General features: G+C 31.8%; 4 protein-coding genes and 1 long non-coding RNA gene across 7 annotated transcripts; 3 read left to right on the top strand and 2 right to left on the bottom strand.

Moving 5' to 3' along the window:
- Positions 1 to 8,963: 8,963 nt before the first annotated feature.
- On the bottom strand, positions 8,964 to 10,699 carry LOC148610179 (putative G protein-coupled receptor 139). The gene has a single exon (XM_088540950.1). It carries the CDS (start codon positions 10,381 to 10,383, stop codon positions 9,400 to 9,402), a length of 984 nt encoding a protein of 327 aa, XP_088397076.1. The 5' UTR covers positions 10,384 to 10,699; the 3' UTR covers positions 8,964 to 9,399.
- A 4,912-nt stretch (positions 10,700 to 15,611) lies between these two features.
- On the bottom strand, positions 15,612 to 24,463 carry LOC148610178 (uncharacterized). The gene is made up of 2 exons (XR_015924703.1): positions 24,430 to 24,463; positions 15,612 to 15,758 (listed from the first exon to the last, which is right to left on the bottom strand). It is a non-coding gene; the product is annotated as an uncharacterized LOC148610178 (long non-coding RNA).
- Positions 24,464 to 26,369: 1,906 nt separating this feature from the next.
- On the top strand, positions 26,370 to 28,955 carry LOC148610177 (uncharacterized). 2 transcript variants are annotated; one of them, XM_088542323.1, is made up of 4 exons: positions 26,370 to 26,483; positions 27,786 to 27,974; positions 28,368 to 28,517; positions 28,850 to 28,955. In XM_088542323.1, the coding sequence occupies exons 2-4, from the start codon at positions 27,794 to 27,796 to the stop codon at positions 28,858 to 28,860; spliced, it is 342 nt and encodes a 113-aa protein (XP_088398449.1). In that variant the 5' UTR covers positions 26,370 to 26,483; positions 27,786 to 27,793; the 3' UTR covers positions 28,861 to 28,955. The 2 variants fall into 2 exon arrangements, with proteins under 2 accessions (XP_088398449.1, XP_088398448.1); XM_088542322.1 differs by having other exon boundaries at positions 28,368 to 28,526.
- Positions 28,956 to 36,402: 7,447 nt separating this feature from the next.
- Positions 36,403 to 38,665, top strand: LOC148610176 (uncharacterized). Of its 2 annotated transcripts, none has more exons than XM_088542319.1 (4): positions 36,403 to 36,537; positions 36,828 to 37,007; positions 37,927 to 38,070; positions 38,562 to 38,665. In XM_088542319.1, the coding sequence occupies exons 2-4, from the start codon at positions 36,836 to 36,838 to the stop codon at positions 38,570 to 38,572; spliced, it is 327 nt and encodes a 108-aa protein (XP_088398445.1). In that variant the 5' UTR covers positions 36,403 to 36,537; positions 36,828 to 36,835; the 3' UTR covers positions 38,573 to 38,665. The 2 variants fall into 2 exon arrangements, with proteins under 2 accessions (XP_088398445.1, XP_088398446.1); XM_088542320.1 differs by having other exon boundaries at positions 36,466 to 36,537; positions 36,831 to 37,007.
- A 17,068-nt stretch (positions 38,666 to 55,733) lies between these two features.
- On the top strand, positions 55,734 to 57,355 carry LOC148610175 (uncharacterized). Its single transcript, XM_088542321.1, has 4 exons — positions 55,734 to 55,857; positions 56,072 to 56,248; positions 56,813 to 56,890; positions 57,243 to 57,355. Exons 1-4 carry the CDS (start codon positions 55,803 to 55,805, stop codon positions 57,251 to 57,253), a joined length of 321 nt encoding a protein of 106 aa, XP_088398447.1. The 5' UTR covers positions 55,734 to 55,802; the 3' UTR covers positions 57,254 to 57,355.
- The last annotated feature ends 14,734 nt before the right edge of the window (positions 57,356 to 72,089 follow it).

The following is a 72,089-nucleotide window of genomic DNA, read 5'->3' as shown; positions in this document are numbered from 1 at the left end:
ATATATATATATATATATATATATATATATATATATATATATATATAGTTATTTTTTTTACACAATCTTGATTATGGGGCATAAATGTTGTACAAATAATCGTTCGATAATTGAAACTGCAGTTTGATATATCTATTAAATGATCCAAAATCATTGTCAGTGATTCTAACTGTGTAGATAATACATAGCAAACAAAAAACGTACGATGACAAAATGCCTTTTAGAGTTTGAGAATGAACTATAGATATTTAGATATTTTAATTTTAAAAGGCAATCTGGCATTAAAATATATACTAGATAATTTCAACGTGTCATAGTTTTCCTTTACTCTTTCGTCTACCCCGAACTAGTACGAGCCACTTGGTGGGTATTTCTAGAAAAGCAGAGGACGCTTACCCTACCGGTGCACCTGGTTCATGTTCCCAGTTTTTAATGAAGTCCGAGTCGCTCATTTGATTTTGTTACTTTGTATGTATGATTTTAGTAAATCTACGTTCTTTGTTGTGTATGTCTGATTTCCATGTCTCGTCTATACAGTTTTAACCGGCCAACTTATTGAGGTTTATGATGCAGCATTACATTATGTACACTTTGTAATAATAAACATGATTTGTACTATCATATGTTCGATGATTTTGGAATGATTTTGTAATTATGTTTGAACTAGGTAATTTTCTGATTGCTTAGGCATGAGCCAATATTTGCATATCAAATATGAGATATATGGTAGTCAATATAATATCAATATTGTATTGCAATATGAATTTTCGATCAAAAATGTATACAGCCATGAAATTACTTTTACCTGAGGTCATTCATGTTTTACATTCAAAGCAAAACATAATTGACCTCAGATAAATGTGATTGCATGGCTATTTAGGCTGATTAGTCATCTTTGAATAATAATAAGAATGATCTTAACAGTAGTTGGTGTTTAAACTTAAGGAACTGATATCAAATATTGCTGAAATATTATTGTATCAATTTTTAGATCTTTTTATTGACAAAGAAAGCATATATGATCTCAAAATTAAAAATAACGACTTTATGTTGGCATATAGAACAGAATCAACTTTCCAACCAAACAAAATTAAAACACTTAATCATGATGACATATTTGACTATTTGATAATATTTCAATCATCCATAGTATATTTTGTGTTCTCTATTTTTGAAAGTACATCTCTTCATGGGTTAACTTTGCACATTCTTATTTCCCATTTACAAATACCCAATTACCAGCTCCCCATACCTATATAACATCTGCATGCGGCATTCCCAAATGCATCATGATCGTTTAAAAATGCCCTATATCATTCTAAAGCCCAGTATCCTATGAAGTCGGAAGTGTATCACAAGTATGTACTGATTAAGTAATGGTTAAGGTACACAATACAGGGAAAAAGGTCTAAATATATTTTATCACCCCGAAACTCCTATACCACCCTAACGTTCGATGGCCCTTTGGGTTATATAAGAGACTCGGGTTGATACCAAATGTGATGCAGATTTTGACATGTAATATTCAGTTTATCTTCGGCTACTGTCGATAAACGGAATAATATCTCTTTTGTACGTCTATACTGTTTGTATTTTATATTAAAGTTTATATATGCCTTTCTCGTAAAGGTATGTTGATAAATCAGTTTTTTGTTTTTGATACACATTTTCTACATAAAACAAGTTTTGATTGATACTTAAAATCGAAAATAAACAATCTGACGAAAGTATGAATTTGAGTGCAAGAATCGTCTCAAGAAATCAAGACACTGCTTATTGTAGAGTTATTTCATGGTATAGAGAATTCCACTAAATAAACCATGGTTTTAATGATGTCCAGATTATATATATTTTTCCAAGTTTACGTATCATTTAAGTTACAATTCGCAATTTAAATTTTTTAGGTGACAATAGTCCTTTTTGTATTCCGATCTGCACATTTGAGAAAATAACGCTTTAACTTTCCACTAAAATCAACCAAATAAAACCAAATCAAGAATGATAACTTCTGCATGAAAAGTGATAATTTCATGTACAATATATATAAATTTTACTCAAAAGCGTAACACAGATATGAAAAAAAGACTAAGGTTGTTTATGTGGTAAGTAATTGATTTTGAATAATAAATGTAAGTAAAGTCCGTGTGTGTTTGAAATGCATGAGTCCCCTCGAGCTCTTGTCTGATTGTTATAGACTGCTACTTAACAGTGTATGGCAAAATAAACTCTTAAACATTATCAGACCACTTACGTTCCCGTATATTACTATTTCTTTAGTTAAAACAAAATAGAATTTATAGTAAATAAAGAGCAAAATTGTAATAAAAACTCAACAATGTTTTAGTACTCCTACAATCAAACACATATTTTGTCGAATCACTTTTGAAAAAAGGACTATACATCATTCAATCAAGAAATTGTCAAAAGAAAGAGTAATTAAAAGCATTTTTTTTTTCGTATTAGAACTTTTTGAAGGTTTGGACAATTTCCAGCTTTTTTCCTGTAATGGTTGGTCATTCACTTTTCCCGTTCTTATGTAGGAGGAGAAGTATTGTAAACACATCACAAAAACGTCACGAACAAAATTCCCACGTATTTTAAAGACAAATCGATGCCGATTATTTCATATTCCTATACTTCACATATTACATCCTAAGTTTTCAATTATCAAAATTTATTGCAGGACCTCGATATTGAGGATCTCAATGCTGTATTTCTTACTGTTCTTGTAAAAACTGTCCATTCAAATATGGTCCTTCAGGTCACGTCATTACCAGAAATATCAACAACATCGAAAACAAATCTCTGCGTAAGGTACTTTCTAAAGTTTCTACGTACTGTGAATAACGCTCCATAAATTGGAATTGTAGAGGATTAATAACAAAAATGGAAAAAACGAGTACACGAAGATATTGTCAGATTCCTAAAGGATGTGAAGACTTGACAAGATTATGTACTGGATTCCTAAACTCCATTGGAATCCATACAAAGTTACATAACTGGATCTGAAAAATGTACCACCAAGCTTCTTCCAAAACTCTTAACTTCCTTATTCACAGTTGTCAAAGAGGGTCTCCAGCCCTAACATGACACTTGTTACTAGTAGTATTAATTCAATGTGGATCAATGATACAACCCCATAGAACATGAGATAAAGGATATTAAATACACCGTGAAGTCAGCCTCATATCTTGGCATACCCTTAGAGATCGATGGTGAAGGAAACTATTGACCAAACTATACGACAGACGGGCAGACTTTTCATTCCGTATTGCCAATTTTCCTTTCATCTGTTGTTACAAACCTTCAGCAACTGCGTGTGGAGTTTTCATATCACAACTCATACGTTATGACATAGCTTGCCGTAACTAAGCGGACTTTTTGTATCGCGCTAGACTTTTAACAATTAGGCGTCTGGACAAGGTCATTATGCTACAACATTAATGTCATTACTACAGAGATTTTATGGTTTTCACGAACTCGTAGGTCGTTACAGAGTATCCATCTGCACAATGAAAACAAATTTTTTCAACGTGTCATATTTTCCCTTTTCTCTTTCCTCTAACTGGACTTGCCTATTCATGAGCAACTCGGCGGATGCTTCTAGAAAAGGAGAAGACGCTTACTCTACCTTTGCATCTAGTCAATGCTTCCAGTTTTAAGTGGAGTCAGATTTGCTCATTAACTTCGTTACTTCGTATGTATTATTTTGATTATGTAATGTTTTTGACTTTGTGTGTGTGTCTGTTTTCTATGTCTGGTCTTTTTCCCTGGATTACATTTTTTTATTTCCGCTAGGATTTTGATTCCCTTTATTACTCTCTTTAACAAGTGTAGGAAAAAGAATTTTCATTAACATCCACGTTAAAAAAAATGTTTTGCAAAGCCACACACTAATCTTAACTAATTAAATACCGTATGACTTTCCGCACAATTACCGACTTTCAGTCTAATTGCAGTTTTCAGGTGACCTCAATTGTAAAGACTTAGGCAATTATGTATTGGTTCTGATTCAAGCTTTAATCTTTGGTTTACATGACATGATTTTGACCTTTTGTTTTTCAAATCATTATCTAGGGAGCATTTTGCAATTTAGAATTTTCAATTTTATTGCTTTCAAAATCAAATTTCTTTACAATTGAGGTCACCTGAAAACTGCAATTAGACTGAAAGTCGGTAATTGTGCGGAAATTCATACGGTAATTAATCAGTTAAGATTAGTGTGTTGCTTAAGTGCACATTACTGAATTAAAGCTATTTATAAATTAAACCTTTTACAAATAATGACAAGGCCTGATAATTATCATATATTGTAACACGGTTTTCTATGGTTTACCCTTTAGATAATTATCATATATTGTAACATGGTTTTCTATGGTTTACCCTTTAGATAACTATCATATATTGTAACATGGTTTTCTATGGTTTACCCTTTATAGCCAAGCAAAGTTTATGATCAATATATTTGTAATGCATGTTTATTATTCATGGGGGTGTCGTTGCTTCATTTATATAGTATTTTTTATTCATATTATTCAGTAGATAAACTAAATAACAGAAACAACGCACCACTTCTTTCCAGTTGTACAATGCTCGAAGTTTCGGAAATTTGTTAAAAAAGAACAAACTGCAAAGAGGTAAATAATTTAAGCTACACAAATATTTAAACCGACGACTTCTATTTTTTTTTTTTTTTTTTTTTTTTCATTTTTTTCTCTCTCGTTTTGTGGTAAAAATCATATCCGAGCATTACGATTTTCTTCTTTTGTATGCTATTAATTCCATCTACAAAGGTCATATCTTCAGCTTTTATCGATTTTATTTATCTTATTTTATTATTTTTCTGCACTTTATTAAGTTGGTCAAGTTTATGCTTGCACCTACTTATTCTTCCTCTGCATTTGGTATGGCTTCCGACTATTTTACGTACAGATTTACTTTTGTTGTTTAGATTTTAAATAGTTCTATGTTTAAAAAAACCATTGTGCTTGGCCAAATACTGAGAGTAACTTCTGTAGAACATTGCGTTAAATTGTGAGACATTGAATAGTTTTACATAACATTTATTTTACATAAAGGTCTCGTGCTACACGAGTAACATTGTCAATGTTACTCGTATAGCACCCTTCAAATATTTTCCGGTTTTAGTTTTAAGCTCCTGCAAGGGACGCATTATCTCTTACATTTTACATACAAATAAATGTAAGGAAATCTTTTCAATTAAGACAGGCGATGATGAACACAAGTATAGATAGAGTTTTTTTTTCTCCAGCGACGATGACAAAGTATATGTTTTATGTAATGGCATGTACAATTTGTATAGCAAATGATAGCAGTTGTACTTAAAAAAATTAAAGAGATTTATAGATCAGTATTTCAATGCGGCACATTCATCCCCGAGCTGTAAATAGCAAGAATGCATACCTATTTTTTACATTAAATCAGTAAAACTGTTTTTATAACATTAAGCTGATATGTCAGTGAACTATTACCACTTACAATAACAAAATATATCAGTTTTTATGAACTCTATTCCTGACGTTGTTAATAATCCTACATCTTTAATGACTAAAACCATTTGAATAATAAAAGCATATGTTGACTTTTATTTTGATATTCATTATGCACGCAGATTTTTTTCTATGTGAAACGGCTAATAAACGGAATAACAAGACATGAAAATATTTTAAGACAAATAAAGAAGAGACAAAGAGATTACCTTGATAACCCATTGGCTGTATCAATGTTGTTTATTAAGGAACAGTGACATTTTCTGTATTATCAAACCTACTGTTCTCTAGGGATTTGTTCATCCATTTCCAATTGATTATCTGGACTTTAACTGTCAAATGATTACTTCTAGAAGAATTTCAACAACTAGGCGTCTGTCACGCTATATCCGTCTCGTATACTGCACATATATAAAGTGTATTTGTCGTCTCTCTTTGGTTATGCTAGTGTTGGTCTTTTTTTTTCTGATATCTTCCTGGTATCCTTCGTTATCCACTGTGTCTATCTATATATAGATTGAGCCTTTTTAGGCATGTTACAGTAGTTACATTGTACAAGTAGTGTTTCTCTCCTCCGTATTTGGTTATTGTTTCTATTTACTATAACATTACGTATAACTTTCCCTTGTACTTGCTTATTTTGACAAGTGGTCATAATTCATATGTACATAGAACAATAAAAGCTTAAATCAACTTTATATAAATGAATTTGTAAATGTAACAGCACAGGGTTTTTTTTCTCGATATATTGGCTTCAGCAGCTTCATGGCACATGTCTAACATTCATTGATATGTTAAAACTGCAAGTTACAAGTTTAATGAGTGCTCGGCTTAGATAAGCCTTCTTAAATTGTTAAATACTTGAATATCTTTTTGTCTATAAGAAGTTTCGTTCTGCGATTTCATTAGCTTGTTTCAAATTTATAATTGTAAATTGGATGCACGTTTTGTAGTTTGGCATTACTATCATTACTACTTTCGGAGCGTATTATTTCTTTTTTTATGAAACAACTCATAGTTTTTATTCCATGTTTCGGATTGTTTTATATATCGTGCACAGTTATAAGGTCATTGACACAATGGATGTGCATGTTCTATCACAGGATTTAAAAAACAAGTACTATCTTTAAAAAAAGATAGCCGATGCAGTAGAATTTGTTCTTTTTACTTTTTTTATTTTCATCAGGAAAAAAGGTATGGCACGCCATTTCAATTTCCTTTTTGAACCCCACTAAGTTATCAGTATTTGGCCAATCGGTTTAAAGAACTGCGATCAGGTGCCTTGCATTTCCATATAAAAGTGTCCTTAAGGTCAAAGGGAAAAAAGCGCATCTGTACTGGCTGCGTCGGAAAAATAATGGAGAAAAATAGTTTTATTTTGTTCTTTTTACTAAGGTTTACTTTTCATTAAAATACGGCAAAGCATTTTATATATATCTTTTTTTTCTATTTAACACCATGTCGTTTAATTTCTCAATTCAAACTTCTTAAGACTTTGAATTAAATCTCATTAATTTATACTCAGCGCTGTATTGCGTATTAGATTTTTCAAATATTTTATTCAAAAATACATCACGATTCTCATTTCAAAACATCATCATCGACTCGTTTCTATCATTTAACAAAAAAAATCATTCAAATAACTTGTATTACAAATTTCTGTTTTCTTTCTAATTTAGTTGACGATGTTTTTCTCCCAAGACACACCTGTTGTCCACACCTAAATGAGTATCAGTTTCGAATTTGTCTTTATTCGATGGTTAACCAGGCAGATAAATGACTTATTATAAAGTTTTACTTTGGAGACCGGGTGTATCTATTTGTGTCTATATAATACAGCATTAAGAAAGAAGCAAGTAATCTGATAAAGATATGTCAGTTAATGAAGTGAAAAAATATACAAGGTGTTTATTTTGCTTATACAAATAATCAAAAGTGACGGGTAATTTTTTTAAAATATATATATATATGTAGACATTACTGGCATATTACATAACGTACTTGTAAGAGAATTTTATAATTAGGTCTACAGTAAATGAGTATTTGAAAGCAATCTATAAAAAAGGTCTGGAACACATTTGATTGTCGACGTGTTTTAATGGCCCTTTTCTAGCACATGGAAAAGTGGTCCAAGTCTTTTAAACCAAATACTATTCTAGCTGTACATAAGTTGATTCGCTTGGCTGTCCTATCCTTATAACATGTATAAATAGCACAACAGATACAAATCTTGCAAATGCGATTCATGCCTACATTTGTTTATATTTTTATATGTTGTTTAAAATTATATAGTAAACAGAAATTAACATGTTGCTTTTCATACAACCCTTGTTCTTAGGACATATAGAAGTACATATAATATATTTTAGAATTAAAATTAAGGGAGATAACATTAAAGTACACTAGCAACTGTTAGATTTTCAATTTGGATTACCTTCTAAGAGAAGACAGATTGGAATGAATTATCACTTCGTCATATAGACATATGAAGCAGCTTGATTACAAAATAAAATTGAGAAGCCTTTTTGGGTGTATCACATAAAAGAACTTGCATGACTCTTACAGAGACTGCTACATAAGTATTGGTACAACTATTAGGTAAAATGTATATATTTATATTACTGAAATATTGACAACTGCTTTTTTTAAATGTTTGGAATTAGATTATGAAATGTTACATAAACTTTAGACAGAACAAACTGATAATTTGAAAAAAAAATGGAAGCAAAGATAATGATGAAAATTATCAAAATTTTGGCATAACAAAAGAAAAGTAGCACAACATAGTATAGAAATGTTTAAATGAAAAAAGTACATACATGCGCAAATACATCAAATAATATATCCGGGTTCCTCTGCTTGGTTGTGTTGATCTCTGATATTGTACGATATTATTTATGGTACAACATTGGTTTTTAACAAGATTTGTTTTATTTTAGTGGAATCACTTTTTCCGACCGGCCGACCGATTCGTTGCAATTATCTTGGCTTCGAAAGTATACATTTGGTTTTTTTTTATTTGGTCTACAGCTTTAATTATGTAGAAGGTGGACATTCGTTGTAAGCGATTTTGAGTGCTGTTCGATATCAACTTCCTGGATGTTTCATGTGTCTTTTCCATTTTTCATTATATGGAATGATAGAAAAAATTCCTTTCACCAAAATGGATGGGTTGGTTTCAAAATTGGTCTGTAGCTTTTTAGTGATTGTGGGTGATTTTTGGTGCTGGCTGGTATGACTTCATATACGAGTGTGAGTATAGCACGACCGAATGCTCGCGGAGCTTCTTGTTTCCTTTGTCTTTGATTAATATGGTTCTCCACAATCAACTGATGTCAATATTATTATCTGAGCTTCCGATTCAAACTAAATATATAACCAATTCGATTGTAATGCGTTTTTATTTGATCTCGTTTCATTAATTACAGATATTCAATATGAAAAAATGCCGACCGTTATTCTAGTTTCAAGGTACATTGTCATTTCAATTTTGATGTCGCTAATGTAAAGAAAAAATATTACTTCAAATAATGTTTAGCTGCCATTATGGACTACTGAATTAATTATGAACTCATAATATTGTAAATTCAAGTTTTCGTCCGCTGTTTTATTATTACATTTGCACATTATCGGGAGATTTCAGCAAAGCAGATGACATTACCTTAAGATTGCATTTGCACATTAGCGAGTGTTTTTACAAAGCAGACGATATTACCCTAGAAGTGCATAGGGTCTATATTCTTGATGATTTTTTTTTTCAAATAATACAGCAAATTGAAGGATAAGTACAATTTAACATGGCAATAGAATAGTTGATTCCTTTTACTGGAAATGTTATACGCTTTTATTACAAACTATTTCACAGATGGCAAGAAACAATAAATTCAATTCAAACAAACGTTTCAGAGGCACACTCTATATATTCATATTTGTTAAGCTTTGAAGTGTCAAGTGAAATTGTCTTTCCAGAAATGGGTTTCTTTCTTAAAAAGTTTAACAGTTCTGACCTAAACGTTCTTGAAAAAAGTAGGCACATGAAGAAAAACACAGTCGGGTTTCCACAAGTGAGGAAATCTGAAACAGTTCGTAAAAGAGTAACATGACTTGGTCTGTCGAAATACTCTTTTATATTTGCTACAGTTGCTGGTGTAATGAGGAGCAGATATGTGACAGAAATTGCTTGGGTTGCCATCGTAAATGTGTAACTTTGTTGTGACTTGAGCATTTCCCTTTTTTTTCTGCAAAGACCAATTAAAATCCTAAGATTTAAGAAAAATAAAAGACTTACTGGAATAAAGCAAAATATGCACATTGTAATCCATTGCCAAATTGGTACGTGACGGTCAGGAATGAGCTTACACCTACCGTCTATAATATGGAATGACCACATGGCATGAACACTTGTAACACCTAAACCAACTATGACGAAAACAACAGCAACCTTTGCCAGGAACACTGTACACAGTCGTTTAGCATTAATATTGTGGCAAACATATATGTACCTATCGATGGTGAGACAAACGATAATCCACACACATGAGTAATTCATAACACGGTTAACAAAGTTCCATATTTTACATGTCCAGTCTGAAAGGTTTTCTATGCTGTGAACGTGGAACGCATCAACAATCCACGATTCTCCAAAGATAAAAAATAAATTCAAAAGATTAAGAATAGAATAAGATAGCAAATATACTCCGATTGACATTTTACTGAACTTTCCCTTTGGATTCGAAAATACAAGTAAAGTCGCTAAGTTGCCAATGCCTCCGGTTACCACAACAACCGGTAATATATACAAGTACAAGTCATTTTGTAAAGTTTTTAGAAAAATATCCGTTTCGTTGTTGCTTGTATAGTTTGTCATCTTCATTGCAATACTACTTTCCAATATCTAAGCAATAAATGGTCTTCTCTGTGTAATTTTCTCGATTCGAGATATGGCAGGTATTATATAAAGCATATTTATGTCACTGAATCAAATCACCTGATTAAACAACTTGATTTTCTATAAATCTCCAATGCTTCCTGAAAAATGTCAAGTCATTGCATATAATTCGTTTTGAAATGTTTCGTTGCAATTAGAATGTCAGACGAAGAAATAATATTTCACAATGGCATCTGAAATAAGCCAAATATTTACAAACGATCTCTTATAAAGCGTTTACTTGCAATACAAAGAATGAGACAAAATAATGGCAAAGGTTCCGTTTAAGAGAAAAGAGCTATGATAAATATCGATAAATGCGGATATTCTGTTTAAGGACATGGATTAGCAAGTGGGTTGGATGACTGGAGTTTTTCCTCCAATTGAATATGCTATTAATTCTTCTATATTTAATATTATCGGTAAAATCAATATATCTAAGCAGGTTTTTGTCATAGGATTTGCATTAATGAATTAGGTGTTTGAATACAGATATTATAGATCTTACTGCAGATATATTAAGCCATTTATTGTTTTCCCTGTCAATTAAGACATGATACTCATCTCAGTTTTGGCGAACTGTATTTTCGTTGTATGATTCGTAAAATTTACAAATCACTTACCACAAAATCTTATCATCTGTGATTAGCATAAGAAAAGGGTGTTACAGCTTTCTCTAGATTTTACGTAGAAAGGTCATTTTAAGTCACTTTGATTTATCTTGCCTTCTGCACCTCGGTAAATATTCCATCTCAATGTAAAAATATAATAACTTCATCAACCTAACGGTTTTAACATCGTTGGAATATACCCCTGAAGCAATTTTATCCGATGTAGCAGTGTAATGAATAGAGTTGTCACATTCAGAAACGCATGTATAATATCATATCGTTGTGACCTGTATCATTAATTTGTGTCTATCCTACAAAAATTCCGATCGGTCATCGATCATCGATCAGTTTCCGGTCAGTCATCGATCCGTCAAACTGATCCATTAAACTGGTGATCGCATCACGTGACCACATTGCGTTCAATGTATTTTACGGTTTTTGTTGTTTTCTTTATTAATTTTACACATATTTGCATAATGTAATAGATTTAAACATCAATTTATACTTTTATTTTACATTTCTGTAATAAAAAACAGATCTTACGTCATTTTATATAACAAAACTGCGATCAGATCGATCAACGGCCATCGATTCGTCAAAACGTTGCGCGGATCGGTTCAAGGACTGTAGATGAGATGTCCCGTACTACCATACATCGTGTACTAAGTTACTACACTAGATTTATCCTACGAGAAGGAATGACTCAGCCAGCAAAATCTATATTATATATATATATATATCCTAGCTGGCCGAATGGTTTAAGGCCCTGGAATTTGTGCAGTGTACGATCAGCGAAAATAAGATTTTTGTTTAAACAATGTCTGATCTGTTTGTTGTTTAACATAAATCATTGAAAAATTTACAGTTTTATTTGTAAATCTCTCCAGGATTGACAAAACATGAGAGGTGTTTGCATAAGCCATGCATCGAAATTAAACGTCAAATCGTCAATAACATCAATTTTGAATGACAATTTTGATTTTTGTATTGTATTTGTTTTGTTTTGTTTTGTTTTGTTTTGCTTTTTTTATCTTTGTATTCTCGCTTTTGATTTAAATTCTGATGACTTCAAAAATCAAAAATCATATTTAAATACGTCAACCACTCACAGATTTAGAGTTCAAATGAGATGTTTCTGGTATCACTTCGAATTTTTGTTGTACTTTGAATGGACGTGGGTAAATCATAGGAGGTTTATACTATATACTGTTATTTACTGTTATTTAATTGAAATATCTAGTAGCTTCACAAATTACTTCTGAAGGCATTGATTTTATCCTTTAAACTCTTAAACTTCAATATGTCGTTGACGTATAGTGACATATAAATGAAAAGTTCGACGGTCATTAGAGACAAACAATGAAATAAATAGGTTAAGCTCCTATAAAAGTCAATCAAAACGAATTATATAAAGAGTGGTTTTAATGGCAAGTTTATGAGTAAATGATAAACTAAGATAGAACATGCAAAATAGGGGTAATGTTTAGCACTGTGTTTCAAAAAGCCAACATACGCTCCTCACAGGAGCTAAAGAGTTTAAGTGTTGGTTCCCGTAAGAATCAGGCAGTAAGTGAAACATGGTATACAAACCATCGTTTTGATAGTGTAATTTGACTATCTGCGCCAACATCAGAATCAAGGAAAACAGACATGATTTCTGGGCAATTGAGCTACAATTTGATTAATATGCACTCAAATGAATATTTCAATAGCAGATAACTCTGTCAAAAAAAAGCATTTTTCTAAGAATCTATCGAAACATTTCTGCGCAAAGCCAGTAATGCAGAGATCACATGATGGTCTTTTCAAATAAAAAAAGTATCTTTTAGTGACATTACATTGTCAGATCGATGGGGTTTTGACATGCATGTGTCTGATGTTTTTTTTTTTATTTTGCCTGATTCTTACAAACACTTACACTTGAGTGCATATTGTGATCGAAGGTCTTATTGAAGGGCTTAATCTATTGTTTCTTAGGACTAATTAGTTCATGATGAATGTTAAAAAAGAAAATAACCAGAGCACTTATTGATATGTTCCAAATTGTTTGTGAAATGTGCCAGGAACAAATTATCTTGATATATTGGCATTCAAATCAATCATTATGTTCCTAAAGCACGCCTGTCAGGCATTTCAAGAGAGTTAATGAAAATATATTTGTTTGAGATCTTTATAATTGATCAAGGGTCACAACTAAGCAGGCTAACCATCAAAGCTTTGTTTGAAATCTTCAAAACTATGTATTTCAATAAAACAATCTTACATTTGAACCATCTCTGTAAGATAGATTGATAATTCTCTTTCAAGCAATTCAGTTGTTAAACTTGTTTTCTTAATGCCGTTTATCAGAAAAGTATAATCTGTTGCATATGGCATTTTCTGTACATCTATAAAGTCCTTATTCTTTTTTTTTGTTTTGCTTTATGTTTTTTTTTGTTTTTTTTTTGATGGGTAGGAAAATGGGTGCTGGAAACAGAAGTTCCAATAGTAGAACAGGAGTACGATAATGATGTTTCAGGAAAGGGACATTTGGTTTCATATTTAAGGAGGTAGACCTAGGGTAAGGGACACAACTCTTACAAATCTTTGGAACGTTTGTATTCAGCAATTTATATCAATGTCATGTACGCATCAAAGTAACTTGGATTGAGTTCATTTTATATCAAATGAAAGCTTGATAGGCTTTGGTGAAATTCAATATGATACAAACAAATCACTGATTTTATGAGTAATGTCCTTTAACCTAGGTCTACCTCCTTAAGATTACGCCTTTCCTGAGCTGTTAATGGCGTCCTGCATAGACGTTTTGAAAATTATTCTACATTCAGTCATGGCAATTTATTAATTATTACTTAGTCTTCAGCAGAAGTGTCAATTAACTCTTATTTCTTTCCAACAATTTATAGCGGTGTTAGATGGTGTAAATGGCTTGGGGCTATATTTAATATTATGAATGAATTATTTTTTAAGATACAGTCTTTACTACTTCTCTTATAACTCAAAAATAATTTAGATCGGCATATCTATATTTATATACTGAAATGGTATTAATCTCACACTCTTTTTCTTTTCAGAGATATTTAAACAAATGAAAACAAGGTATTTCAACCTGAATCCATTTGAAAATTATACAACTGTGTAACGACTTCTTGTGCACTCCTTTACACATGTTTGTTTCTATAAATAACCGAATAAGTTTATTGAGGTTATTCCTTAATTTATGAATGAATGTATGTGCATCTGGCATAGAGGTTTACCCGTTTAAGGTCATGATAATGCACAATATTTTTTTTCATGTCCCTGGCAGAAGAAATTAGATATTTCTTCCTGTATGCATATGGTTGTAACTCATATTTTTGCTCTTTTTTTTTATCAGAAACAATATTTCAGATTTACATGTCTCACTTGGTTATTCGTCCAATATTAACATACTTGTTATGTATTAAAATTGTTTAGACGTTTAGACTAAAACTTTGTTACGTTCTGTTATTTTGATATGAAATAAAATATTATGAAGTTGAATTCATCACCCTAACCGTTACGAACTCATGTAGTTGCTCTTAAATACAAATTTGTCTATTTAGAAATGTTAACTTTCCATTCCTAAATAATACTATCCTTTGGAAAGTAACATGGCCACGCTCACAACCTGAATTGTACATGCTTATTCTTTTAGATACCATATATGTTGATCTAGGATCAATAAAGGTTCTGAATCATGTGACGAACAATTTTGTTTGATTTCGCTTGTTTTTTTTTTTTTTTTATTTCGTGTTTTGTTTTTTTTTTTTTTTGTTTTTTTTTTTTTGTTTTGTTTTTGTTTTTGTTTTCTTGTTATATCAAACATTGAGGCCTAGAGAAATGTTTGTTTAAAAATAGTCTATGCTAGGCTTTGTATTAGATGTACCATAATAAATTCATTTGTATAAAGAAACACGCTCAATCATTGTAAGCCTAAGGCATTGTCGTCAAATTTCTGAATTGTGTTAATTAAAACATATTGTGTAAGAGTTTTACGATAGATATTGAGCGAAGACTTAGCAGAAAATACCTGACAGGTCAACCTTCCATAACATTTTTTGACAAAAGACGTAAGCGAAAATAGCTTGTTGTTTTGTTGCAAGCATTAAATATGTAAAACATAGACCAAGGTTGCTTCATGTCATTTTAATGAGCCTTTTTATGAAAATGATTTGTTTTGAATTCGCTTGCATGCTGTTATAATTCAAATGAAAAGCCAATAATATCTGTAAATATTTACAGATATTACATCTATCGAATATACACGAAAAATTAACTTTTTTTTTAAATTTTTTGTCTGATCTTTGTCCCCTGATTACATTACTTTAATTTTCGCGAGAGTCTTGGTTCCCTTGATAACTCTTTGAGAATAAGTTCAAATTGCTTGTCATTGAAATCTAACTGTTTAATTTCCTTTAATTGGGGGGACAGATAATAACGCACTAATAACACTAAATCAGTTATCTATATTGATTTGTATATACTTGACCTTACACATCGCATTGCTATTATCAAGGCACTGGATTCGACAATACAGTGAAATGAGACTATTTAACACATTTATAATGAATATAACTTTGCACAGTAAAATTTGGGAAAAACTAAAAAAAAAACTAGATTCCGGTTTTCTTCTTCCATGGATTTCTATCTTCCGTGTTTCTGCCTTCCGGATATCTGTCTTCCGGTTTTCTGCAAAGCAAACGTAAATGATGGTAGTCTAAAAAGTGTATAGCGGAAACATATTCGCATTTATCCTGCAACTTCACTACATGCTGTAAAGGTTTTTAAACAAACCATTTTACCATAAAATATCAGTCAAAATATCGTCTCTTGTTTTTTATTTTTTTATTCCAAACCGGAAAACACCTACAGCAAAACATAACAGAAAAAACCAATTCAACAGTGCTTTCTAATACTGGGTCGATGCCACTGCTGGTTGACCAAAGGTTCCAAAGGTTATTCACCAACTCAGTGATTAAAGCCGTCTGACCTTGTATAATATCATATTTATCAGCATTTGCAGTATTACAAATTACTTAATGCCTAAATCACTTCATTTCATTTATTGTTCATAGCAAAACCTCATGGTTATTCATTTGCCTTCCTATACTTGAATTTATCTTTAGGATTAAGCTACTTATTTATATTTGAATTTAATTTTGCTGATAAAAGGTTACATGTCCTCCTTGTAATATGCGTACGACATATCGAAATTTGTAATATAGGTGATTGGTATTTTCCTATTTATATGTAATTTCTTCTAACCGAGTGAACATTTCGATAAGTCAAGATGCCAAAAATATTTACACGCCTTTGCTATGTTTGTATTGAACCCAGATGATTAAACTCAGAAAGCCGAGCTTCAGGGATTCCGAAGTTAATATTTCACACATTTAAGTAGTAATTTTGTAAGAATGATCCAAATCTGTAATATGTGATACACCAAAAAAAGGATACACATTTATTTTATTTTATTTATTTAATTATTATTATTATTATTATTATTATTATTATTATTATTTTTGCATTAAGTTGTTATGTAGGTTTATATGAAGAAAAGTGTAATTATTCACTCCAATTTGTTTGTTCCACATTAAAAATATAAGAGATTCTATTGTATGTTAGTGTCATTTATACAGTTACTTTGAATTCTACAGTATATTCTTGAAAAGTTTTATCTCCTAAGAACAAGGGTTACATGAATAGCCACATAATAATTTCTGTTTACTATAACGTTTCAAACAAATTATCAAATATAAAAATAAGTAGGTTTTCCAACGATGAATCACATTTTGCATGTTTTAATCTTGAGTGCTACATTAGTCCTCCCATCTCTGTTGACTATCATCTAAGTTCACCCAACGAATTCAGGGAACATATTGTTTTACTTCTGTTCTAAAATTCTTCTTTTTTCTAAACACTGTCTTGTCCGTGCATCTCCGCAAAAACGTTCGAGTCGGTTAAAACCAAATTTGGACAAAAATATTTACTTGTAGATGTACAAAAAGGTTATCAGATTTTAAACATGGCCGCTGTCAAATGTTTTTTTTTTTCTAAAAATGGTCCAAAAAATCACCAAAAAAATGGAGAATATTTTTACTTTGTTTTAAAATAGAACATTACAAAGCTTCAGATAGGCTAACTGAACTTAAAACATGCCCGCCATTTCATAATAGCCGCATTCGAAAAAAAAATACAGGGTCGTATAAATTGAATTTAAATACTCATGTGACCATGGGGGACATGAGGAAACATCCTGCTACGCTTTGTGTAACGATTGTATCTACTTTTTAATTTTCTCCATGAATCATAATTGTCCAAAACAAAAACACGTCATGTATATAATATCTCGCGATTAATAAAATATTCGTTAGGTAAAACCATTTTTTCATAATTAATTGACAAGTGTATATATATTAAAATTACTTTAAAACTGGAAAAAAAATGTGATGATCGAAATGAGTTGAATTATTTAATTTTGTAAAACATAAAGTCGCCTTGGATAATTGTTGCAATGACTCAACACTATTTTCTTCTAAAACAGTACTTGAAAATACATGGATATAGTCTTTGAATTTCATATTAAATTTTAATAAAAACGTAATGTTAATAAATTATTTGACAAATTCTGGTGTTCTATTAAACAATTTTTTTCTAAAATGATATCATCTGCCGCACAAACATTTGGTCTAGACTGTAAATGTATCATTGAAAAAACAAAATCTCTTTGCAATATCACGGTTGGAGCTGGCGGTGCATGGCATGTTAATCATTACAGTGGTTGGATTAATAAAAGATAAAATCCTTTATCAACTCAAATTTCTACCAGTCACGATTCCACCTTTAAAATTGAACATTTGGAGAAAACTGAATGATTTTAGAAAAAAAAATTCTAGCCGATAATTTTTCATGGAACCGGGTCCTGAGCATTTCATGTTCTCCCGATTAATTTTGTTAGTGCTTTAATATAGTGTAATTTCTAGATTTTGTATATATACTGTGCTATTTGCTACATCGTGTATGTAGAAAGTCTTTGTTTCATGTTTAATGAATACGCAGATTAGGTACTGTAATACATTACAGGTGCATTGGCAACATCAAAAGTATAGGAAACCTTTTAAGTCAATATAACAATAACATAAGTGTGATGAATTTATTAGACAAAAATCCAAGACGGATAAGGAGTCATGACCATTGCCACTATACATCACCTAAGGTGCATGGTATCTCCTAAGATGGTGTTTTTCGCCTCAAAAACCTATCGGTCTTCATCACATTCGAACTACATTATATTCTATAATTCCTCACTTTACTACACTCCTTTTACAAAACTAGTCTTGACACTCGTGAGTCTGAATCTACCTCATCCTTATACAGGCTTGTGACCATCATTTTTTGATATTGGTTTCTACAGACTCTTTAAACCAGTTTGGGTTAAAGTTCAAGATGACAACTTCCATTGCCAAATCAAAACCGATTATGTCATATTCCTATACCTCACCTATTGCATCCAGAATTTGTAATTATAAAAGGCTATTACAGGACCCCGAGATTGAAAACTTCAAGGCTTAACTACCTGACTGTTCTTGCAAAAATTCTCTATTCAAAAATTGTCCTGCCAGTCACTTTATTACGGGGGATTTAAACATCATAGAAAACGAATCTCTCCATAATATCTTTTCTAAGAGTCCCAAGTACCGTGAACAATACTCCATAAATTGGAATTATAACTTTAAAATATTCAGATAGATTCATGCCATGAAGGACTATGCACGAAAATTCAAAAAGAAGACATTGATTAATTGTCATAGTGGGTAAAGGCTGTGAGGTCTTTAATTTTGAAACATGTGAAAGCTTTAAGTAGGTCAATGAGTGTCAATGCTGCATCAGTTTTCAATGACCTTGGTGTACATTGTCTAGTTTACATGAAAAATATGTTATTGTACCATATTATCGATTCCTCGACTCTAAAAGAATCCCTACATACAACACTACATAGCTGGATCTAAAAAACATGGACCACCATACCACTTACAGCTGTAATAGTAATCAAGGGAACCAAGGTTTTAGCGGTAATCGAAAGAATGTCATCCAGAGACAAAGACCAGACATGGAAAACAGACATACACAAGAAAAAACATAACGTTACTAAAATCATACATACAAAGTAACAAAAGCCTTTGAGCAACCAGGACTCCACTAAAAACTAGGAGCATGGACAAGGTGTACCGCTATAACCTTGGTTCCTTTGATTACTCTTCCATGTCTGGTCTTTGTCCCTGGATTACATTTTTATTTTCGCTAGAATCTTTGTTTCCTTGATTACTCTAGCACATTCTTTTAACAATCTTGCATGATTGTTCTAGTATCGAAGCTAAAGCATGTTTCCCAATATTTAAAAAAAAGTCTAATTTAATCATAAAGTCACAGCAGCATTGGTTGACTTTAAGTTTACATTACGAGTTTGTGTTGTGAGGAATTGGAGTGAAATTTAATAAAAAAAGATCCAATAATAAGTTATGCAACTTCTTTCTAAATTTCTGCTTATTTATCTAACCTTTCAATTTAAGAAAAAAAACATATATTTAGTTTCAAAGAATATTTCTTCTTAATTATTTTTTTTCTGAGAAATACGTAAATATAATTTGTATTTTTTTTTATTCCAGACAAAAAATCAAATTATGGAATTAACGCCGGTAGGGAATTAACACACTGATAGAATCTTAACAAAATAACTCTCCAAAACTCGAGGAATAATGACACTGATTAAAATCTGATCAATGACCTAGAGTGATTTGTTTTCAAATAAGTTTTTTGAAAAGTATTTTTAGTTAGTGAATTACCACTGGTTAAGCAAATTAAGGAGAGCGTGTAATGAATAAAAAAAGAGAAATAAACAATAGAGATGTTTAAAATGACCTGTTTTGTCATTTTGTTTAAAATATGAAAATAACTTTATCAAAAAGCAAACAATTTGTTCCAAATGTTAAAGTATGAGTGAACTACAAACATTCTTGAAATCACTTTTTTTAATCTTCATTTTAAAGAAATCGTAGCGCTCATTAAGAAAACGATTTCTTCTTGTAGTTATTTTCACAAAAAAATAGTAAGTGTAAAGTTAGTCAAAGGTTATGACGTCATACAAGATCAAGTATTTGTGACATCATAACTTACGACTAATTAAACCTTTACTTGAGAGGGATTTTAATCATCGTAAAAGCACCATTGATTGCTGATAACTATGTAATTGACACAAATGACAAGAGGCAGATTGGAATGGATGATTAATAATACAATTTGTAAGTTATAACCTATAAGGCAACTTAACCAACATAAAATTGTGTATCACATTTTACAGATTTTGCATGATTCTTACAAAGACTGCTACGTAAGTGATGAGCCATTTAGATAGAGAGGAGAAAAAGTGCACGGATTTTACATAAAATGATATACGTATGAGGGTTAGAACCACTAGAAAAATGTGAGTTGTGCCAAGCATTTTCACCAGTTCTAGTCGAGTTCGTACCTCAAAGTTTCTTGCAACTCAATGCCCTGTTATTGTCTTTGTACTGCAACAAAATAACCAAAAAAAAAAGAAAAAAAGAGACATATTAAGGAGGTAGACCTAGGGTAAGGGACACAACCATTACAAATCAACGGAACGTTTGTATTCAGCATTGTCATGTAAGCATCAATGTAACTTAGATTAATTTCATTCTGTGCTAAATGAAAGCTTGATAGCCTTTGGTGAAATTGAATATGATACAAACATATCACTGACTTCATGAGTTATGTCCCTTACCAAGGTCTACCTCCTTAAGCAAGACAATTTTTTTTATTCGAAGTGGGCTACATTCTTGTTTGTGGCTTCAAAACAAGGTTACGTTTGTGACATCTCAATAGAATGTAAAGTTATATTCAGTAAGTGACCGTATTTCAAATGTAGATATACGGTCAATGCATTTTGACTGCCCAAATAGACCGATTGCAGTAAAAAAAAATTACTTTCATGCTTTTTATTTCGTTTAAATGATTTGTTTCGAACTTCTCGCGTGAAAAAAATGATCCTATCTTGTCATCACGTATTGGTCTCATGGTTATTGAATTCCTTACTTGCCGGTGCACTTGGTCCATGCTCCCAGATTTTAGTGGAGTTCGAGTTGCTTATTTATTTTTGTTACTTTGTATGTATGATATTAGTTACATAGTGTTCTTTGTTGTGTATGTCTGTTTTCTATGTCTGGTCTTTGTCCCTGGATTACATTCTCTTGATTACCGCTATAACCTTGGTTCCCTTGATTACTCTTGAACCTTTGACCAATGTAGTAAGTATTATTTTCATTGGACTACAATGATGTTAGCGTGTTTAATTTTGTTATTAGTTCCCATACATGATTATACATTTATGTGCTGTTCTATGTTGATATCATGATTAGTGAATTAAAAATATAGTTTTAACTCTATTAACTTTTTTCTCTTAAATTGTCTAGTAAGTTAAAAATATTTTTATATCGTAACCTGCTTTCGTCATTCATATTTGTCACGGTTAAAAATTAATCTATTTACTTTAAGATGAAAGCCGTATTCAAATTCCGTGTAATTATTGTGACAAACCAGTGAATATAATTATGGACATTCTTTAAACTGTCTGTACAGTACTTATATGGAGAAAGCATACCATTTTATGATAATTGGGGTTTTGGAATGAGGATTAACAATTGGGGTTTTGGAATGAGGATGAACAATTGAGGTTTTGGAATGAGGATTAACAATTGGGTTTTGGAATGAGGATTAACAATTGGGGTTTTGGAATGAGGATGAACAATTGAGGTTTTGGAATGAGGATTAATAATTTGGGTTTTGGAGTGAGGATTAAAATTGGGTTTTTGGAATGAGGATTAATAATTGGATTTTGGAATGATGATTAACAATCGGGGTTTTGGAATGAGGATTAAAAATTGGGGTGTATTTGTGGTATTTTGAATTTGGGATGATGGTAAATTAGTTTATAGATATGATAAAAAACGTATTAAATTTTATTGAAAGTAACAGCTAAAATATTGAAGAATGTTAAAATGGGAATTTTAATCTGATAATACCATTTTAGAGCTGTAACTACTAATCTGTCTCAATCTCTCATTTTTTTTTAATCAGTAAAAAATCATTAAACAAGTATATTTATGAAACAGTTGTCTGTAACGTTTTATTTGTAACCGACTTCAAAGACAATAAAGAAGATTAATTGGTAATGGATCTTCAATGACAAACGTTTTCTCAGTACAATATGTTCAACATCAATTATAAGAAATTAAAACTCGTACACCGTTGAGTGTACACAAAATAAAAATTTTTGACATCCAAACAAAGCCTGGTTAGACAACTTCAAACCTTACCAGAGGTTGCCGGAGATTTTTAGTCTCGCACGTTCCGGCAATGTTATTTTTTTTCTCACTTTTAAATGTAATTTTGTGATGAGAATCTAATGCAGAATACTCTGCTTTTAGAAAAACACGTCATAAAATGTTTTATTGTATCGTCACATATTTTGTGGGTTTTTTTTTCTCACTTGTGGGTGAGGTAATGAAATATCAAATGGCAAAACTATCATTGTCTCTGTGGTTCAAATGTTGCATCTAACACCTGAACGGGTTTAAGATAAGGACCAGGCGTCGGTTTCACAAACAGTCGTAAGTGTGAAATTGATCGTAAATCATGACGTCACAATGCTATTTTAGTTTATGACGTCATTACTTACGATCAACTTTACACTTACGACTTTTTGTGAAATCGAGACCAGAGGGTTATGTTAATGTGTTCTCTTGTAACGGCCTGTCGAGTGAGAAAATTGGCATATCTTTCCACATTGTTTCTGTGATTTTCCATGAGATGAATATTCTTAATTCAACTTAGTTCCGAGTTTAACTGACCTACATTTTACAGATGATCATGCCGTACCAGATGTAAAAAAATAGTTTTGTTTTTTTCAAATAAGTCACTGGTTATAAGCAAACTGAAATTATAGCCAACCCCCTCCCCAATTTATTTTGAATAAAATTAACACTCTAACATGAATTTGCAAATACATATCTTTATGAAATGTTTCTTCACTTACTCATTCTTAAATTATCACGTTTTAAAACTAGAAAGCGCATGTTTTATGTCTCAAGTCGTGGGTGAGATAAAGAAACTTGGAAGAAGGATGGATGGTTTACTCAAAGGAAGGGTGGTAAACTCAAAGGAGGGGTGGTATACTGGAATAACACTTATCCCTTTATCCAATCAAAATTCTTGAATTTGATATTAAGTATAATATTTTAAAATATATAAAAAGATACCCACTGGATATTAATATTTGTTTTGAGATTCTTCGTCCATACAGATACATGAACAATCCAACAGATGAAAGAACGTTTATTTGCGGATATCAATGGTCGACGTATATCAAAAATTGATTTTTTGCGATAACTGAATTTTTAAGTCACAGATTTGATAAACCAAAATTCCACGCACATACACGCAATACTTCTTCTTCTATAATACAGACGGGACTTCAATATAACCAGTGAAATCGGATAACTACTTTCGATTTAATAGTTGTCCGCGTATTACCACAAGAAATAATTTTGTGCCATATGCTGTGCTTTGTGATACATATTATTGTCTAAATGCCGTTTAGGAAACCTCATCTTCAACACAGTTGGACGAACATTACCTGTCTACAGATTTTGATGTATTGAAGATCGAAGAGTCTATATCTATTGTACAAAAGAGTAGACTCCTTTAAAAGGCAATCGACGAACAAAATATCACACAACACATTAGAAGTATATTGAAATCAAATTTACAATCCTATTTTCCGAATCAATAAGGATACTAGCATTTCGAATCTAACAAAATCTAGCATTTATTAAAGTTTCATTGCATGAGATTTTTCATATGGTCTTAGTTATTGGTCCGAGACTAGCAATATTGGACTGAGACATAGTCGAAGTCCAATATGTCTAGCCAAGGGCCTATAACTCAGCCAATATGGAAAACCTTAAGCAATTATACGATTCTTGACTAACTTGTCCAGTACGTCATATTAGCCTAGGCTAATATTGATCTTTACCAGGCCAATTTAACTCATTGGACGGGTAAATCCCGTATTGCACTGGTAAAAGCCGTATTGAACTGCTAAAACCCGTTTTGATGCACTTTTGTATTTTGTATTGGAAGTTTTATCATATTTCGGCTTATATCCGAACTTTAGTGAATAAAACTACTTACATTGCGTGGTCCAAGTATAAAATAAGTTCATTGTTTGTACATACCAAAAGACCTGTTCCGACGTTAATTTAAAACTCAAAAGATTGCTTACCAAATTTGAAATGACTAGTTGTTATTAGTATTTTAATCCGAAAAGGGCAATGTCGAATTGCAATTAAACTCATTTATTTGTGTTGGTCGAAAGACACTAACCGCACATACTTCTTTTATTTTTCGAAGAAAAACACCAATTTTACTGCAATATTTTTGCTCGTTTTGTACAAATTAATCTTTATTTTTTTTTATTTCATTGTTTTATGAACAATTATCTTACACACCTTTTAAAGGCATCAATTTAGTCGTTATATCGTGCTCGATCAATCAATTGAGGGTTTAAGCGCATCTCTCCTTGTAAACAAAGCAGAAGCTCATGACAAGGGATTCGTGCATTTCTAATTCCAAATATTTTATTTTAGTGGGAAATCTTCAGTCGGTCTCAAAGAAACTCCATTCAAAAATAAAAGTGCAAATAAATGTTGCCAAATGAAGATGTTAATACCTGAAGTTTTACCACAGAAAAGTACGGGAAATATTCTTGCAATATTTTTTTTCACTTTAACAAGTCATACAATGTTCCCGATATAAAGTAGATAAAAAAAAATGAACATTGGAAAAGTTGTTTTTATGACGTTACAAATGTATTTGAACAGTCTCATTGATTATGTTGATATATAATGAATAGCCTCTTGCCTTGCTTCTTGACAGAACCATACTTAAAACAGTATTTAATCCATCTCTATATAGTATACTGACAAATCGACAAAATATTCATACATAATTTATGTACGACTATTTGTAAGTTAACCAATTATAAAAGATCTAAATCGGCCAGCTAGAATGAGATAATAATTTTGTAATCGTATGAATTTGATTATATCTTTTCTGAAGGAGAGTGTGAAGTTGTTCATTATTAAATATAATCTGAAGTTTATTTTCACATATTGCACTTAACTATTTCATTAGACAGGATAATTGTTCTGAATCTGTGTTTACAGGGTCAGTCGTCTTTGCTATAAGATAATCTCCTTACTGCAAAATTACCAGATGGCAGCACTAATAAAACAAAATGTAGGAAACTCTTAAAATGAAAGTTTTTCTTCTCAATATCACAATAACCGTATCATATCTGTCACAAATTTCAGCCTGAACAAATTCGATATGACCGTTGCGGTCCTGCCTGACGTTAGCAGCACAGGCGGCTAGAAACAGATATTACAACCAATTAATATATTGGCTTCAGGTTGTAAGCTCGTGGTTTTTTTTTGCGTTTCACCATATCCGTTCTGCTATTTGTTTTCATTATGATACGACAGTTCCTAATAGAAATTAAAAAAAAGTATTATAAATTTAAAAGAAACAACTTTTTTTTCAACTGAAAGTAAAAGAAAATTTTGCCATATACTGTTTACAATGCTCGTCAATAAGCGACTTTACAATATAGCTCTCGTATATAACTGTACACTCCTTAAAGATGTTATGATAAATATCGGCATAAAAAATCGGAATCTCAATAAAGGAACAATTCAAATCCGTCAATATCTAAATGCATCGCTTGAAAGTCATTCAACGGGAATGACCCGGCCAGCGAAAGCTAATTTTTTATATAGCCTAGCTGGCCGAGTGCTCCAGGGTGCTGGACTGTGTGCAGGCGGTGTTGCCTTAGACGTCACAGCGGTACGAGTCCGTGTCCCGCGGAGGGAACGACCAAATATTTGCATCGCAAATTTGACAGTTCTAACATCGTTGGGAATTTTTCAGACCCAAATTTTATAAGTTTACATTATCTTCCCTGTATCAATTTGATCCACTGGAGCGGTGTTTTTTGATTTTTTTTAAAAATAAACAAACCTATGATTTGTTTCAAAATGGATTGTACAATACAAAAAAAAACAGTATATAATAGTGTTGAAAATAACTATACGCTACCACATGATAATATTCATCTGACTTTTTTACATTTGAAATTATATATTACATAATCATTTAAAAGTAGTTTAATTTCAGTATACATCATCATAAAGTTGGCTGTTTTTATATTGTTTTGTAAGACTGTATAAATAGGCTGCCACTCAATATTTCCGTACCAGTACAGTAGCTACCAGTCAAGTAAGTGAAACAATACTTAACCTTTGATTTCAGAACAAAAACCTCTTTCGATTTTCTAAATTTATTTATTTATTCATTTATGTCTTTCTACCGTGGCACCTGGTCCATGCTCCCAGTTTTTTTGTGGAGTCCGAGTTGCTCATTTGCTTTTGTTACTTTGTTTTTGGTTACTCTACGTTATTTGTTGTGTATGTCTGTTTCCCTGTCTGGTCTTTGTCCCTGAATTGCATTCGTTTGATTACCGCTCTAACTTTGGTTCCCTTGATTACTCTTAATTGATTAGATTGGCATATTATCTGCTTTTGAACATTTTCAACATTTTTCTTATATACGTGTCCGTAACGTATATCATGATTTGTCATATTTTTAACAAAACAATTAAACAACAACTCATACTGCGATCAAGGCAAATTTTGTCATTACCCACATTTTGATATTTCGATATAGATGTATAGCATGTATTCGATCGATAAAACTCAAATTTGGCTTTTTTTAAATGCATTTTTTGTGATATATAAAGACATTAGAAAAAACACAAGCGTTTTGCATTTCTCGGAAAAAGATTTATTATGGAATTAACGAAAGGTATTTGTTTTGAAGGAATAGTTTACAGCATCTCGTGCTCGAGAGATTTAAGTACTTCTCCGTCTAAGAATCGAGTAAAATGTGTAAAAGATGTGGCACATTAAGGGACAAAACGCAGAGATCTTATTGCATTAGCCAATTAATTTTACCTGACAACCATCAGAAATAACCATCAAATTGTTTGTCAAATTTGTCTTTTTTAAGATTAATATATTAAATGTAGTTTAAATGCACTGCGGAAAAATGGCGGGAAATTTTACCACACTCTTTCCCTATATAAGCAGCCAAAAATTCTAAGTCATAGTTACTTCAGGATGAACTTAAATAGCTTTTTGGTTGTTTTCTAGATGTACTGAATATATTATAGGCAAAAATGATTAAATTGGGGAAAATGATGTGCTTGATTCTTACACAGAAATGTACAAAATATTCCTTAAAGCATTGCCAAATATATGTGAAATTACGGTTGGTCCTGTTGGATACACAGGATTGATTGATATTTGCAGTTTTCATTTAGATATTTCGGATATGTTAAAACTATTTCCTGTTCAGATATGGCTTTTTTCATTTCCTTGATAGTAAGGAAAGCCATGAACTCTTTTTTATACATGTAGTGTTGGATTGATGACTTTAGACCACTATGTTGAATACGTTTTTTTTCGTAGAGTCTTAAAAAATTGTATTACATTTTAATAAATCGTATTTTATATATTTTAGAAGTAATCATGATCCGAAGCCTTGCCCTCGTTCTTCTGCTAGCCTCTGCTTGTTTCGCTCACTGGTATGGTGGATATCGCGGATATGGCGGTTATGGTGGCTATGGTGGATATGGCGGTTATGGTGGCTATGGTGGATATGGTGGCTATGGCGGATATGGCGGATATGGGGGCTACGGCGGATATGGTGGTAGGTAGAACACATTTCAATGAATTTACAAAATAATCTTATCGTTCCATATATCATTCGTGCAAACGTATGGTTGGCGTGAAAATGATGGATCAAATAAAATATTTTTTTTATATTTATTTGGTTTGTTTGTTTGTATTTTTGAAATTTAGTGACTCATCCCTAATCAATTTGAACTTACAACTTTGTTAAAATCATAATGAACGGAAGGAACAAATCAAACATGCCTTATTCCAAAATTAACCCAATACTACGTGATCATATGCCAGATGACAATTGAGATGCATATAAATTGAAATGATAAGAAATCTCTCTCTGGTTGGACGCTAAATTCAAATATATCATAACTGGGCTTAAAAAACTGCAAACTCTATATAATTTACATCATTTCAGGTGGATTTCTTAAGTTACCAGTCAGAGTAATCGGATACGGTGGTTATGGAGGTTACGGAGGTTATGGAGGCTATGGAGGATATGGTGGTTATGGAGGTTACGGAGGATATGGAGGATATGGTGGTTATGGAGGTTATGGAGGTTATGGTGGTTATGGTGGTAAGATAATGAGATTAAGATGAAATAGAACTAAATTCACATTGTTATAAAGCGTTTAAGGCACTTAAACTGATGTGTCTGTTCTTTATCAACAATTGTAGAGGTAACTGTGATTTATCCAAAAAACAAAATTCAATGTGTCACTAAATAAACTATTTCTGTACAAATAAGAAGGCGAGTTTGTTTGTATCTTGTTTGTAACAGATTATCTTGTGAAAATGTAGAACATTTTGCATTTTACATTGAATGTAAAGACATATATAAATTACTGATTTTAATCTTTCATGTAAATAATGCCAATATAGCATTATATACTTTTGTAGGAAAATATTGATTTAATGGACCGTACTGATATTGCTCATCGAACTTTTAACTCCGGAGGTACGCATTAACGACGTATGCTTTTAATAAATAATTTGCATTTTGAAACATTTTCTTGATTATTATAATCCCAACTTGCAAGGTTCGTTCTTTCTTCCACCAGGCCGTCCTTCCTACCGTTACCCAAAAGGATCCCATATTTTATCCATTACTCCTCAAACAACAATATATTGAAATCTTTCTTACAAATTGTTAACCTTTATTTATAACTTTGATCCAAACCAAATTGAAGGTTTCGAAAAAAAGAGCAGTGATCATATTTTAACTTTTGGATTTTGATCCAAATAAATTCAGAGCTCAAAAGTAGCATATCATCGAATTTGGGGTTCAATTTGGGGTTTGGGGTTATCAATTTAGTGAATTTTGGTCACAGTCTTTTTTTCAGTCTGAATAAACTTAATTCTTTTCATTTAATATTGTTAAAATATACATCTAATACATTCTTTTCAAACCTGATAGCCGATAAATAGGTTTTCCACAGATTATGAAGCTTCTATGCACATCTTAAAACAAACAAGCATTTCACATGGTGCCATCGGTGTTCTCCATATACTTATATCCCATAAAAAACGTATACTTTCATTTTTGTTTCCTAAAACGAACAAAACAGTATTTACATTAAAATCGGGGGAATTCTAAACAAGAGGCGAGTCCTAAGACTTTGAAAAATGGAGAGTTAAAACGAAACACAGACATTATTGGCTGATACAAATCTATGAAATAAACAAGACTCGTTTCATCATTCAAGCCTTTAAAAGGTTACTTGTGTTGCCAAAATCAAGTCAGTCAGGCGGTGGATATCAAATAAAAGCAACATAGACTAACGACTCACCTGACTTACACTTTAGTATGTTATATTGACACCTGTATGAAAAAAGAAATGAACTATTGACTGACCAAATGTTGATGATAACGGTCATCGAAACAAAGGAATGTTCTGAAATTCGAACAGCGTAAATTTGAACAGATATGTCTTATATAGAAATGGAATTTGCACATTTTGAAATATATATGTCAATCGATTCGTGGTAAGAACGAAAATATATTTGGTTTTGAAATAGCCCAGGAAATGTACGTGTACTACTTTCTTTCTATGCCACTTTTCTGCGAAACAAAAACACTTTTTCGCACCAATTGTTTTCACCTATCGATATAGACAACCCATGCACTTTTATATTTAAATAGCAGTCTTTATAAATATCAGATAGGGGTGACTCACATATTATCAAATGATACAAAATTACCTTTATTTCTAATTTGTTAAAAAAGGTCTGATATCTATGATAAGTTATGTATGCAGAAAGATATAGTCAGGTACTGAGATGTATGGCAAACGTAAGACCCAAAAAATCGTTTGTCAGTAGGGGTTTTTATTTTGTATTGGTAATATCTGAATTATATATTGATTAATAATTTAAAATCAAAATATTCTTGTGGTGTATAATTTGTTAAATCTGTTGATTTGGAGTTTATTATCGTTTGAGCATCTGTTCAATTGACTAAAATTCAGTTTTCATTTTCAATAATTAAATACATATTTTTATCGATTTAATTGTTATTACCTTTCTTTATGAAAATATCTTACTAATAATCGTTTCTCAATATCTCGGACGACTTTGGTCAATGTACCATGTAAATTTCAATTTGTTTCATATTTCATTTCAGTAAAAAATAATCACATATTTTCTGTTAAAACTGTATTCGTTGAAACAAAAAACCATACTCTACAGTCCTGTGTTATAATTTTCAGGGATGGGGGCTATATTGGTCAGCTGTAGTCGATGTTAAGAATCATTTGAAGTGAAAATGCAAAGAAACAAATCATTTTAAGCATAAGTTAAAAAATGGGTAAGTTGGCCAGTACTGACTGATCAAAAGTACTGTACAAACCCCTTACACTCCAACATTATCAAATGTGTATTAACACTTAGTATTATCGAATTGTTGTACATTATTCCTTTTCGTTACAAAGATACATGTATATAATCAAAGATGTATTTTATACGACAGTTTAAGGTGTACTATCTGGAGGCTTATAACGTTGATTTAATTGATTAATAAGTATAAGTTTTTGTAAGAATCATGCGAATTCTGTAATATTTGATGAACTCACAAAAAGCTACACAGTTTTATTATTTTTTTTTTTTTTTGTTATTGAGTTGATTTATAGGTCTATGTAATAAAATGAATAATTATTCCTTCCAAACTGTCCGCTCTGAGGAGATAATCCGCATGGAAAATTCAACATTTTCTATTGTATTTCAGTGCCATTCGCAGAATAATACCCCTTAATTGACTTCACAATCATTCTAAGAGTAATCAAGGGAACCAAGGTTATAGCGGTAATTAAAAGAATGTAATCCAGGCATGGAAAACAGGCATACACAACAACAAAAACATAAAGTAACCAAAAAAAAGGCTTTGTGGGTATTTTTTGTACGGTATCAAATAGCTTTCTATTAACGAACTAATTTTTTGCAGTGTACAATGGTGGTTGCAAGAAAACCATAAAGAATAGTACCCACCAAAATTTGTTTTAACACCTCCAAATTCTGAACATTTTTTGAAACCGCAATAATGATTAATGGATATACGAGAATATGGAAAATTGAGACAATCCTTTAAAAGAAGCAAAATTATCATTCCTATTTCATATGTATTTAATTGTCCAGTGTAAAATATCACAATGTGAAATAAACGTACATTGAAGCTTTATTTCATTATTAAAATTTTCAGATAATACTTTAATTTATCAATGGTATGGTAACTGTCATTATGTAGTTGTACTTCTATTTGATAAATGCCAGTCTGAAATGTCTGTCCGTATAGATTAGTATTTTTTTCTTCTTTCATTTGTACTTTTATTGATAATCGAACGATCAAGATATTTTTTAAGTATTCTTTCAGAATGGAAGAGTTTATTTTTTATCCGTTTTAAGTAGCCATTTTGTTATCCTTTATACAACGCTTCCTCATAGTCTATTGAAGAAAAAATGCCATATTTCATTGAATTGTCCTTCGATAAAACTGGCTCTCAAGTCAATTCTTAGAAAGACTACAATGCATTTGTCAGTGATTAAAGATGGGATAACTGATAAGATATAATTAATACTTTTTTTATACATTAATTGACAGTATTTTTATTCAAGCAGGAAATGACTTATAAATACAGATGTTTGGTATTTACTTGGGGATAATGGTGATTCTCTAATACCATTATATAATTCTCTGTTATTATGAATTGAAGTTTATGCCTTCAGATCCTACAAAACATGATCTGTACCATGAATTTTATAGAACATTTTTATGTTGATTTGATATGTTGATGATCTTTCGGTCATAAATAAAACTAAATGTTGAAAACTGTATTCAAGATGTCTAACCAAAATAACTTAAGTCTAACACTAGTCGCCTTATACGACAAGCTTAGCGCTGCCGCAGGCCTATTCTTTTAACACCCGGACCTGCACGGGGCGAAATCTACTTCAGGTCGTAGAGACAGCTATAGAACAAGTGAAAGGAAAGGGGTGGGCTGAGTCTAAGCTACGAATTTATCGTGCGCATTTAAAGTCGTACACTAAGTTTTGTGAAGGGTATGTATCAATTGCAACCTGTAATCATAAAACTTTTAAAAGAGCTTGTTACAAATGTAATAGTTCTGTTCGCTCATACATAAACATTATATCGGTTTTACCCAAAGCGCATGGTACTCAAACACTTTCCATTGACTGAGATATAACACAAAAAATGCCACTTTACGCACTCTATCTAACAATACAAGTACTCATACACTTTCCATTGACTGAGATATAACACAAAAATGCCACTTTTCGCAGCACTCTATCTAACAATACAAGTACTCATACACTTTCCATTGACTGAGATATAACACAAAAATGCCACTTTTCGCATTCTATCTAACAATACAAGTACTCATACACTTTCCATTGACTGAGATATAACACAAAAATGCCACCCTTCGCACTCTATGACAAGAGAAATGGTCTTGACTTTCCTTTTGTTAATTTCCCACTCCTATATCGTAATATTCTTGAAGCACCCTCCTATGGTTTTCACATTTCAAAACTGGTCCGTATTGCTAGTTTCTGTAATAAATTGTCGGATTTTCATGAACGCAATAAATTATTCATAGAAAAGCTTACTCATAGATACCAGGGGAATCCATATCACAAACTTCTAAAAACATTTCCTAAGTTTTTTTTCACCAGTTCGAAACTTTTATACAAAAATATACTAATACTTGCAGGTTCTTTGACTGTAAATAATTGAAACTTAATAATAAATGATAGTGTTCACCAAGTTCTTTACTGATATAAATCCTATAAATCACATTCCTGTAAACAAAGTTCAATGGATTTATCGACTGCCCTTAATAGATTTATCGTGGAAAGATACAATTTTCAAATTATTTTCTATGTTTTTAATCTTGTTTTCAAAACAAAGTAATTTCCTCTTTCATCTACCCCGGACTTTACTTTTAATGAGCAACGTGGCGTATGTTTCTAGAAAACCATAGCATAGGACGCTACCTACCGGTGCACCTGGCCATGCTCCATTCTTTTGAGTTTCGCTAGAATATTGATTCTCTTGATTTCTATCAAAATGTTTAGTTGTTTAGGCCTTAAGAATTTGTTTTACCTCAAAGCATATTTCGTCAGGAGATTTTGGTCATTAATGTGTCTTTGTTACGTTCTTTCACATTTAAGTTTGATTTTGACGATTTTTATTTTTATTTTATTGGGAATTTGATCACTTTTGTCGAGAAAAATTTTTTAAAGATGTGTTTGCATTTCTTGAAGACTTTATAATGATCCCTGAAAGTATTTATTGTTTGTGCTGTTGCATTTGTAACTTTTTACCAGATCCTTTTTTTCTATTGTTTAAAACTATATAAAATTGATATTAGATGGATGTATGCATACAATGTTTTTGTACTTATTTCAACTTACTGCAATAAAACTAATAAGAAACGATTTAAAACGTTGTTTCATATTGGGTAATTAATGAAAAGTATATCATAGCCAAACACATAAATTTTCAGTATGACAATTCGATTTTTCTATTTTATTTGTTCATTTGCCTTTGTCTCTGTCCCAGGGGAGAGTTGAGTGCTCACAAACATATTCAACCTCGCCGAATACTTTATGTGCCTGGACCAAATTAGAAACCTGTAGTCCAGTGGTTGTCTTAATTGTTTTTTTTTATGTTAATTGTTATTCGTTTTATATTTTTTCTATTGATAAGGACGGTTTTTGTCTTTTATGAATAGTTTTACTTCATTTGGTTGTGACCTTTTACAACTCGTTTCATGGGCCAGGTTTTACCCTTTATTGAAGACCGTATGGTGACCTGTATTAGTTTAACTATTACTTTGTATTCGGTGGATGACTGTTTCATTGACAAACACACTACATCTCATTTTTTATATTATATTTCTGTTTATTAAAATTGTGGTTGGGTCTTTCAGAGCTAATTTAAATGTGTTTTACACGTGCAGTAAACCTGGTGATCTGAAAGCCTTCAATAGTGTGTGTGTGTGTGTGTTTAAATTTATATAAAACGAACAAAGGTATATTTGGTTTACTTATTTTACCTTATTCAATTAAATTAATAATTACCCATTTTAAATCTTGCTTCGTATGGCGCAATGGAAGAAATGTATATCATAGGCACACACTTTCACAGTTTGACAATTCCATTTTCCCCATTTCATTTGGACTTCTTGTTTATATTATAATATGAAGTCTTTCACAGGCTTTGAGACAGCAACTGTGGTCGATTGCTATATGAGCGGCACGCGACTTATTGGGCATGGCTTGTGTATGTGTAAATTACTGCCCACCTTAATCATGTAAACAAACACACGTAACATTCCGATATGTATCAGTTGTTGTCATTCATTGCAGTAGCGAGAATCATCATCAAATATTTAATATTAAACGTTTTGTTTCAGAAAAAGTTCTATTATATTCCGTAAAAGTAGTTACACACATACTCGGTAGCATTTGCCACGTGCTACTTGCACCATCATGTATGAAACCAAACAATGGTCAATGAATGAAACATTGTACCTGTCCATGCGTAACACTGTGGTCTTATAATGCAAACTACTATTGCCATATCTGACATCGTTCTACTTAATTCACACTTTCCTTCATCATAAAAAAAAATTAAAAGCAAAGTTTAAATAGCAATCATTTCAACTAATATACATATGCAGCTAGCGTAAAGTGTACATCCAAATATGGCGGGTCTAAGGTTATCGTAAAAGGTCACGAAAATGTAAAAAAAGTACCGTTATTGTGCTTTTAGAATCAAAATAAATCGCAGAAACTCCATTTGATTATTGTTTTACCACGGGCTGACTTATTTCTTACTACGGTTGATGAGAATAGCATTTTTATGGAGTCAAATACGGTTACGTAAGTGCTTAATGAGCACGATTTTGTTTTCAATAATTGTTTCGCACTTCCCGTGTTTTTTTCCCTTAGCTAAATAATGTTAACCAGTGTCCTGATATATTATCTGATCTTCTACTTTGGTCAAGGGTTATTCACCTCCTGTTTTCGTTCAGAGTAATATCTGCTGCTTTGAATGTACCAATTTAGCTTGTCTTGAATTCATTTAACCAAGTGTGCAACTTGTTCCATGTTCAAAATTTAAATTATGAAAAGGCTTTTTGTACTATCAAAATGTATGGAATTCGAAATAATTTTTAAATAATGTACTAGCGGTTAGGACATGGAAACAAAATATACAAGGTACTTATTGGGCATGTATAAGACATAAATCATAGAAACTCTATTCTATCATTGTTTTACTACAAGCTGACCATTTATGTTGCATTGTTTTAATCAACGATATAAATTACCAGCCCGAAGTGAAACAATGATAAAACGGAGATTCTGTGATTTATTTCGATTCTAATAGGACTAGTTTCTTCATATTTTTAATAGACACAGCGTACGCATTGCATGAAATGTTGGTCATGTGTTTACCACTTTTTCACTGTTGCTGTGGTCTGACGAGCCTTGAAGCAGGTCATATTATAATTATAACTTCGGAGATTGCGATGATTGAATTTTTACGGTGATACACTATGCCTTAACCTCTATAATGTTATTCTGACATTTCCCACATAACGATGATGTAGTCGATATAATATGGCCTGTTATAGGCCTGACATGCAAGTTTTTATATTATGAATTCAATCTCGGCCAATGACATATTGCCCTTCAAAAACTTGTAGAATTTGTATTTTTTTTATGTTATTTCAGCATCATCTTATCTGCAATCGCTTTTTCTGCAACAGAACATTTATTGTAGTATGTCATTTTTTTTCATTTTCATCTTTAAGTTATTTTTAAAGCTTCTTTGGAAAGCACTTAATTATAATTTTCAGCTGTTCGTTGCCACATGACTATATTCATCTTACTAAATGTGGTCAATCGTTTTTGCATTACAATTGCATAATCACCTGAAAGTGGTTTACTATCAGTATATATCATCATAAAGTATTGGCTGTTTTTTCATTGTTTATAAGCCATCAGAACTGTATAAATAGACGGCAACACAACATTTCCGTACTAGTGCAGTAGCTACCACTCATGTAAGTACAATATTGCTAAACTTTTGATTTTAGAACAATTTTTTTAAGTAAAGCACTATTTCTGTTTCTAATTCTTGAATTATTTTTTTAAATAAATTAATTAAAATTGTTTGAGCATCCTTTCAATTTTTATGTATTTTGACAAAGTTTTTAAACATTGGAAACGTATATATTTATTTTTTTTTCATCTAATTCTTTGAAAGGCTAATACTTAGAAGTGATATTTTATAAGCTGTAACTTTATCCAAAAAAATCTAAAACATTTTTCATTACCTTTAACTTTCTTCAAGAAGTAACCATGATTCGAAGCCTTGCTCTCGTTCTTCTGCTAGCCTCCGCTTGTCTTGCTCACTGGTATGGACACGGTGGGTATGGCGGTTATGGGGGCTATGGGGGCTATGGCGGCTATGGCGGTTATGGTGGATATGGCGGTTATGGTGGATATGGTGGATATGGCGGTTATGGCGGAGGTAGATACAATACAATACACTAAAACATTTCCATTTTAACATAATCTTGTAATTGTATTTATGATGAGTGCAAAAGAATGGTTGGTGTGGATAATATTTTTTGTACCTTTGTACGTAATGTTTTCTTTTGTTTTTATTTTTTTGTTTTTTGTTTTTCGTTTTTGTTTTTGTTTTTGTTTTTGTCTGTTTTAAGTCTCAATACAGCTTTATGTTAGTACCTCAGCCTTCATAGCCATGAAAGAGTCATCAAGGGAACCAAGGTTATAGCGGTAATCAAAAGAATGTAATCCAGGGACAAAGACCAGACATGGAAAACAGACATACACAACAAAGAACATAAAGTAACTAAAATCATACATACAAAGTAACAAAAGCAAATGAGCAACTCGGACTCCACGAAAGAATTGGGAGCATAGACCAAGTAGGTCCAAGTAGGATAAGCGTCCTCTGCTTTTCTAGAAACATCCGCCGATTTGCTCATAAAAAGTCGTCCGGGGTAGACAAACGAGGAAACGAAAACTATGATCCGTTGAATAAATCCGTTTTCATGGTGCAGATGGATACACCATAACCATCCTCGAGTTCATGATGACGACCATAAAACTTTTGTTGTGATGACTTCAATCTTGTAGCAACATAACCTTGTTCCAGAAGCCTATTTGTTATAGTTCAAACGCGATACAAAAAGTCTGCGTAACACTTTGTTAAATATTTTAATTGCACGAAATTAACCGACTCAATGCCATAACTAACCCAATACTCATTACATTCTGTAAAAGAAGATAATATTTAAGCATTTATAAAGTTATTCACTATTTTGTTGGACATTAGGATTGATTTTTTTTTGGGAACAACAATCGAGAGATGTAACAATAGGGATAAAAAGACTGCAAAATGTATATGGTTTTCTCAATTTCAGTTGGAATTCTTAAGTTAGGCGGATACGGTGGATATGGAGGTTACGGAGGTTATGGAGGTTATGGCGGATACGGAGGATATGGTGGTTATGGAGGATATGGTGGTTATGGAGGATATGGCGGCTTTGGACGTTACGGTGGCAAAGGTAAGATAAATGCAAAATAATTCTCAATTTACATTTTTCCCATGGCCAATGCACTTCAAGTCATCAAGAAATGTTTTTGTTTTATGTTTTTCAGACAATTGCAGCTGTAATTGAGTTTTATCTCAACAATAAGTTTAAGAATTTCATTATCTAACGAATTCACTTTATAATCACAATAGATTGAACTTATGGCATTTGCGTTATGATGTATATGCGTCTGGGTTCTGCATGAAGGAAATAATGTTTATCAATAAAAATATGTGCTTTACTCAAATTCGGAATGTTTTTGTTTAACACAACTTTGTGTCCATTTCAAAACGGGAATTAAAATCGAAAAAGGGCATAAGGCATATTTATTTTTGTAGAATAATTAGATTTCGTTCTTCGGAGTTATACAAGTTTCCAATGTTCCTTTTTTATAAATAATGTTAGTATATTTACCTTGAATGACTTCAATCTTTCATCTTAATAACTACAAACTTATGTTGTAGGACTATATTGATTTAGTGAACTGTGCTGATAGCGTTTATTGACCATAATCATCCGGAAATACAAGTAACGAACTATGCTCTAAATAAATATTTTGCATTTGAAATATCTTCTTTCTTTAACCATTATCGAAAACGAATCTCTGTGTAATATCCTTTCTAAAGGTCCCAAGTACCGTGAACCACGCTCCATAAATTGGAATTATAACTTTAAAGTTCTTATGGATGCCGTCGAGGACTATGCAAGAAAATGGACAAAACGAGAACAAGAAGACACTGATTCTCTGTCAGAGTGGTTAAAGGCCGATAGGTCTTTAATTTTGAAACGAATTAATTACTGTAAAAAAGAACATAGAATTGCTAGTATTCACACTGAAACACTTTCAACACTTAGAGCGAAAATGTTTTTTTTTCAATAAATTTATGGTAATGCAGGTACTATATACATGTATATCCCTGTCGTTTAATTACTTGAAAGTTTTAAGATGGTCAATGAGTGCCAGGCTACATCAGTGTTCAAAGACCCGATGTAGCAAAAATATTGTCTACTTTACATGACAAATATGTTGTCGTACCAGCGGACAAAGCCAAAAACAACATTGTTTTGTATGCAAAACGTTTTATATCCAATGTTTATTATCAGAGGTAGACGTAGAAAACAATTGCAGTGATACGACCTACACTGCTACCACTCTCTCCAAAGAGGATATTGTAGAAAACCATAAATCTGTGCTATCCTCTTTTGGTCTCTCTACCAAGGACGATGATTGTGATTTACCGTCTATGTACTGGATTCCTAAACCCCACAAGAATCCATACATACAACGTTTCATAGCTGGATCTGCAAAATGTACCACCAAACCTTTTTCAAATTGCGCTCCTTTACTTGCTGACCTATTCCTTCACTCTCATGAGGCTGCCTTTATAGCTGATCTGATCAGAAAGAAAGAATATCGTTTGGCTAGACCCTTCAATCTCAGTTTCCGCTATATAGATGACGTATTATCTTTAAACAATCCTAATTTCGGGGATTTGATACATCGCATCTACCCAAAAGAACTTGAGATAAAGGATACTACAGACACTGTGAAAACAGCCTCATATCTTGACCTACACTTAGAAATCGATGGTAAAGGAAAACTATTGACCAAACTTGATGACTTTTCATTCAACTTTCCTTTCATTTGTGGCAACATCCCTTCGGATCCTGCGTATGGAATGTTCATAACACAACTCATACGTTATGTCAGAGCTTGCCGAAACTACGCAGACTTTTTGTATCGCGCTAGAACTCTAACAAATAGGCTTCTGGAACAGGGTTATGTTGCTTCAAGATTGAAGTCATCACTACAGAAATTTTATGACCGTTATCATGAACTCGTGGATTGTTATTGTGTATCCATCAGCACCATGAAAACTGATTTATTCAACGGGTCATAGTTTTCCTTTCCTCGTTTGTCTACCCCGGACTTGACTTTTTATGAGCAACTCGGCGGGTGTTTCTAGAAAAGCTGAGGACGCTTTCCCTACCGGTGCACCTAGTCCATGATCCCAGTTTTTAGTGGAGTCCGAGTTGCTCATTTACTTTTGTTGCTTTGTATGTATGATTTTAGTTACTTTGTGTTCTTTGTTGTGTGTGTCTGTTTTCCATGTCTGGTCTTTGTCCCTGGATTGCATTATTTTGATTGCCGCTATAACCTTGGTTTCTTTGATTACTCTTTATCACACTTGCAAAGAAGAGGTATTATAATGATGGAGGGGTATGCCCTAACGTCCGCTTGTGTTTCCTTAATACCGGTTCATAGAGTGATAGTCATCTCTTCTCCATTTCATAATCAACGATACTGAAAGGAATTGACTGCAACTTTCACATAATCTGTATTACATATTCTCATTTTGCACTTTTAATTTGGGATTTTTAGTCAAATCCAATGCGAGGTTTCACTTAGCAAAACATTGAATATGTCATTTATTATATGAGGCCATGATGGTACCGATTTCTTATCCGGGATTGTTTTTACTAAATGGAATTTATTGCAACTTTCACATTTTTCTTGTCTTATTTTTCCATTGTTCATCTCCTTTATTTATATTTATCCAAGTCATTTATGAGGACGAACGGTTCATGTTATCGAGGATGGGATATCAACTACGTGATCATTATTTGTCACAGTTTTTCTAGTGTGTGAAAACAAGAATCCACTGTAATCGTATCAGAAATATGCATACTTTATATCGATGCCTTAACGTATACCTTCAATTTTGTCAGCCGATACAAACCAATATTTTAAGCCTACAATATGCTTCTTATGTTGCCCATGTTAAACCATGGACAAATCAATCAAAGTAGAAAAACAAAGACTTACGAATTTGTTGACGAACACTCCATAATCTGTACACTAGTATGGATATAATGTATGGCCGCCTAGCTGTCAAACTGTTGGTGATAGAATAATCAAGGAATATTCTAGTAGAAATCTAAAGAATGTAATCCAGGGACAAAGACCAGATATAGAAAAAAAGACACACACAACAAAGTACATAAAATAACCAAACTAATACATATAGATTAACAGAATTAAATGAGCAACTTACGATCGAACTCCATTGAAAACTGGATAGCATGGACCAGGAGCACCAGTAGGGAACCAAGATTATAGCGGTAACCAACAGAACGCAATCCAGGGACAAAGACCATACATGGAAAACAGACACACACAACAAAGTACATAAAATGAGCAACTTACGATCGAACTCCATTAGTATGGACCAGGAGCACCAGTAGCGTAAGCGTCATAAGGCATCAAAAATTCTGCTCTGAATAGGGACTAAATTTGTTCATACTGGATTTCAATGTTGCATTATTCTTAAACGATAATATGGGAATTGTTTAATTCGAACAAAGTAAAACTTCATTGGCACACATTTCTTGTAAAAAAAGGAAGGTTTATGATTTGATATGAATATGTTAAACGAATTAGTCTACATATGCATTGTAGTACATTTTTTATTCTCGAATTCATAACTATTTTCCATATCTCGGACGACTTTTGTTCATGTATTTTATTCAAAATTTGTATTGTTTGTAAAACTTGATGGAAATGATTGATATACATACTTATATTGAAAACTGTATTTGTTGAAAACCATAAAAGATTTTTAATGTATTATATAGAATATTTTAAAGGATGTGGTTGGTTTTGTCAGCTCTAGTCTATGACTACAATCTTTTAGTGAGGAATAGACAAATGGTAAAAAAGCTCTATCATCAAATCGTCATATGTCAGAACCGTAAATCGACGAGAATACTCTACCATAAAACCGTTAGATGATAGAATCGCCTTGATGTAAAACCATTCTGCAGAAGCAAAATCAAAGTATAAACTCGTCAGGTGGTATAACTGTTCTCTTCCGTCTGTCCAAGCCATAACATTTTATAAGTAACTCGGCCGGTGTTTCTTAAAAGGTGAGGACGCTTATGATACAATTGCCCCGTGCCCATGCGTCAAGGTTTCAGTGGAGTATGGGCTGTTCATTTACCTATGTTTCTTAGTATTTCGTTTTTTTTCATGTTTTTGTTGTGTGTGTCAATATTTCCTGTCCAGTCTTTGTCCTTGGAAAATATTCTTTGGATTTTCCCTCGCACCTTGGTTCCCATGACACTGACACTAACTGTGCTTCTCTCCTAGCGGATTTGTTTTTCATATTCATTAGATACTGAATTTATTCAGAGACTTGTCAAGTCTTATAAAAAATGATAAATACTTTTACTTTACATACAGATATATTGATGTTGTATTGTTAATTGGGAACATTCTTTTGGTAAATCTTCATTTGCTCATTTGCTTTTGTTACTTTGTGTGTATGATTTTAGTTACTTTGTGTACCTTGTTGTGTGTGTCTGTTTTTTATGTCTGGTCTTTGTCCCTGGATTACATTCTTTTGATTTCCGCTATAACCTTGGTTCCCTTGATTACTACTTCAGTATATCCCCCAGAGCTCCAGATATAGGAGACTACAGAAACAGCTTGTTCTGCATCCTTTTAGACCTACATCTCAAACTTAACAACAGAAGTCATCTCAGCACTAAGATTTATGACAAAAGAGACGACTTTTACTTCCTTGTGCAGCAATATACCTTTATCTCCTGCATATGGTGTTTATATTTCACAATTGATTCGCTATACGGAAGCAAGTGATAGCTACTCGTTGAACGTCATAAGTATCTGCGTAACTGACTTCTGAATATAGGGTACATGTATGAGGAAATGCATTCAAATGTCTCTTCTTCCCAAATTATTTTTAGATATGATTCATTGGTTCAACAGTGTCCAGTTTCTCCTGAAATAATGGGTTATGATTGCTTTTTTCTACATTGTTTTTTGTGCAGAAGTGACTTACTGATTATGACGCAAAAGCATGCGAATGCTACTTAATCATCACGGATATAATAATGTTGCAATGGAAAATGGAAGTTTACCGCGGTGTAAAATCAAGATTTAACCCCCCCATTTTGTTTTGAATGCCTGTAATAAGTAAGGACCGTTGCAGTATAAGCTGCTGTAATATCTGTTTAGAACTTGACATGATTATGGATCAGATTAGTGTTCGGTAATTTCATTTCCTTCTTCACTTTTTCATATATTACAGTAATAAGATCGTGTTTAATGACCATCAATTTATTACACCATAGGCTAGCATAACTCCTCCCCCTCCCAGAAAACGGATATTTGTAGACAAATATACTTTTTATTGTTCTTGTATTTGAAACACAGCCTGTCTGCCAAATTAAAAGAAGTGCAGCGCTAATTCAGACATAAATAAATAGTGAAGACCATGACCTGAAAATGAAGAAAGTGGTAAAGTATATAGAAAAACCAGATATAAAAAATACACCATTAAACAGGTCAGTTTTCAGTTTAAGAATGAGAATATGGTTCTTTTTTTAATAACCAATAAATAATATAATAATCCGCTCTAGCCGAAATTTTAAATCGAAAATACCTCCAATTCGGAGATGTCCACATGTCAATATAGACCAGTACGTCCTTACAAGACTTTACAAGCTCTATCAGTTTTAAAGACCAGTTTTAATTGAACACAATCTCACTTGTTTGCTAAATTATCACTCCTGCATTCAACTTCTAATGGAGGTTGAATGAATGATCCACCCCCAAATTTCAGGCAATATAAGTACATGTAGATAACAGTAATTGACCATTATTTTTTTTATTTTTATTACGGTAAGAATATAAAACTCATTTCAGAGGTACGTATGGATTATGAAAGTTCAAAGAGGCTTATAGTTTATGTGAGGAAAATAATATGCTAGAAATATATTGGATTGAAGACTCGAGTCTTCCATTTTTCTCTTAATAACAGTCAAGGCGTTACAAATATCCAATACTATACTGAAATTGCAAAAACCATAATAACAAGGATGAACGATTCAATTGAAATTCCGTCCTTTACTACTTCATGTGAATGGTTGGATACTCCAGTACATTTTAATTGGAAAAGGATCCACCAAAACATGTTGTCATTTGAAGGACACTTTAATCTCATCTTAATCATTTGAAACTGAACAAATATGAAATAGTATAGATAATATTTACAACTTACATAATCTTGTTAGTTTAAAGCAACATTTCTTTTACAATTGACAGTCTATTGGATTTCATTGTGATATGGTTAAATGCAATTCAATGTCTGCATGTTTTAAGTTTGTATGGCATGATGCCCTTTTCAATTTTGACTTGTGATATGCATGGACAATGTATTTAGATATCACGATCTTCTTATCCTCTTTTTTTTTTAAAAAAAAGAAAGAAATGGTAGTTACTTGTGTCAATTTGTCTGTTTCGATATAATAAGCTTATTTGATTCTTTTTTTATGGTTTTACGTGAAAAGTAATTTTTGAGTATTGCACTTAATACAATCGTGCATATTTAATATTTGAAGTACAAAAGTACAACTCCATAAACAAGTTTTAATAGTATTGTTTTCTTTAATATGTTCTGATCCAACTTCCAGTAACTTATATTGTTCTTTAAGAGAATATTTTATTTTGTTAAACCTAGATTTTTTTAATGAATATTTCATTTTGTAAAACCTTGATTTAGCCAACCATTTCGAAGCACAGAAACAAAATATCTAATTACTTAGGATAGGGAAATGTTTAATTTTTGGAAATGTTAATGGAGTTTTGCAAATAGTGATAGTTGGACAGTTTACGCCATCTAAGGGCAATTTTAGATACCTTATTTCTTAATAAGAATGTATTATAACTCCTGTACCATGTGGCATGAAGTAATCCGTGCGATGACTAAGATGAGACATTTTTTTTGATATTAACATTATTAACTTAACTGTTATTCTGACATTTTCTCACATTATATTGATGTTGTCGATATTGCATGACCTGTTATAGGCCTTGACATTCAATTGTGTTATATTCTTCATTCCATATGTGCCAACGTTATATTGTCCTTTAAAAACTTGTAGAATTTGTATTTATAAATATTATTTCAGCGTCATCTTTACTGCAAGCGCTTAGGATTGCTGTTAATTGGTCATTTTGCATTATTACCTTTGAGTTATTTCTAAAAGTTTCTTTGGTTAGCACTTGGTTACCATTTTAGGTGAAAATTGCTGTTAGCTGCCAAAAGACAATATTCATAGTATTCAATATGGTTAATCGTTTTTGCATTAAATTGCATAATTACCTAAAATGAATTGCTATCAGTATATATCATCATAACGTTTTGGCTGTTTTATATCGTTTAATAGTTATTGGAACTGTATAAATAGACAGCAATACAACATCACAGTACCAGTGAAGTAGCTACCATTAATGTAAGTACAATATAACTAAACCTTTGATTCCAGTTACGCCCATTTTCGGTTTTCTAATTTCTTGATATATTTATCTTAAGCACTCTAAACTACAATAGTCTGTTTTGGCATACCCTCAATTTTTGAATATTTTCATTCACGTATTTTAAATAATTTAATGCAACGTATTAGTTTACATGACTTATTCTTCAAAATATTACAACTAAAAAACTGTTATTACTGAAGTCATCGAGATATTTTCATTGACAACATAGCAGTATGGATGATTTCCCACGGTTGCACCTGCAGGTGTTTCTAGAAAAGCAGAGGACGCTTACCCTACCGGTGCACCTGGTCCATGCTCCCAGTTTTAAGTGGAGTCCGAGTTGCTCATTTACTTTTGTTACTTTGTATGTATGATTTTAGTTACTTTATGTTCTTTGTTGTGTATGTCTGTTTTCCATGTCTGGTCTTTGTCCCTGGAATACATTCTTTTGACTACCGCTATAACCTTGGTTCCCTTCATTATTCTTTCTCAAATGTGCAGATCTGAATACACAAAGGACTATTGTCACCTAAAAAATAAAGCATATGCAGGTGAAAAAAAGCATTCTCTGATTTTCTACACCATATATCAGCTTACCAGTGTTTGTATTTTATGTTGACTATAGACTGGTACTTTTTGATAGCAGTCAACTGAACCTTATTATCTTCTTTCCAAAATGTTTTTTTTTTGGTTTGAAGTATATTCATAGATTGTTAAGGAAACGGACACATATGTACCCTTACACATTTTAAATTGCAAATTGTAACTTAAATGATACTTGGAAAAAATATATATATCATCTGAACATCATTAAAACCATGGTTTATTTGGTGGGATTCTCTATACCATGAAATAACTCTTGAAAAGATTCTCGCACTCAAATTCATACTTTCGTCTATCCAGAACAAAACACTGATTTATCAACATACCTTCACGAGAAAGGCATATATAAACTTTAATATAAAATACAGTATAGACGTACAATCGACAGTAGCCGAAGATAAACTGAATATTACATGTCAAAATCTGTATCACATTTGGTATCAACCCGAGTCTCTTATATAACCCAAAGGGCCACCGAACCTTAGGGTGATATAGGAGTTTCGGATAAAATATATTTAGACCCTTTGCCTTGTACTGTGTACCTTAGTCCGAATTACTCATTTGCATTTGTTCTTTGTTGTGTACATCTGTTTTCCATGTTTGTTCTTTGTCCCTGAGTAGCTTTCTTTTGATTTCCGCTAGAACCTTGGTTCCCTTGATTATTCTTTCGAAATTGATAAAACTAAAATTTGGGATTTTGTTAAAATTATCAAGTGAATTAATAAAGAATAAAAAAATGTTGATGGATTTGACATCTCTCAGAAGAATTTGTATTCGAGGAAATCTAAAAACTGTATTTCATACTTAATAGATTAAACATTCCTTTTAGCATTAAATACATATGTGTGACAGGGTATTTTATCTAAATAGAAAGACAAGACTGACTGATATTTTCTTTTTCATTCATGATATTTTACTTATTTCTTGAGTAGATATGGCTTTTTTTAATTAGGTTTGAAATGGCGATCTAATTAGAAAAGGAGGGCATGGACGCTAATGTCGAATTAACGAAACTTTGGACAGTATTTGGTATACTGTCGTTTTTATCTAATTCTTAGTAAGGTTACACTAATGATATGAGCTGCAATACCTTTTTTTAGATAAACCTTAACTTCCTCAATTGACATGAAAATCATTTTCCTTTCATGGTACTTTCTTTTAGAACTAATCATGATTCGAAGCATGGTCCTCGTTCTCCTGCTAGCCTCCGCTTGTCTTGCTTATATTGGTGAACACAGAAAGTATGACGGTTATGGCGGACATCGCGGGTAAGTGCAATACAATGTATTTTTATATTTATTTATTTTTTTTTTTTTTTATTTAATTACTTTTTTTTTTTGGGGGGGGTGGTTGTTTTTTTTATTAAGATATTAAGATAATGTTAAAGCTTTAACATAGAAATTATAATAATTGCCCCTATTTTTGGACTTTATAATATAAAAAGGTTCGAACAAAAAGGGCAAAATATAACTACCGGGATAAAATGTGCAAAATCTCTGTAATTGTCATAATTGCAGGAGGATGTTTTAAGGTAACAATCAAATAAGGTGGATACGGTGGCTACGGAGGTTATGAAGGTTATGAAGAATATGATGGTTTTGCAGGATATGGAGGTTACAAAAGGATTCGGTTGTTATAAAGGATATGGTGATTACGGAGGATATGGTGGTTATGGAGGTTATGGTGGCAGGGATAAGATAATAAAGTAAAGTAAAATATATTTTTTACTACGACATTTGTCATAGTTTTCCTTTCCTCTTTTGTCTACTCTTGACTTGACTTTTTCTGAACGAGTGTTTCTAAATAAGCAGGGGATGCTTACCCTACCGGGGTACCTGATCAATGCTCCACGTTTTTAGTGAAGTCCGCTGAATTGCATTTTTTGTTATTTTATGTTCATTGATATGTGTAACTGCTTTCCCTGTCTGGTCTTTCTCCAAGGACTACATTCTTTTGATTTCCGCCATAATCTTGGTTCCCTTGATTACATGTTATCATAGGTCAATTCACTTCAAGTCAATGAGTATATGTAAAGAAATTTATTTCTTTGTTTTTTATTCTGTTTTCTTTACAGTGCCTCATTAGATATAAATTTTCTGAAATATAATTTCATACGACGAGTTAAAGAACTTCAAAAATAACGAAATCGCTACATCATCACAACAGATAAAAATCTAGGACATTTGATTTATGATATTTATGGGACCAGATGAAAACTATGTTTAATAACAAGTGTAAGTACATTCATATTGAATGACTTCGATCTTTCATATCAATAATTGCAAACTTACATTGTAGGAAAGCATTTATTTAGTGGACCATATTAATCCGGAGATACGCTAGTAACAATGTGTGCTTTGAATAAATACTTTGCATTTTATGGATTTATATTGGTGGAGGAGTACGCCCTTCTGTCTGACCATATTTTCTTCCTACCGATACTGAGAGGAGTGCCTTTTTCTTATCAATTCCACCACTCCCACCACATAATCTGTATTACATATCTCCATTGTGCACGTTTTATTTTGGATTTTTATCCAATTCGTACCGGAAGTTTCACATAGCAAAACATTGAATATGTCATTAATGATATGAGGTAATGTGGTATATATTTCTTATCCGTATGGTTTCATTTTACTTAATGGAATTTATTGAAACTTTACATAATACTAACTTCATTTTATCATTGTTGCCTCCTTTTATAATTATATATATATCCAATTTATTTGTGAGTTGTGTCTTTTATACTTACTATTTTGATTTCAATGCTGTGTTATTTTTTGAAACATTGTAATTTCATGATATGTGAACAACGTAAATTTGGATTTAGATGGTTATCATACATGTTGGTAATTGCTTTCTATTTACTTTTTTTACAATTCGAAAAAAGGTAATTAAATGGTCCCGCCTCGTCAAGAGTCTGCCATTACATGTACGCCTAACTGAACTTTTCTTCAGTTTTAAGATGTGAGAATATCACCAATATTTTAATATGCCATGCGTTTCAATTGATTCTGTTCCAAGCAGGTCTTTGCATGTCTCATTCAGAGCAAGTGTAAATGGTTCATTAGGCGTTTTTTTTTTAATATATGCGGGCAAGGTTGTATTTCGTTCTAAATTCAATTGGCATAACTACCATTATTTGTTTGTTTTTTTTACAACTCATCCCTCGGGAGAGAGAATGTCGATTGGATATTTTCCTCTATTTATTGTTCGGAGCTCGAGTATCCTCTACGTTTCAAAAGATTCTGTACATCTTTTTCTGGTAAAGAAAGAAGGTTGTTTGTGGATACTCGTGTCGAATTTGAAATTCCTGTTTGAAATTTCAACGGCAAGTAGAAGTTCGTTTATTGCCGTATTATTGAACATGTGTGTGATATCATATCATACTATACATAAATATATATAACCAATCGTTATAATTATTAAATATATTTAAAATAAATAAATAGCTCTCGACTCGTACATGAAGTACTTAATTTTGCATGCAGCCTCTCTACGTAACAAACACCAACTCTTCTTACCATTTGTTTTAAATTGATTGTCACCATAAAGACTTTCACCATACTTTGATCGTTTAGGTAGCAGTCTGTACTGATATAACACAGTAGGTGGTTCACTCACGATAAAAGACCCACAACTCTCACTTTAATTTCTACTCTAGTTGTTTCATAAACAGTGTGGTACCAAAACCAGTTTTCGTTCAGTTGTGGCCATGTATGTATATTTTTCGATGTATTGGACGATGTAATTGAAATATGTATTGGAAGTAAAAACTACTTAAAACTACTTATATCCTTTACAGTAAAACTGTATTCGTTGAAACCATAAATCGTTTTCAACTGTGATATCCTAGAATTGTCAGGGGTGCGAATGTCTGTATTAGCTATGCATAGAATCGTTTGGAGTGGAATCGGCATGGGGTAAAAGAAAACTCTACGATCGAATCGTCATAAGGCAGAATAGAGAAGTCGAATAAATGTTCTACGATGACGTTAGATGGTAGAATCGCCATGAAGCAAATCTATTCTGGTGTAGCATTATCAAAGTATAAAAATTGTCAGGTGGTAAAACTGTTTCATGATGGTATTGTTAGGTAGCAGAATCGCCATTAGGTACATGTAAAATATTTCATTGTCATATCATTTAGCATATAACGGGTAAGTATTCTAAGCACACGCTATATAATTATATCATATTTTTTAATCAAATACCTTCCTTCTTCTTCGCTCTTTATCTCCAGTATAACGTTCTCAGTTTAATTACTTGTGTCAGTTTACAAATTATGGTGTATTAAATGCCTTGCACTAATGAATCAGTTTAAATCAGTATGTTGTTTAGTCCTGACACTCTCAAATTAACAATAATGATTACCCCAAAGTTTACAGAATTGAAACTGTTTACATTATGTAAATTCGTTACATAGAGTCCTGGAAATGTAAACAAATACTGTAAGGTGAATTGTGTGGATGATATTCTTTATGGTTGTATTTCGTTGTAACTGATTCTTTTATTGCATGTCTCAGGTATTTAAAAGAGTAATCAAGGGAACCAGAGTTATAGCTGTAATCAAAAGAATGTAATCCAGGGACTAAGACCAGACATGGAAAACAGAAATATACAACAAAGAACATAAAGTAACTAAAATCATACTTACAAAGTAACAAAAACAAATGAGCAACTCGGACTCCACTAAAACCTGGGAGCATGGACAGGTGCACCGGTAGGGTAAGGGTCCTCTGCTTTTCTAGAAACACCCGCCGAGTTGCTCATAAAAAAGTCAAGTCCGGGGTAGACAAACGAGGAAAGGAAAGCTATGACCCCTTGAATAAATCAGTTTTCATGGTACAGATGGATACACCATAACAATCCACGAGTTCATGATGACGACCATAAAACTTCTGTAGTTATGACTATATTGTAGCAACATAACCCTGTTCCAGAAGCTAAATTGTTAGAGTTCTAGCGATACAAAAAGTCTGCGTAGTTTCGGCAAGCTCTGGCATAAGGTATGAGTTGTGATATGAACACTCCATACGCAGGTGCTGAAGGGATGTTGCCACAGATGAATGGGAAGTTGACAATTCTAAATAAAAAGTCATCACATTTGTCGTAAAGTTTCGTCAAAAGTTTTCCTTAACCATCAATTTCTAAGTGTAGGTCAAGATATGGGGCTGGCTGACTTCACAGTGTCTGTAATATCCTTTATCTCAAGTTATTTGGGGTAGATGAGGGTAAACTTAGGATTGTTTAAAGATAATACAATCATCTATATAGCGGAAACTGAGATTAAGGATCTAGCCAATCAAGTCAGCTTCATAAGAGTGAAGAAACAGGTCAGCAAGTAAAGGAGCACAATTTGTTCCCATTGGAATGCCGACCGTTTGTTGAAATTAAGGCCACCACACTGGACAAATATGTTTTCGATTAAAAATTCAAGCATTTGGTAAACATCTTCCTCCGTATATTTGGATGATGATTTGGAATTAATTCTCACAAAGTATGAGGAATCTCTACCAAGTCGGGATTTTAACTGAGTATGGGGAATAGAAGTATACAGTGTTGAAAAATCATAGGTTTTAATGCTATTATATTCAGATAATAATCTTGAACTGATTGTCTCCAAGAGATCTTTCGAATTATTTAGGGTGCACATTGAATTAATATCATTACGGGAGTAACAAGTGTTGTGTTAGCACTGCAGACATTCTCTGATAGTTATGAGTATAGACGTTAAAAGTTTTGAAAGAGGTTTGGTGGTACATTTTGCAGATCCAACTATGAAACGTTGTTTATATGGATTCTTGTGGAGTTTAGGAATCCAGTACATAGACCGTAAATTATAATCATCGTCCTTGGTAGAGAGACCAAAAGAGGATAGCACAGATTTATGGTTTTTCACAATCTCTTCTTTGGAGAGTGTGGTAGCAGTATAGGTCTTATCACTGCTATTACTTTCTACGTCTACCTCTGATAATAAACATTGGATGTAAAACTTTTTGCAGGCAAAAGCAATGGTAATTTGGGCTTTGTCTGCTGGTACGACAATATATTCGTCATGTTTAGTAGACAATGTTTTGCTACATCGGGGTCTTCGAAAACTGATGTAGGCTTGGCACTCATTGACCTACGTAAAACTTTCATTGAAAAATGGTCAATTGGTTTCTCGTCATCATATATGATTAAATCAATCAACATAGGACATATATAGTTGTCGTGTAATTGTTTCTTTCATTTGTTTATTTTACTTTTTGGGGAGGGTTTATGAGTTTTTGAGGAAGAATTTTGAGTTGTGTGGAGTCGTGTCTGTTTTTCGTTTTTTTTTTGTTTATTAATATTAGGTTGCATGTTTTCAGAGCGCAAACTATAGACAATGACCTTTCAAACATTGGTTATGAACTTATCAAACATGCAGATAATACAGTTAAGAACTTTGTTTTGTTTTGTTTTGTTTTTCCAAATATGACAGTTCTAACATCGTTGGGAATTTTTAAAAACGTCTCAGAATTCGACGACTCTATTCGCTACACTGCTCTATCGGATCAAATTGATACAGGAAAGATAACGTTCTCTTTTAGAAGGGTCTGAAAAATTTCCAACGATGTTAGAACTGTCAAATTTGCGATGCAAATTTTTAGTCGTTCCATACCCGTCCTAACATCCTTGGGAATTTTTAACTTCCAATGTTATGCATTTATCAAATTCGCGGGGATCACATTTGTTCATGTTATGTTTAGATTTGCAAGGTTATGCAGAAAATGTTACAAATATTTATAGATTTAATTTTTCTATTTGGCTGTAATAGCTGCCAAGATATTAATCAGTGGCTAAAAATACCCACAATTAATCACATTTCCTGATTTTTACACTGCATGTTTCATAGTTTAGACCTGGATTACTAACTCAAGCAAAATAATATACAACTTGATAATATTTTGCCAGTTTCAAAACAATTGGAAGCTAAATACATAAATTTCTATAGGAAATATAATACATAGGGACCAGACAAGTGTGCGACAGCATATAAGTAGAGTGGTGTATGCATACTCCGATTTGCTCATAATAAAATTATTTCCTGTGTATTATGTTTGCTATTGTTTGCCTCCGTCTGAATATAATTTTTCCCTGAACAATCAAGAGGAATTTCGAACATAACACTCCCACTTCATATGTTACCTATGTGCACCTTTTAACTGTAGACTTTATACATCATATTAATAACATTATACATGTACATGCCTCTACTATGAAATGAATACTGACACTCAGGTATAGTCAGGTATAGTACTGACATTTCCTTGTAGAATGCCTTCAAAGTTTATAGAAATCCTACTACTAAGGGGTTTTTAACGTCCTTGACTACCCTGTCGGGTCTCGCAAGGACGCCTCTCTATGCTATACATTGATGTACAAAGTATCAAGCAATTCAGATCAACAGTTCATAATCAACTTCAAATCAGACAGTAGAATATTAAATGAATAAATACAATTTAGGATTTTTATGACCTTTTTCAAATGCTGATCTGAAATACCTACTTAACTTTTACCCTATTTATAAAAACAATTGTACATATTGTTAGCACATAACAATAGCTAGATTTTCTTCAACTTTGAACATTTTTGGACCCAAAATAGGTAGTATGATAATTAGTAAATTTATGCAATTTGGGATTTTTTCACAGTTTTCAGCATATCATGTGAAATACCTATCCAATTTTTATTTGACAAATTAAATGAATTATAAATATTGTAAGCATATACCATTGGCTATAATTTCTCCAAATCCGTACACATTTGAACTATTGGTAAAAATTTGATATCGAATTTTATATGGCATAAAATTGAAATTATACAAACATTCACTATAAAGTGAATACTGCCACTTATGTATGATTTTGACGGTAAAAAAAAATTTCTCTTTTTAAAACTTGGCAGAAACACTTCCAATGTTATGGATTTAGTAGTTAAAAGAGGGGGATGTGGACATATTTACGATTTTGTTTTCAAAAAAGAGGGTTAGTTCTCTTTGTCCAATTGTAAATTTACATTTTGCCGACCCACTCCTGGCGATAAAATGATCATTTGCAAGTGTCAATTATTTAAAATCATACATATCATTGTGACATTAAGTGAAGTGGCTTTAATTTGCATGTTTGCAAAAAAACATAACTATTGCTTTGTAAACACAGAATATTCACAGAGAACAGATATGAAAATTAGCAATACATGTAGATACAGTACAGGTATATGCACTTTATTTCTGTGACGCAAACAGTATTTGAAATTTCTTGAGCTATAGCCAATTAGAATAAGCATGATTTCAATTTTGATCCCAGAAAAGTGATTCGTTATGTGTACATGTATGAGCAAAATTAATACAAAATCGATTACTACAGTATATAAACATTACCTGAATCTATCATTTCACAGGTTGGTGCATTAAAATAGATGCGAGATAACGACATATAGCGTTGTTTTCTTCTTCATTTTTGCAAACAACGAGAGATCAGCTGACAGAAAGGTTTCAAGCTTCTCGCCAAAGTCCTTTTCCATATAATGGAAAAACTCCACCCACGACTAATATGCACATTCACAAAATAGCATGAATGTATGAAAAATATTGTCACTTGATATGATGAAAATGTTTAAATATCAACATTTTTCACATAAAATTTAAAACTAATTATACTTACGGAAACGGTAATATATAGAGATTTCTTTCATTTCACAAGCAAAATTCAAAAAGAGTACATTTATTTATACCGAATAAAAACAAAAGCCTTAGCTATTAGCCGTAAATATTGAAAAGACACCACTTTATGAAAGAGAGGAGGGTCATGAACACTTTGTTTATTAAATATGATCTTTCAACATATTGACATTTGTAATCAATTCTGCATTTTTTTATTGCTACATGCATGAAGAGTAGTCACTTAGCACCCTGCACTAGCACAATGGACAATCAGCTTTTTCAAACAATGGAAGTTTGAAACCAATATCTGAACTGATGACTGCGAAGCATTACAGCTTTATCATAACCCTTTGATACTGTCACATCACACCATGTTTTATATCACGTTTTATATCATGTTTTATATGTACACACGATATCCTTTTATGGTAGTTGAATCTTGGTTTCTGTTGACTTCTTATCTACCCTTCAATGGAAATTTGGTGTTTACTTCAAAATTTAAAAAGATGTATTGTTCGTCTTGTAATCAGTCATTACTATCTTTTGCCTCACCAATCCAGCACTTATATCAAAGACTACCGTCACAATGACTCTAACTGTTTAGTCCTAGCTATCGCATGCTTAGCCATGAATTAAAACATTATATTGCATGCCACTTCTTTAAACTCTTGTTTAACCCAGAATGTTTCTGTATAAACTTAAAGAAAGTAAGTCACTTCGATATTCCATGGGAGACGGCTCTGAAATGCTGTTGATCAACACTCAGTTCAAATGAAAACAACTCACAGACCCAGTTCTCCTTGATCTGTCCAAAAAAAAACAAATCATCTTATTCGGAATACCTGATGTAAACACGTGAATATGATAACTTTGGTCAAAAATTAGAAACCAAAACAATACTGTAATAAACAATCAGTCATTTTCTAATGATATTTATTTTTTCAAAAGCTGTTCAGATTTTATTACGTCCGCAATTACAAAATACTTTTAAGTGGTTTATATCAATAATCATTCATCATCATAAATTGCAAAAATTCTGACCAAACTTGTCCACAACCTTATCCAAGAATGGTATATAAAGATCGTGAAAGACACTGTTGCCGTCCCGACAGCTACTGTTTTCGTAAGTACAATTAGTTTTAAATCTTATTTGAAAGATGTTGATAGTTAAACATTTTCATCATATCAAGCGACAATATTTTTCATATACACTCATTTACTTTAATCGTTCATCGGAATTTTGTCCATCAGTGGTCAATTTAATGCGTTCCTTTGATGAACTGTAAATATATTTTCTCTGTTCTAGACAATAATCACTTTGTTAAAATATATTTAAGACGCCATTATGTTCCGAAGCATTGCCCTCGTCCTTCTCCTTGCATCTGCTTGCCTTGCCCACTGGTATGGCGGCTATGGAGGCTATGGCGGCTATGGAGGCTATGGCGGCTATGGAGGATATGGCGGCTATGGCGGCTATGGAGGTGGAATTGGATATGGATACGGAGGATTTGGTGGTAAGAGATTTTATAATTTGAATTCTTAATGCCGCTGTTTTAAGAGATCAGACAAAGAATATTTGCAGTATAATTGGTGGAATATTACACTTTTTATATCTTGATAATTGCTTGACAGAGTTCTAAGCACTCGTTAATGCTCGTGATGGAAATATAATTATTATACCTTTACCATCTCAATTGGACAACCTGAATTTTCATTCGTTACAATGTAAAAGTATGTAAACAACACGTGTAAATAGATAAATAAAAGGCTAAAATATCTTAAGGTGAATACAGACCAAGTAAATTATACATGTAATGTTTGAAGTGGGTTGCACCTGGACTAAATAAACTATTATCGGCTAGTTCAGTATTACAGAATGCATTATGCCTTCTTTTGAATCTTAAGATGGTAATCATTTATATTCGGAACTATACTGAGACGACTCCGATAGATATATTCAGATGTTTTGTGCTTGTTATCCGGGTTACAAAGAAATTAGCGCTGATACATACGGTCTTTCAATTAACACAGTATAATGTGGGTTCGTTTTTTAGAAACTAAAATGAAATTCTTTTCAGGTGGTTACGGATTCGGCAAATTTCCATACTATAGTATATATGGCGGTCCTTATTATAGTGGTGGTGGATATGGCTATGGTAGGTTAGGATATGGATATGATAAACAAAATTGATTAACATCAAAGTGCTGCAATATATATATATTATTTCTAGAAATGCTCCAGTATCTTCTGTAAATATATTTGAAAGACACCGACGTTGTTCATTTAAAAGCTTTTTTTTCAAATTTGATACATTTTGAAAAAGTACATGGTTATACTACCGGATATTAAAAAATAAACAAGATAGTTAAAACAGTGCCATTTACATTCTGATTTTGATTGATAAATTTGTCAAATGTTCCTTTAGTTTCCATAAGTAATAATATGTATTTACTTGTCGATTCAAATATGATCATACCAATTTTATGGCCTTACATTTTTCATTGCAGGCAAGTACTGATACAATGGACTATGAGAATGTACTAATTGAAATATTATCCAAAGATAAAACCTGCTCATGTACATGAATATGCTTTTAATAAACTTGCAATTTCAAACTGCACTTTTTATCTATTCATATTTTCAATTTATTAATTCTTAGCTATTTTTGAACTAAGGATTATTATTGTCTGTACATTTACGAAGCAGTCTTTATAAGAATCATGCAAATAGTGTAAAATATGATAAACCTAATTAAGATTTAAAACTTTTTACACTTTCAAAAACGGAAATGGTAATACAAACAATAAATACTGTACAATAATGTATATAAGCAAATATTTTAAAAAGCCTTAAAATAGCTTTTTTTGCCTCCTACGACATTTTAGACCATGTATAGTGGGTATGGATGCAACAGTTAAAACCTTCGTTTAGTGAAAGAAATCCTTTTGACTTTTAGGAAATTTGGACCTACTTGATGCTAAATGAAGAATCGTTAGTAAAATACACAAAAATCGACAAGGTTACATTGTCTTAAATTTCATTAAATTGGAATAGTAAAGAAAACAAAAAAGACAGTTAAACTATAGTGTACTAAGATAAAGCAAATACAAAAACAAGAATAAAACAAAAGGTAAAAGTCTTCTTGGACCCTACAAAACTATGGACATGTAGGGTAGAGTAGTATAGGAGTGTGTTCGTGTCACCATATTTTATGTCTGATACAAAAACATAAAAAGAGCTGCCAAAAGAACATATAACAAACACTTGGTACAAGTCAGAAATTATAATGTGGAAAGTGTTTATCTGTAAATAAATTAAGAAAAAGAAAAATGGTAACTATTTTATATAATGTCATTTAGTTAACTATTGGCAAAATCGGGCTTTTTGTAATATCACGACACTTGAGTTGTCTGTTAAAGGAACTGCCACAAGGATTAGACAATGTAATAATGTGTACTGATTCAACATAAGACCCATTGGTTACAGTTAATACTTGTGATCCGCTTTTGATAATTCTCAACAATAGAATAAACATTGAATACATATTTAATCTATTGTTGAGAGTTTAATAAACATTGAATACATATGATAGAGTAATTAAAGAAACCAAGAATCTAGGGGAAATTAAAACAATGTTATCCAGTGACAAAGGCAAGACATGGAAAACAGACAATCACAACATAGAACATAAAATAACTTAAATAATACAGATAAAGTAACAAAAGTAAATCAGCAACTCGGACTCCTGTGAAAACTAGAAGCATGGACTAGGTGCACCGGTCGGGTAAGCGTCCTCTGCTTTTCTAGAAACAGAAAATGATCCGAGAATGTCATATATGCTATCGCAATATTATCATTACACGAAATATAAGAAGGAATATAATGTGTAACTTGTAAATTAGGTGCTTATTCTGTGTACAAAATGTGAAACAAAATTGTTTCAAGGATTTAAGCCAGGAGATAATGAACATAAAGAAGATTGGATACAAAATGAAAGAAAAGCACCCCAAATAACACAAATCAAATAAAATTCACACAGACAAAGGTACTTACATTATGAACCGGGTTCACTTGTAGCGTAAGCATTAACCACCGCAGACCTATAACTGCTTCCTGATGGAATACGTATCACTCCTCTAGCTTATAGCTGCTATACAGGATTTGAAAAAAAGTGGCAGAGCGTGAGTGCTACTCACTACTTTTTCAAAAGTATCCCAAAGTACGGTACTAATTTGCCAAACACGGGTGGGTTTTAAAATGAGTGTGGCAGAGGTGTAAGGTTTTGAAATAGCGATTATATCACCTGTGCAGGATAATAAAAACCTATGCGACTACTGGGTTTATCAAAGTATCGCTAATTTACATTTTCAAATTAAATTTAGTATTGACGATGAACGTGAAGTTTTTTTTTATTTTTTGTTTTTTTTTTGTTTTTTTTGGTTTTTTTTTCCTTTTTTTTGTGAAGTCCGAGTTTCTCGATTACTTTTGTTTCTTTTTATGTATTATTTTGGTCAATATATGTTCTTTGTTTTATGTGTCTTTATTCCATGTCTGGCCTTTGTTCATAGATTACATTCTTTTGATTTTCGCTTGAGTCTTCGTTCCATTGATTACTCTTGCATTACTGTCCCGAGAGCATACTTATAATGAATCATAATAAATGACACCTTTAAAAAAAAACACAAAAAAACCCAAAAAAACATAACCAACGAATCAGTTTTATCGTTTTAACTAATGTTTAAACCTAAAGAATATTTAAGTTTACATTAAATATTTTCTTAACCTATACGGCGACGTAGGATACAAATTCAAATTTCTTGTGAAAAAACATACTGGCCATTCAGAAGGACTACCCAAAATATTGGTGTATGCCAAATATGCTTGAATCATTTTTCATTGTTTTTTTTTATTTTTTGATGCGCGATTCAAAGTTGTTTGAAAGAAATCTGTTCACTTTCCCCCAAGACACTTTGAATTGGAAACTTGAAGCATGATAACTGTTGACGATATGTTCAAAGTTTTTTTTTTTACAGAATTTGCATGATTCTTACAAAGACTAATGTTTACATATTTTGTCAGTTCTGCACCTTTTTGGACCTACATCTCAAACTTGACAACTGGTCATCTCAACAGAACGATTTACGATAGAATAGTAGACTTTAATTTTAATATCATAAATTGTGCTTACCTGTGCAGCAATATTTATTTCTCTACTGCATATAGTGTTTATATTTCACAATTTACTCTCCACGCTAGAGCAAGTACTAACTACTCTGATTGATTTTCTTAATATCTGCGTAAAAGACACCTGAATCAGGGGTATAAGGAAATGCGTCTTAAAAGGTCTTTTACTAATTTCATTTTTAGATATCAGTCCTTGATTGAAAAATACTCAGTTTCTTCTAAAACAATGTGGTACCAGCTGATCAGGTGGTGTAATGTCTGTTTTGCCAGATTTGTTTTTGACTTGGCTTGATTGTGGGTAGGATTGGTGTTCAGTGGGTTTTGTTGTTGCACTTATTTTGTACTTTTTGGTCACTTTATAGTCATAAATTTTGGCAAACAAATGATGTTTGAACACAAGAAACATCTTAAAACAGTCTAAATGATAATGTCTTAGACAATACTAATTCCAGTCTAAAATTTACCCATAAATACGTAAACCAAGGTTTGTTTGTTTTTTTTTGCTTCATGTTATGTCATCCGTTTTGGTTAAAAAGAGATTTATAACATATATAAATGAATAAGCATTGTTTAATTTAATATATCAAGATACCATAGCGAAGTCACTTACTTCGTATGATTGATAGGCTTTTCAATTTTAAAACAGTCCATAATTAAAGCACTATAAGCGATTGTATGGACAGTATTGTGACCAAAATGATATGTAAGGGTTTAGTTTGGTTCCAAATGGATAAAAGTAGTTTAACACGATGCAGAATAACATATTTGATACATTTGTGCAAAGCATATTATTGGATACGTTTCGTTCGGCGTAGCCGAAGTCCCATATTTTTAGCCGAGGACCAATAACTCAGCCAATATGGAATTATAACGCAATTATACTTTTATTGACTAACTAGTCTAATACGCTAGGCCAATATGGATTTTGATTAGTCCAATGAGAGGTGTTGGACGGCTAAATCCCATATTGGACGACTATATCCCGTATTTGCGCACTTTAGCATTTTGTATTTTATTGGCAGTTTCGATCATATTTAGGTCAATATTCAATCGTGAGTCAATAATATATAATATTGAAAAGTCAAAAGATTAATTGCAGATTTCTTGGAAAGCCATAAATGGTTAATATCATTACGTGAGTAAAGAGTGTCACAGTATTTTAGTTCTCCCTCCATTACTGCAGCCGAAATCATTGTTAGTAATAAGGACTAATTTTTATTTTGGTCGAACTTTTCTTTTGCATTAACTTTCATGTAGTTTTGGAATAAAATACATACGAGGGCCGTTCCAAGACTTCTCACTTGAAGGAATATTCAACGCGGCCGTTAAGGTCTTGTAGTTAGCTAGCGTTCACCCTTGTCGAATGTACAACATTTGTGTGTAGGATTATTCTCAGGGACGCTGCTGTTGTTAAGCTATCAATCAATAGTCATTAGAAATAGTTTATCTTTTTCATTGTGACTTTATATTGAATAATCACGTCTTTGACGTCGACAAAGCAACAGTATGGATCGCATTGCCAAACGAATACAGAAAATAATACCTGAGCTATTTAAACATGAACAATCAATGAGTGAAAATAATAGAATATCAACGCAATTTTTGTTGTTGTTGTTGTTGTCAATTAAATGATACAAAAAGTCAAGTTGTCCAAAGCATATATTTGCTTGAAAACAAGCATATTCTGATTGATTAAATCATTTCAAAATTATATTTGTTTAACATTTTAAAGTTCTTTTTATTAAAAGCTTATTCATAATTTCCACTTTTCGTATTTTTTTGTCTATGTTTATTTTCTGTGGTTTTGAAAACCCCTTATCTTATTATCTTTTTTGTATTAATTTCATGTATTGATCTCTTTTAAGCTTCTTTTTAATTAAATCATGTGAATTAAATAAAGACAGTAACTTGTATGGAATTATATATTATAGTAATTTATTAACATTAACAGGCTTTACACTTTTAGTAAACAATTTGAAATACCTTAAAACACCCGCAATTTCAAAAATAGACATTAAAAAAAACCAATGGTCAATAAATATGGTATCAAATTTAATAAAAGTTTTCTGATCTAATTATAAATGTCGTTTTTATATCAATATTTATCATCATTAAAAGATTACTGTCCATCACCTGGAGGTGCAGAATGTTATAAAAGGCCAGGAAAACCACCCTTGTCCATGGAACAATACCTCAAAAGTAAGTATGAAGTTTCCTCTTTAGAAACAATTGTTTCTTACTTTTATTTTTCATTTTATTGTGAACCAAAGTTAAGAATAAAACATTTCAAATTATATATTTGCTTTGATCAAGTAATAATGTAAATTTGAATAATGGTCTATACTTTTTTACATGAAAATATATGAGAAATACTTTTAGAAATGAATATGGCGGGATTATCATGAGTTTAAAGAGGTTTTCGAATTATTCAGGTTTAACTATGTCCTGATCATTATTATTAGTATTATAATTAATATTCAATAACAATAAGAACACTTTGACATGATCTTTATTATAACACGTACTTCTACTTGTGAAGATCATCTCTTCGAAATGGTATTCGCTTGTCAAATTGGAAAATGCATATCAATCAATCAGGTCTTGATGACGATAATGCAATATATCGGTTCAAAGAAAATAATATATGGGCAATATTTACTATGGATACTGACTTGGATCAGGGTACTATCTCGGAGGTCTTGTGAATATGGATACGGAGGGCTTGGTTATGGATACGAACTAGGTAGATATTACCTTGGCGGTATGTTCCTTTTCTTTTTTTTTAAATTGGCAATAAGAAACATACAGTCTATTGAAAGATAACATATATTTTCCATGTTCATATCGTTTATATGCGCGAAGTGCAATAAACAAAATATACACATGGAAAGTTTATGTTATTTTTCAATAGACAAAATTTTTATCATAGCCAACTCTGATAAATTAATTTTAAAATATAGCTTTATCTTTCAACTTGAGAAAAGTATCTCTGAATTTAACTGAATAGGGGCGTGTAAATATCTTTTTTATCCATTGAGATATAACAACATTATTTTAACCAATCAGATTACAGTATTTATCTCAAAATAATTTATTATAAAATGTAGTATAATAAAGGTAGAAAATGTTGGTATTTCTTTTCTTTGATATTTCGATTCCCTCTTCCTTTAATAATAAAAATGCAATAGACACTCTATTAGAAAAAACAAGTTTTAAGTTCTGTAAATCATCAATGTCTTATATAACGAATGCTCATTTGCTTTTGTTACTTTGTATGTATGATTTTTGTTACTTTATGCTCTTTATTGTATATATCTGTTTTCTATATCTAGTCTTTGTCCCTGTATTACATTCGTTTGATTACCGCTATAACCTTGGGTTACACTATACAAATGGGATTTAGGTGCACTTTTTCGTACACAAAACTGACCCGGTCTAATTTTGTAAAACTTAAAAATAAAAAGTGAAACTTAGTGAAAATACTGATTGTGTTTAGTTGACTGTTGGGATTTAACTTCCGAGCCAAAAAGCAATCATAAATAAATGAATGCAATACTTGTGAAGGTAAAGAGATGTAAATTGCATACTTTAAGCTATCTAGAAAGATTTATGTTATCACCGGATTGGATTCTCTTCCCTGCAGCAACAGGCTGTTTTTCAAAAATGCAAAATTTTGCACGAACTTTAAGAATTAAAATCATGAATAAATGAGCAGAAAAAGGTACACTTTTTATTTGTTTTTCTTTACAATTATACCATGCCCACTTACTTTTTCTGAGAGTTTTAAGTGCCTGATATTTTAGAAAACCTGTTTTCGACAATTAATTTTGGGAAGGCACCCAAAATTTGTTATGAAATGTATATCTTTATTATGTTACCATGGCTACAGATTTTCATAACAAAATAGAAAAGATTTTTATCTCTTTTTATCGATCTCCATAATGTAAGGTTTTGAAAAATATATACTTTTTACAGAAAAAAATGTTGGATTTGCTTGTTTAAGTGTCTCAATATAGCTTTATATCCACAAACTGTCATAAGGTTATCTGAAGTGACCTATCTATATATTGGAACCTTGGTTCCCTTGATTATTCTTGGAGAGATATTACGGAGAAAGTGTAATTCTGTCTTTTCTGTTTAGGTGGTTATGGATAGGCAAGTGGCCATTCTATGGTGGCTACCATGAATATGGTTATGGAGGATATGGTCTAGGATATGGATATGGTGGATACGGTTATGGCGGTTTTGGCCTCCGTGGTATAGGTCACAAAAATAAAGAAAAATATTGTTTCATGATTTAGATCATTTTTGCAAGAAATAAATTAATCTAAAGTTAAAGTTTCTTACAAAATATGGCACAAAGAGATATGAATACCGCACGACAGATTATTTTTTTGCAGGTGAACAATTTTATGATTTTGAGGTAAAACGTATTCTATTGGTTTACATGTCCCTACTTTTGAAGGATTATAAGTGGTGCATCAAGTATTTCAGGAGGTAGATCTAGGGTAAGGGACACAACTCTTAAAAATCATTCAAACGTTTGTATTCAGCATTTTGCATCAATCTTTTGTAAGCATCCAATTAACTTGGATTCGTTTTATTCTGCTTCAAACAAAAGCTTGAGGGGCTTTAGTGAAATTGAATATAATACAAACATATCATTGATTCATGAGTTATATCCCTTATCCTTGGTCTACTTCCTTAAGGACAGAGTAAATATTTTGTGGAATTTATTTAAGGGTTTTTTAAACAGACATCCAAACTAATCTAAACTTAGCACAACACAGAAATTACCTACTATGCGCTATATATATACAAAGAGAAAGGTTAAATAACATTGATTATTCACTGAAACATTCCAATGATGTTCATGCCAAACACTTCGCGACAAATAAACTAATTTGGACTGAATGTCAAGTGGATTTTATTTCATATGGTTTAAATATATTTTTAATGTGAAGTCATCAAATTATGTCTGTTTACAAAGAATACGATATAGAAGTTATTTAAAAATAAGGACTAATTATTTTCGCATTCACTAATAGTTGAGTTTTTCCTTCCTTGCAGGAAAATACTGATTGGAAAGATCGTGTGAATTGCGCTCATCCTTGAAGCATTTATATGAAAAATATGTTGATTGATACAAATTGATCTTCCATAAATAACATATAAAATGACTTTTGGTCTATTTAATGATTGTTAAACTTCTTATGTGTACTGTTGTTTCATATTGTTTATGAAAGTTTATTGTTTAAAGTGATTACATTTACCTGAAAAACAGATGAATTGTATATTTCTTATTTACTTTGTTGATCAATAAACAATGAATTAATGTTGCCAAGAAAATTTCTTGTTCTCCATTAGAAATTGATACGAACTAAAACAAATACACCACAGATTAGTTTGCATATATTATATATACTACATCAAGTACAGTTCGAAGCTTTGTCTTCTTTATATATGTATTTAATCAAATCTTGGTATTAAGTGGAAAGGAAATATGAATGTTTTACGAATTCAACGCATCGCCATTTGGTATTTTAGATATTATGTGATTAATAAGAAGAAAATATTCGATGTTTCTGCGCTAAATGACTGTATTTGTTTTAAATTTCTTTTGCTTTCGTGTATTTCATGTTTCAGTCTTAACTACATCGCACCTTGAAAAAGACCATTTTGTCTTTTGTGTTATAGATTTAGTTTTTATTACAAAGTGTTCTTTATTTCGTATGTAAAATTCAGTTGAAAATGTTTTAATTATATCATTCTTTGACCAATTCATCCATTATGTCTATAATTTAGTAGAAAAAAAATCGTACACACCTTTTCACCATCCATTTTCTTGTAAAATCTTGTATTATCCATCATTTCATGGTTTTGTATAATGAAAACACAATATTCATAACGTGCCCACTTTAAGCATACAGTGAAACGCGTTTATTTATGCAAACTTCATTTTTAAACTTAAGATGAAAATGCTCTTAATCTTTTATTTGCTTTTTCACTGTATTAACATTTATTGAGACAATATTGACTGTTCATTATTGTTTGTATGCCTGTCATTAAGGAAATCGTATAACAACCGCTTGTGTGTGTGTGTGTGTTTGTGTGTGTGTGTGTGTGTGTGTGTGTGTGTGTGTTGGCTTGATTTACATATCTTCAGTTTCTATATGTAATAGCATTTTGCTTTGTTCGCTGAATTGTGTATACCAATCGCCTTTTTTTCTCATTTTCACAAGACCACGCTCTTGAATTTGGATATCCCAGAAGGAATGGTTTTATTTTCGACGCTTTGTTTTGTTTCATTTTGTAATTTCTTACTTATTACCTATCTTAGCGTTTGTTTCCATGTACAATCGATAAACGTTTGTCTTGTACTGTACTCGTAATGAAAACGGAGGAGGTAAGTTTAATTTTAAGAATGAGCTATATAAATTGTTGATAATTCAATTGAAAAAAAAACAAACAATCGACAAAGTTCACGTTAATGACTGTGAATCATCTAGAGTGTGAACCTCCGATTGCCATTAATTTCATAGGTCAAGAATGAGTAACATCAGAAAAAAATGAAGATCCGATAATATGACGCTGTTTACATCAAATTTGTTATTTAACGATCGAGAATATTAAAATGAAATTGACTTAATCGTAAACACAAAACAGTAACCGCATCTATATTTATTCGGAATGAATTAGGGATACATGTTTCTTTTAAACCTTCATTGTTGATCATTATAAACAACCTTCATGTAAGATGACGAATCTGGTTTCGGTGTTGTAGGCCTTTTTTTTTACTTTTAGATTCGATATTTCTTCTATTTAAGGTGTTGACGCCTTCGTTGTATTTTATATTTACTACAACTAGGTCGAAATTTAACAACTTATTCTACTCGTTTAAGGTTTGGTGATTTTTTTTATTAAGTAGCACTCCAGCTAAGAATCATGCAAAATGCGATTTATGGTTGGAAATTCTATGTATTTTTATTTTTTATATTTCGTTTAAAATGTTATAGTAAACAGCAATTAACATGTGGCTTTTCAGGTAATCCTTTCTTATCAAAATATTTAGATGTGAAAGTCGAAATGAAGAGAGATAACTCTGTTTATGACACTAAAATACAATATAAACTGTTGGATTCTCAATGTAAATAATATCATAAGAGCAAACAGATTGGACTGAATAATTATACATTTCATCATATAGACCTAAAAAGTAATTGAATTACACAAATAAAAATGTGTAGCCTTTTTGGGGTATATCACATATTACGGAATTTGCTGATTATTACAAAAGCTGCTACTTAATTTACTGGAAATAAACGACGTTACAACTAAAATTCATTTTCAGTTTTACGAAGACTTAGTATTGTGTGATTTACTCTTCAGCACAATTTGAAATACAGAAACATTTTTAAAATAAACACTTTTTTAGAAAATCTTTTTTTTTATTTTTTTTTATAAACAAATATGAGCAACCAAGACTCCACTTAATACTTATAGCATGGAGCACAAGCATCATTGGGGGTCAGCGTGCTCTGCTTTTTTTAAGAACATAGTCATTGAATTTTAATTTTAATTCATTTATTCAATTTAAATTTTATGTGATCTGAAATTTTTTAACACCACAAATGATTGTGTTTGTACTGTAGACTTTTAAAACTTTCGGATAAGATACATTTTGTTTCCATAGAAAATAAAGACTTATGTTGTTATCTGTTTTATTCGAATAAATAAAAGTTACTATTGTCATGAGCAAACCAAGATAAAAAAAGATGTAAGTCATATTTCATATACACAGCATGTTAGTTGAAGTGAAGACAACTTTCACAAACGTTTCGGATTAAAATTAAAATTAAAAACTCTAGTTTATTGTCGTTGTGATTATTTGTTTTAAATATTCAAATTGTATTAAAAATGTCAATCGGTTAGTAATTGTTTTCCTGTCATTTTAACTAATAACAATCTTGACTTCGTCAAGATCCATGTAAAGTTGAATAACATTCTGTATACTGAATTTGATTTTAATGGGTTTTTTTTAAGATAATTAAATGACCTGAATCATGCATTATTGTCATTAAATAAAAATCGTATTCGTAAATATTCGAAAATCGGCATATTATTTCATATACGACTTAAATTTTGCGAAACCAATTTTTTTACGATCCTTAACATTTAATACATGTATTTATTTCTGTTATCTATCATGACAAATTGATACAAATTGGGATGGTCCAAGAGTGAAATAAGTGTAAGACTCGTAAACATTGTAATTTATCAAAATGAATTGAAGGTAAATTGTTTAATCCTTCCCATGCAGGAGTGCCGATATTTGTACCATGACAAATTACAAAACTCCAACAAAAAACAAACACTTACAGTAATTTTTTTCTGACATTTGATTTACGACCGCATAGTAAGTTGTCACGTGGTGCAGGACCGCGCCAGAAGTTATAACGAGGTACAATCAATCATGATAAAGCTTAGTTGTTCTAAATGTTGAGGCAAACTTCCGCACGAACTAAAATTAGTATAAAAATGAGTTAATACAAACGTGTAACAGTTTTGTTCTTTCTAGTGACGTCGAGATTTACTTATCAACCCTATGACCAGCCTTTTTGTACAAAACGATTGTGGATCTACCGAAGTTACTTACTGGCGTTGTAATTATGATCACTTGACGCTTGACGCTGCAGTAAAATTAAAACTTACTCTAAACATATAATATCTTTGGGTTGACTGACGCAATTGCTTTTTACACAGTTTGTGTAACAGCCAAAATATTAAAATTTACGGTAGAAGGCACCTTTGTACCAGGGCTAAATTCATAAATATATATTTTACAAATCTGCATTGTTTAATCTTCAATTACAAACAAAATGATATATTGAAATGAATTACACTGTTGTTGATATGTTCAATAATGAAAAAGAATAGCTGCTTCTAATTGACTTTTGGCTTTCAAATATTCTTAAATATTAAAACAAGGAGACGAACAAAAATATTCAAGATTATGATAAATGGAGGTCAATTTCTACATCTGGAACATAATAACAGTGATAAAATATTTAAAATTGCCTTGTCTATGATATGGTCATTTTACATACTTCTAAGACGGCCAGATATTTACGATATCACACTATTGGGCATTCGATACGAAAACGATTGTTTGTTGAGTGATTGTGTCGCATTGTCTAAAAAACCTGATTGGTCGAAAGCCAGTTTTTTTCCCTAGTGTCTTAAAAGACGAACAATCGGTACAATTTCAGTCATGACAAATTCTGAAAAACAAGCAGCCAAATGTTCCACAGAAACTTTAACTCGTGAAACCTATATACATACTTCCGAAAAAGGGGGTAGAAAAACTCAACAACAACCAAAACACTCATTGATACTTTGAAAGGGGGATTTTGAATGAGAAGCCATAACAAACCAAGCGAGAATGAGGAGTTCGGGGACAAAGCAAAAAGAAGCAAAAGGACTAAATTAGACGTAGAACAGGTAGCAAAACTCAATCGAACTAATAGTTACATACATCAAAAAAATAGCAAAAAAAAATACTCTTGTGAGATACGCTGTTATTGCTTCTAGCACCACACCAGTCATGCTGTTTGTCAAAGGTCGAGTCAAGCTGAAGTTCATTTGTCTCATTGAAAAAAATGTTGCAGCTATAGAACATATATCTACAACAATATAGTATATCTGTCTTTGAATGTTTTTTTTATACTTATGATAACGAAAAAAGTTTTTTCATTAGTATTTATAAACAAAATTGATTCAAAAGTGAAGCTTTTCAAAATTTAATCAATTGATACGATCCACGACAAATATGTATAAATCTGAAATTTTCAGGAGAGTTTTCTTTCATCTCGTGGATCGTTATGGTATGAAAACTGATTTATTCCACGGGTCATAGTTTTCCTTCCATCGTCTGTCTACCCCGGACTTGACTTTTTTATGAGCAACTCGGCGGGTGTTTCTAGAAAAGCAGGAGACGCTTACCCTACCGGTGCACCTGGCCCATGCTCCCAGTTTTTTTAGTGGAGTCCCCGAGTTGCTCATTTACTTTTGTTACTTTGTATGTATGATTTTAGTTACTTTATGTTCTTTGTTGTGTATGTCTGTTTTCCATGTCTGGTCTTTGCCCCTGGATTACATTTTTTTTATTAAAGCTATAACCTTAGTAGTTCCCTTGATTACTCTTTCACGAAATATTTTTCAATTAACTTGTACAAAGTAAAATAAAAAGAGATCAGTACTCGCTAAATATGTTTAAATGAATGATAAAGCATAACACAGTTTGACCAATGAAATGTATGCATATTTTCAAAAAGATAGATATTTAGTACACTTAAATACAAAACTACCAGTTACCCTTTGGAAAAGCGCCTGTAGCATTTAACGCTCACAAAAAAATGAAAATTTCACACTTAACACAGCTTAAGGATAAAATACAAAGGAGTCTAAAAGGAACGATATTTTTTCTATTTGCAGTCGAGAACTTTTAATAGGGGATACAAATATTTTTCATGGGCATTCAAACATTCTCTATTGAGATTTGGGCAAACGAGAATGGGGAACAGTTTGATGGTGAACGTTTATAACAGTCATAAGCTGTATATACTAAAATAAGGGTTTTATAATTTCAAGTCTTTCAACATTTTCTTGCCATGTTTGATTCTTATGTTGAATTGCACAAAGCACGTTTCGATTTCTCAACAGGCTTTCAACAATTTTAAAAATGTACACTTATGTTAACATTGCAGATGCCAAAGTGTGAGATAAAATGGTCAACACAAAACATGTTGTATCACATCAGCCCAAGGAGATATATTTTTGTATTAGCCAAATATGACATATATTTAGGCGAAAACACCTATAGAAACATGAAAAACAAATTCATTTCAATCAATTTAAATAGTACATGTCAACATGGTTCTTACCAATGGGTTATGACATGACACTAATATTTAAAGAAATAGTTGTATATGTTTTTTTTTTCTTTAACGAAGCCCTTATTTTATTATTTTAGACAAAATGATTGTAGCATTATCATTCAAATTTAAAAGGCGATCAATTCAAACATGCTAAGATTGATATCGTTGTAAACTTTTAAATAAATTTAAAGTAACAGTTTTAACTTTTATTTTTTGTCGTAGCAGACTATTTAAGTGGTCCGTTCTATTTTCATTGATAAAAATATGTCGAATGCAATTTAAAAAAAAGGTCAAATGATTGAGGAAATTGTTGAGCTTTCTATAATGATTAATGTCGACTAAGCAAATATAGTTTTCTTTCATGATTGATGCTGGAAAAGACATTCAGTCAAAAAGACATTTTATTTCACCAAAACACCCGGATGGGGTATGTTGGTACACTTTTTTAAACAAAACAGACAGGTTTAATATATACACAATTAAGTAATGGTTGGATTTGTATAAAAATTATCAATGGGAAAATTACGACATGTAACCGATAGAAATTCGTAAATTCACATAGTTATCCCTTTATAAACATCGTATGTACACACATGACATTCCTAATGAAGTACATTTGATTTCGCCTTAATGTTTAATTGAGCAAACAGGTTAAATCGAAGGCAACAAATTAAAATAGATAAAAAAAAACTTTATTTTTCTCAAAAACTGAAATGTGCTGAAAATTAAAAAAAAGGAATACAGAAATGACATTGACCTACAAATATCATTATATAGTATATTTGCCAAGAACAATCTCAGAAAATCTGCATATACACATAAAACTGGTTACGTATTTAATATAAGCAACGATTTCAAAGTTCAATGTCCAAAGCAAATTATGAATGTAATTTGTCATCTTATAAATACATTTAATACATTTGTTTTGTTATTTTGTTTACGAGTATGTAAATGATCGGTTAATGAATAGGTAATCAAGACAATCATACAGTTAATTATCCATGCGCGTGTGTGTGTGTGTGTGTGTGTGTGTGTGTGTGTGTGTGTGTGTGTGTGTGTGTGTTTATTCATTGTAATATATCACCAGGATTTATTTTCTTAATAAGCAAATTTAAAATAGATAGAAAAAAATATGTAAGAGTCAATGAATAGCAATACATAATCTAATTCAGTTCCATCAATGTTTCAAATTTACATGTGTTGTCATATATATTCTTAATAAACATTCATTAA

This window comes from Perna viridis, chromosome 8 (assembly GCF_037379345.1).
Source record: "Perna viridis isolate PV_CMFRI_1.1 ecotype Kerala chromosome 8, ASM3737934v1, whole genome shotgun sequence".
In the NCBI taxonomy this organism is placed as follows: Eukaryota; Metazoa; Mollusca; class Bivalvia; order Mytilida; family Mytilidae; genus Perna; species Perna viridis.
The sequence above is the reverse complement of the archived record's forward strand: the minus strand, read 5'-3'. Positions and strand labels throughout refer to the sequence as shown.

Excerpts from the sequence above, each read along its gene's own strand:
- LOC148610179 (XM_088540950.1), bottom strand. The coding sequence starts at position 10,383 with ATGAAGATGACAAACTATACAAGCAACAACGAAACGGATATTTTTCTA.
- LOC148610177 (XM_088542322.1), top strand. The coding sequence starts at position 27,794 with ATGATCCGAAGCCTTGCCCTCGTTCTTCTGCTAGCCTCTGCTTGTTTC. Across the intron at positions 27,975-28,367 it reads GGGCTACGGCGGATATGGTG|GTGGATTTCTTAAGTTACCA; the intron begins GTAGGTAGAACA and ends ACATCATTTCAG.
- LOC148610176 (XM_088542319.1), top strand. The coding sequence starts at position 36,836 with ATGATTCGAAGCCTTGCTCTCGTTCTTCTGCTAGCCTCCGCTTGTCTT. Across the intron at positions 37,008-37,926 it reads ATATGGCGGTTATGGCGGAG|TTGGAATTCTTAAGTTAGGC; the intron begins GTAGATACAATA and ends TCTCAATTTCAG.
- LOC148610175 (XM_088542321.1), top strand. The coding sequence starts at position 55,803 with ATGGTATATAAAGATCGTGAAAGACACTGTTGCCGTCCCGACAGCTAC. Across the intron at positions 55,858-56,071 it reads TCCCGACAGCTACTGTTTTC|ACGCCATTATGTTCCGAAGC; the intron begins GTAAGTACAATT and ends AATATATTTAAG. Across the intron at positions 56,249-56,812 it reads TGGATACGGAGGATTTGGTG|GTGGTTACGGATTCGGCAAA; the intron begins GTAAGAGATTTT and ends AATTCTTTTCAG.